This window comes from Salmo salar, chromosome ssa24 (genome assembly GCF_905237065.1).
Source record: "Salmo salar chromosome ssa24, Ssal_v3.1, whole genome shotgun sequence".
NCBI lineage: Eukaryota > Metazoa > Chordata > Actinopteri > Salmoniformes > Salmonidae > Salmo > Salmo salar.
In genome coordinates, this window is record NC_059465.1 from 48,969,160 (window position 1) to 49,041,248 (window position 72,089).

General features: G+C 43.9%; 7 non-coding genes and 4 pseudogenes across 7 annotated transcripts; all 11 read right to left on the reverse strand.

Moving 5' to 3' along the window:
- Positions 1–26,037: 26,037 nt before the first annotated feature.
- On the reverse strand, positions 26,038–26,154 carry LOC123730453 (U5 spliceosomal RNA). The gene has a single exon (XR_006761897.1). It is a non-coding gene; the product is annotated as a U5 spliceosomal RNA (small nuclear RNA).
- Positions 26,155–26,533: 379 nt separating this feature from the next.
- Positions 26,534–26,703, reverse strand: LOC123730444 (uncharacterized; annotated as a pseudogene).
- Positions 26,704–34,843: 8,140 nt separating this feature from the next.
- On the reverse strand, positions 34,844–34,960 carry LOC123730454 (U5 spliceosomal RNA). Its single transcript, XR_006761898.1, has one exon. It is a non-coding gene; the product is annotated as a U5 spliceosomal RNA (small nuclear RNA).
- Positions 34,961–35,351: 391 nt separating this feature from the next.
- On the reverse strand, positions 35,352–35,521 carry LOC123730445 (uncharacterized; annotated as a pseudogene).
- A 6,722-nt stretch (positions 35,522–42,243) lies between these two features.
- On the reverse strand, positions 42,244–42,360 carry LOC123730455 (U5 spliceosomal RNA). The gene has a single exon (XR_006761899.1). It is a non-coding gene; the product is annotated as a U5 spliceosomal RNA (small nuclear RNA).
- A 390-nt stretch (positions 42,361–42,750) lies between these two features.
- LOC123730446 (uncharacterized) lies at positions 42,751–42,920 on the reverse strand (annotated as a pseudogene).
- Positions 42,921–49,648: 6,728 nt separating this feature from the next.
- On the reverse strand, positions 49,649–49,765 carry LOC123730456 (U5 spliceosomal RNA). The gene has a single exon (XR_006761900.1). It is a non-coding gene; the product is annotated as a U5 spliceosomal RNA (small nuclear RNA).
- Positions 49,766–50,171: 406 nt separating this feature from the next.
- Positions 50,172–50,340, reverse strand: LOC123730447 (uncharacterized; annotated as a pseudogene).
- Positions 50,341–61,829: 11,489 nt separating this feature from the next.
- trnav-cac (transfer RNA valine (anticodon CAC)) lies at positions 61,830–61,902 on the reverse strand. Its single transcript has one exon. It is a non-coding gene; the product is annotated as a tRNA-Val (tRNA).
- A 335-nt stretch (positions 61,903–62,237) lies between these two features.
- trnav-cac (transfer RNA valine (anticodon CAC)) lies at positions 62,238–62,310 on the reverse strand. The gene has a single exon. It is a non-coding gene; the product is annotated as a tRNA-Val (tRNA).
- A 4,425-nt stretch (positions 62,311–66,735) lies between these two features.
- On the reverse strand, positions 66,736–66,808 carry trnav-cac (transfer RNA valine (anticodon CAC)). The gene has a single exon. It is a non-coding gene; the product is annotated as a tRNA-Val (tRNA).
- Positions 66,809–72,089: the final 5,281 nt, after the last annotated feature.

Sequence of the window (72,089 nt, forward strand, 5' to 3'; positions counted from 1 at the left end):
CGCCCCACCAGTCTCCCATTGTCACATTGAAAGGTATGCACCAACTTAACTCAAATAAAGACAGACTAAAAAAAGCAATTGCCTCAAGGAGGATAAAGCTGCAGGAGAAGGTGCAAAAGGAAGGAGAGGAACCCTGATGCAGCTCGAAGGAAGGGGAGCCAACCAACAACAGGACTTCCTCTTCCAAATACTCATATAGACTGTCTCACATTTATACAGTTTGGATTTTGTTTGGTGTGGTTTTCTATTTTGGTGTGCTTGTTTAGATTTTAGAAGTGTAACATGTGTGTAATTTAGTCTAACTGTCTGTTCAATTTTCTATTTTGGAGTGCTACTTTATAATGTAAAGGTTTGTTCTGTTTTATTGAATAACTATTTGAATAATTCAGTTAGGCTTTATTGGCATGGGAAACATATGTTAACATTGCCAAAGCAGATAATAGACAAAAGTGAAATAAACAATAAAGACCTGCTGTAGTCTGTATTCCTGCTGTTCTGGAAGCACAATTTGTACTAGAAACTTACACAGACAGGCTGAAATCATCACAGAAAGGGAAACAAATATCATCAATCTAGTCTCTAGGCCGTGTCGAGTTCAACGAGATGCCCCGCTTGACCGTAGCTTGCTCGGTCTGAGCGTAGCGACCATGAAAAAAGTAGGCCTTTAATGAAGCCTGGCCCTAAATTGCAGGTGCTTTTGGGTGACAGCGGCGGAACGGTTAGGGTTAGAAGCACAATTCGACCTCAGGAACGTTCCTGAGGTCCTCCCGATCTGTGCAAGCCTAACCTTGACCGTGTGGCATAAACACCTTCTTTTCACTGTTAAGGGTTAATATCAAAAAGTTTGCAATGACTTCTCTCCCCATAGGAATACATTGCCTATTCCCCTTAATCCTGTCATTGTCCTACCCTTTCTAACTATTTTCTTAAAGTGCCTTGTACACTTCTAATTCCCTTTCCTTACTTCTTAAAATAACACCCTTACTTTTCTGTTATGTTAAAAATGCCATTTCCTTCCTTAATTTCATGGTTAAAATCAAAGACATCAGATGATTAAAAGGTTTTATTAAACTCTCAGCAAAAAACGTAAGCATAATAAAACAAACCATCACCATAATCACAAATACTCAAAATAAATGAAAACCCCAAATTATAACCCAGGGGAGCACCGTCCCTCCCATGGGGCAGAACCTTCCTTAGGCGGCCCACTAGGACACGGGCTACCACCTTGTAGTCTGCGCACAATAGCGTAATGGGCCTGTAGTTCCCCAGGTTATCCCTTTCCCCTTTCTTGAAAAGCAGCGTCAACACCCCCTCCCTCATTGAAGACCCCAGAAGCCCTGAATCATACACTGCTTTAATTACCAAAAGGTAACATAAAACTCCCAAGGATGCCCATCGTAACCTGGCACCTTGTTGGTTGGTAAAACCCACAAAGCAGCCTCAACATCCACAAGCTCAAAAGGGTGGTCAAGATCAGAGGCTGCCTCCGGTGGAACCTTTTCCCTCAAAACCCCCAAGAAGACAGGTTCTTTCGAAACCAGCTACGTCCTTCTCCCTAAAAGATTCTTGGTAGGAGGACGCTGCTTCCACCATCCCCTTTGGGTCAGAAACCATTCCCCCCCATCTGTTTGCAGCTGAGCAATAACTGCGTTGGCACGGTCAGCTTTAACCTGTTTTAAAAAATATGAGCTGCTAGCCACCCCAAACTCGAACTTGTCTCTTTGACACCTAAAGAGAAAGTCCCTGGCCTTCCCCTGAAAATACAGCTCCAACTAACTTTTTAAAACCTCCATCCTCTCCACATCCCTCCCCTCACCCTTGTTCTCAGCTGACACCAAGTCAGTCAGCCCCCCCTGAAGCCGCTGAAAAACCTCCCTATCTGCACGGGCGTTTGCGACAGTGTGAAATGGCAAGGGTGCGCACATTGCGCTTTACGCACTCCCACCATTCGACTAGGGAACCAAAAAAGGGCTTGAGGTCACCCCACATCTCATAATGGGATTTAAAAGCCTCCCTAAAAGAAAGATCCGACAAAATTTTGGAGTTTAATTTCCAAAAACCTCTGCCAAAAATTGACACGTCTACCGAGAACACTACCTGGGCTGGAGAAACAGTGACTCGCGAGACTGACGCATATACAGGTAAAAAAAAAAGAAATCTATACGACTATGGGAACCCCTTGAGTTTGCCCATGTCATACCCTCCCCATTGGGGTCGCTGACTCTGAAAGAGTCCCTAAAATAAAAAAATTGAACCACAGAAACCAAATAGGGTAGGCTAAAGTCCCTAGTGCCTTCGAAGGAGATTTTGAAATCCCCTCCCAAAATCACAGTTCATTTAGTAACGCAAACATCTGGTAGGGACAAAAATATATATATTTTCTACCTCGAGGTTCAGCAGGTGCATAAATGTTAAAACCAAACTTCACCCCCCCTCCAGTCTGCATCAACCACTAAAACACCACACAAAAGTCCCTATCCCTAAACAAAATCCCCACACCAGAGGAGTGCACCCGCCTATCCCCCATCTGGACTCTCTCTTTGCCCACCCCCTTGAAAAAACAGGAACATCCCCCATGTCCCAACCTGTTGGGGATAGGGGGCAGTATTGAGAATTTTGAAAAAAATGTGCACATTTTTAACTGCCTCCCACACCAACTCAGAAGCTAGGATATGCATATTATTAACATATTTGGATAGAAAACACTGAATTTTCTAAAATATTTTAAATGGTGTCTAAGTATAACAGAACTCATATGGCAGTCAAAACCCTGAGACAATTTCTAACAGGAAGTGTGTATCTGATGTGTTGAATTACTTTTAAGCCTATGCCATTGAAACACACAGGGACGTATTAATCATTGAGCACTTCCTACGCCATCCATTAGATGTCACCAGTCTTTACAAAGTGGTTTGAGTCTTCTACTGTGAAAACTGACCGAACAAGAGACTTGGAACGTTGGTCATAAGCGGATGGCCGATACTGCTCTGGCGCGCGAGTGCATGTTTGGGTACTCTCGTTCCAATACGTTTTAAAAGAGAATGCAATCGTCTGCCTTGAATATTATTGAAGTTCTGATTGAAAAAAGCCCTAATGATTTATGCTATACAACATTTGAACGAACGTAAATATATTTTTTTCCCTCTTTGATGAAGACAAGTCCGGCGGGCGTCGTTCATGTTTTTGAGTAGCCTACAGGACGCGCTAACACCACGGAGCTTTTTGGACATAAATTATGAGCTTTTTCGAACAAAACTACATTTGTTATGGACCTGGGATTCCTGGAAGTGCTTTCTGATGAAGATAATCAAAGGTAAGGGATTATTTACATAGTATTTTAGATGACACCAAGATGGCGCCTAGTCTGTATCGCAAAGCCTATTTTTCTGGGCTCAGATTATTGCAGTGCTCAGATTATTGCAAAGTGTGATTTCCCAATCTGGCAATGCGGTTTCGTTCACAAGATGTTAATCTATACTTCTTTGAATGACAATATAATTTTTTACCAATGTTTTCGAATAGTATTATTTAATTTGTTGTGCTGATTGACTGGCGGTATTGGAGGGAAAATATTTCCTCAACATCAACGCCATAGTAAAACGCTGTTTTTGGATATAAATATGAATTTGATAGAACAAAAAATGCATGTATTGTCTAACAATGTCCTAGGATTGTTAAAGACGTTCCGCTAGCGGAACACCTGCTCCAATATCCAATGATGGGCGTGGCGCGAATTACAAATTCCTCAAAAATACAAAAACTTCAATTTTTCAAACATATGACTATTTCACAGCATTTTAAAGATAAAGGAAAGTCTTATCTAACCACACTGTCCGATTTCAAAAAGGCTTTACAGCGAAAGCAAAACATTAGATTATGTCAGCAGAGTACCAAGCCAGAAATAATCAGACACCCATTTTTCAAGCTAGCATATAATGTCACAAAAACCCAGAAGACAGCTAAATGCAGCACTAACCTTTGATGATCTTCATCAGATGACAACCCTAGGACATTATGTTATACAATGCATGCATGTTTTGTTCAATCAAGTTCATATTTATATCAAAAAACAGCTTTTTTACATTAGCATGTGACGTTCAGAACTAGCATACCCCCCCAAACATCCGGTGAATTTACTAAATTACTCACGATAAACGTTCACAAAAAACAACAATTATTTTAAGAATTATAGATACAGAACTCCTCTATGTCCGATTTTAAAATAGCTTTTCGGTGAAAGCACATTTTACAATATTCTGAGTAGATAGCCCGGCCATCACGGCTAGCCATTTAGACACCGACCAAGTTTAGCCCTGACCAAACTCCGATTTACTATTACAAAAGTTTGATTACCTTTGTCTTCGTCAGAATGCACTCCCAGGACTGCTACTTCAATAACAAATGTTGGTTTGGTCCAAAATAATCCACCGTTATATCCAAATAGCGGCGTTTTGTTCGTGCGTTCAAGACACTATCCGAAGTGTAAATCAGGGTCACGAGCATGGCGCAATTCGTGACAAAAGATTTCTAAATATTCCATTACCGTACTTCGAAGCATGTCAACCGCTGTTTAAAATCAATTTTTATGCCATTTTTCTCGTAAAAAGCGATAATATTCCGACCGGGAATCTGCGTTTAGGTAAACAGACGAAAGAAAACATAGCATGGGGTCGAGGCGGGCACGCGCCTGAGTCTCACAGTACTGTAACCAGCCACTACCCAAACGCGCTACTTTTTTTCAACCAGAGCCTGCAAAGCCACGATTCAGCTTTTTGCCGCCTTCTGAGAGCCCATGGGAGCCGTAGGAAGTGTCACGTAACAGCAGAGATCCTCTGTAATGGATAGAGATAATCAAGAAGGTCAAGAAATGGTCAGACAGGGTACTTCCTGTTCAGAATCTTCTCAGGTTTTGGCCTGCCATTTGAGTTCTGTTATACTCACAGACACCATTCAAACAGTTTTAGAAACTTTGGAGTGTTCTATCCAAAGCTACTAATTATATGCATATTCTAGTTTCTGGGCAGGAGTAATAACCAGATTAAATCGGGTACGTTTTTCATCCGGCTGTGAAAATACTGCCCCCTATCCATAACAGGTTAATCCTGTTGTGCAAGCTCAAGAATTGTCCAAACCTTTTAGTACTGATTATTCGCCGTTTGTCACAGAGGGTTATGTTTCACTATTGGGAAGTGATGTGCCAGTAAAGATTCTGTGAGACATTGGTGCCTCTGAATTGTTTGTAGACAGATACAGGAACCAGTGTCCTGATTCAAGCGATAGGTTTGAATACATTGTCTGTACCATTGCACAAATTCAAACTTATATTTGATCTAGTGCAAGGTGAAGTTTCCCTTTCTGCCCATTAATGGTGTTCATGTGATTTTGGTAAAACTTTGCCTGTAGTGATGTACCTCGGGATGGGGTATGAGAAACCACCAATGTAGGGATTATCGATGAAAACGTACAGCGAATCCTGGAGGTATTCTCTACATGCGGTGCTGACACTACGGTCAAAACGGAATTTACACAACACATAACCGAACAGTTAGGCAAAGGTTAATAATTTTATGGACTATCTATGTCCTGTGATCTTGTGATGGAGCAGTCCGCTGATCCTACCTTAAGGTTTATTTGATCAAGTACTTCCGGTTGAGGTAAGGAGTGTTGCTCAGGGTTACAACGTTCAAGATCAGTTGTTGATGAGGAAATGGACGCCTCACAGCAAATGTTGTGGGTGATGCTATAGTTCAGATCGCGGTTCCATCTAAGCTTTGATCTAGTTTTGAAAACATCTCATGACGTTTCTGATCACTTAGGGGTTAGTAAAACCTATGATCGAATTTACGTCATTTTTATTGGCTTCGTTTAAACATGCCATGTTTGTCAGCTGACTGGGAAGCCTAATCAGATGTTAAGGCCCGTCCTGCTACAACCTATTACTGTTACAGGCCAGCCATTTTAGCATTTGCTTATTGATTGTGTTGGACCCTTACTCCGTTCTAAAGCTGGTAGCACCTACATGTTAACTGTGGTGTCATGCAGCCTATCGACTTCACAACATTACCACTAAATCTGTTGTGAAGGCTTTGTCACCGTTCATCTACATTTTTGGAATACCTCAGTTGACTCAGATCCATCAGGGTTCCAACTTCACTTCGCACATATTTTTACAAGTCTTGTGACAATTGTGTTTAAAACATAATCAGGCCAGTGCTTATCTTGTGCAGAGTCAAGGGGCCCTTGAGTGTTTATCAGACTTTGAAGTCACTGTTACGTGTGTACTGCACTGAATTAAAACGTGACTGGGAAGAGGGGTTACGCTGGTTGCTACTCGCTGTTAAAGTATCACGAGAGCACTGGTTCCAGTCCTAATGACCTTGTTTTTGGTCATACTGTGCATGGCCCTCTTGCTGTATTAAAGAAGGATTGGAAGGTGGTTGAGTCTCCCCCAAATTTGTTGTCATATGTTAGTGTTTCTGACACCAGTTGTATGTAGCTTGTGAAATGGCTAAAGAAAAACTAGCTTCCTCTCAGGTGAGGATGAAAAGGTTTTGACCGGCGAGCTGAGCCACGACAATTTAGTCCAGTTAGTCCAGGGGACCAGGTTCTGGCTCTGCTGCACATTGTTGGTTCTCCTTTTCAGGCCAAATTCAGTGGCCCATACACTGTGGTTCGCCAATTGTCCGATCTGATTGCTACCCCTGAGTGCAGAAAGGCGTATCAGCTCTGCTATGTCAATTTGTTGAAGCCCTATAATGCTCATTTGTCTTCTGAATTGACTAAAGCAGAACTATGTGCTAAAACTGACGTGGTTAGTCTTGTTCTTTTGGTGGAATCCGTTGATCTGAGGTCAGCCACTTCACCTTCACATGCAGTGTGATGAACAGGGGGTGCCGGGCCCTGACGGTGGTATTTTGAATTCAGAGTCCCTTGGAGAGTTTGTTAGGTCACCCGTCTGATTGTCAAGCAGAGTTAACTGATTTTCAGTCTTGTTTTGCTGACACATAGAAAATCCAAAGAAAAACCAACCTGAATATTTTTTTTTTGAGAGCCCATGCTCTTACAATGGAAAGCATAGGGGCATATCCAATTCCAGCTCCCGTATGGCTTCCGCTAGGTGTCAACAGTCTTTGTTCAAGGCTTCAGGCTTGTAACTTGAATAACGAGTAATAAATATGAGTTTTAGTACCACTACACTAGTTTGGAAATCCTTGTTTACACATGCTTTGAAGAGCACCCGAACATACTTCTTTCCGTATGAAAAATGATAGTTTAGTTACATTTTATGGTACCTGAGGAATAAATTTATACGTGTTGAACGAGTGGATTAGTCAAATCGATGGCGCCAACTAAATCGACTTTTTGTGATATGAAGAAGGATTTTATCTAACAGAATGACAGTACATGTTATAGCTGGGATCCTTTGGATGTCAAATCAGAGGAAGATTTTCAAAAAGTGAATATTTAAATCGCTATTTGTGATTTTATGAAACATGTTATGGTGGAAAATGTTGTGGGCATTGTCCTCAAACAATCGCATGGCATGCTTTCGCTGTGAAGCCTACTGTAAATCAGACAGTGCAGTTAGATTAACAAGAATTTAAGCTTTCAACCAATATAAGACACTTGTATGTACCTAAATGTTTAATATCCATAATTTAAGATTATTTGAATTGTGAGCCCTTCCGTTTCAGCGGATGTTGTCCCGCTAGCGGGACGCCAAGCTTGAAGTTTTAAGTACATGCTGGTTAATGATATCGGTGTACCATCATTCTCCAGTTGGGCCTCCCCATGTCTCTTGGTGAGCAAGCCAGATGGTTCTCTTAGATTTTGCACTGACTACCGGAAGGTTAGTGTGACACAACCAGACTGTTATCCACTCCCACGGATGGAAGATTGTGTTTACCAGGTTGGCTGCCCGGTTTTTCAGCAAGTTTGATTTGCTGAAGGGTTACTGGCAGGTGCCTTTGTCATCAAGAGCTCGTGAAATATCTGCTTTTAGCTTTTATTATTCCTTCAGGTCTTTTCTCCTATACGGTCAGGAGTGTAGGCCTACGCAACGCTCCTGCGTCTTATGAATAGGGTGATCTCTGGCCTTGAAGGCTGTGCTTTTTATCTTGATGATGTGGTTGTTTTATAGTGACACTTGGGAGCGCGATCTGGTGCAGATACGGACTCTGTTTGAACGTTTGACTGAGGCCTGTCTCACTATGAACTTAGCCAAGTTTGCCCAGGCAACAGTGACCTACCTCGGCAGAGTGGTCGGGTCGTGTTCTCCCAGGTGGGGCTAAAGTGGACACTATCGATCTGTTTCCACCACCCATCACCAAGAAGGAGCTGCAACGCTTCCTAGGTATAGTTGGGTATTATCGGGGGTTTTGCTTCAACTTCTCCTCAGTTGTAGCACCTCTGATTGATCTGTTGAAGAAGAGGGATGATTTAATCTGGTCTTCCTGCTGTCAGAGTGCTTTGAAAATGTGAAATTGCTTCTTAGCTCTGACCCTGTGTTGGCTGCCCCATGATTGGAACTGCCTTCAGCCTATATGTGGATGCCAGTAACTTAGGGGCAGGTGTAGTGTTGCTTCAAGCAGATGGGGGTGTTGAACATCCTGTTAGTTATTTCTCCCGAAAGTTTAACAGCTATCAGTTGAATTATTCAGTGGGGGAGAAGGAGGCCCTTGCTTTCATCTGGGCGTTGCAGCATATGTATGGTCCCTGCTGTGGTTTACACTGACCACAACCCCTTTACTTTCCTGCATACCATGCTGCGCTAGTGTTTGTTCCTGCAGGCGTTCCATTTGGATGTACGACATGTAAAAAGTGTGGATAATGTGGTGGCTGATGCGCTTTCCCGTGCACCGATTTAGTCGCTCTTCGGAAGCCTTCGCTGTTTGTTTTCATCTTTAGTTGGTGGTCTGTACAGGGTTTATTTTGTCCTTCCTGTTGCTCTGGCTTCTGCTCTCCTGTCACTTGGTCTCCATTTCTTTCTCTTAAATTGTTTTAAATTGCTTCCAGGTACCGTGGTTGCTGAGGATGAATGGGGTCAGGTGATTTGGTTGGGTTGGTACCATGGGCATCTGGTGGGCCTCTTACCTTTATGGTTTGTATAGTATTTTTTGTCTGAACCTTTATTAGTTAAGGTTTTTGACCAGTTGTATTGGTGTATGTGTGGTTGTGGGTTTTGTTTTCAGGGCTTTGTTAGTTCCTGATTTTCATAGGATGGGGTTTTACACCCACTCGGTTTCCCTGCCTCCTCTGTGTTTATATTTGCAGATTGGGGACAGGTGGAGCTGATTGGGTCGTTAAGGTGACAAGTTGCACCTGGGTTTGGGATCAACTAGGTGATAAACGGTCCTGATGCCCAGTCCTGCCTCTCTCTCGCTCCACAAGCACCATTTTGTTTTGTGTTCTGGTTGATTGTTTTTGATTAGGTACACCTTTAACACTTACACACATTTTACCTTCATCCATGCATTTCCATTACATCCCTCACATGCCTACATTCACACTTCACAAGTTAGTTTTCTTGTTCAAATCTAGGCCAAGAACTATGCCTCCCTCAACAGTCATATGTCGAACAACATCCCTTATTGTACAAGTAATATCCCTCCCAGAAACACTGTTCATCTGACTCAGATATGATACTCCCCATCGCTTTATTAACACGGTTAGTGAAAACCCTTGCCAAAATCTTATCAGTATTCCGTAAACTTAACCTCTATGGGACCGGCGGGACGAATTCGTCCCACCTACGTAACATCCACTGCCAGCCTGTGGCGCGATTTTCAAAATCTTCAAAATCCTATTACTTCAATTTCTCAAACATATGACTATTTTACAGCCATTTAAAGATAAGACTCTCGTTAATCTAACCACACTGTCCGATTTCAAAAAGGCTTTACAACGAAAGCAAAACATTAGATTATGTCAGCAGAGTACCAAGCCAGAAATAATCAGACACCCATTTTTCAAGCCAGCATATAATGTCACCAAAACCCAGAAGACAGCTAAATGCAGCACTCACCTTTGATGATCTTCATCAGATGACAACCCTAGGACATTATGTTATACAATACATGCATGTTTTGTTCAATCAAGTTCATATTTATATCAAAAACCAGCTTTTTACATTAGCATGTGACGTTCAGAACTAGCATACCCCCGCAAACTTACGGGGAATTCGCTAACATTTTACTAAATTACTCACGATAAACGTTCACAAAAAGCATAACAATTATTTTAAGAATTATAGATACAGACCTCCTCTATGCACTCGATATGTCCGATTTTAAAATAGCTTTTTGGTGAAAGCACATTTTGCAATATTCTAAGTACATAGCCCAGGCATCACGGGCTCGCTATTTAGACACCCGGCAAGTTTAGCACTCACCATAATCATATTTACTATTATAAAAATGTCATTACCTTTTGTTGTCTTCGTCAGAATGCACACCCAGGACGTCTACTTCAATAACAAATGTTGGTTTGGTCCAAAATAATCCATCGTTATATCCGAATAGCGGCGTTTTGTTCGTGCGTTCCAGACACTATCCGAAATAGTAAAGAAGTGTCGCGCGCTTGGCGCAATTCCTGACAATAAAATTCAAAGTATTCCATTGCCGTACGTCGAAGCATGTCAACCGCTGTTTAAAATCAATTTTTACGTCATTTTTCTCGTAGAAAGCGATAAAATTCCGACAGGGAATCTCCTTTTCGGCAAACAGAGGAAAAAATCCCAAAGGCGGGGGCGGTCGGGGTCACGCGCATAAGCTAGTGTCTCTTGATGGGCCACTTGAGAAAGGCGATAATGTGTTTCAGCCTGGGGCTGGAATGACGACATTCTCTTTTTCCCGGGCTATGAGAGCCTATGGACGACGTGGGAAGTGTCACGTTAGAGCAGAGATCCTTAGTAAATGATAGAGATGGCAAAGAAGTTCCAGAAATGGTCAGACAGGCCACTTCCTGTAAAGGAATCTCTCAGGTTTTGACCTGCCATTTGAGTTCTGTTATACTCACAGACACCATTCAAACAGTTTTAGAAAATTTAGGGTGTTTTCTATCCATATGTAATAAGTATATGCATATTCTAGTTACTGAGTAGGAGTGGTAACCAGATTAAATCGGGTATGTTTTTTATCCAGCCGTGTCAATGCTGCCCCCTAGCCCTAACAGGTTAACGGCCTAAAATTTTCCAGCTTCTCCATTTGTTTTATAATATTTAACAATCTTGTGGACAATGATTCTGGAACTACCTGTGCATGTTCCATGTACACATACACGTCCAACAATACAGATGATAAAACTCACTTTTCAGCCCATCTGATCCGACTTTTTTCCCCTATTACTGGCCAAGACAGCCTCCTGTATCTCCTTTACTATTTTCTTTGTCATACATTTTTCGTTCAGCATCAGATAATTTAGCATCAATAAAACCTAAAACCTCCTCACTACAGCCTTGATCGCCACCCCCCCTCCCCCATTGCCCCCATACATGGACTCTTTTCAAAGTTGTGTACAGCAGCCTGAGCTTCCATAAAGCCTGCCACATCATAACCCTCCACCGTATCAACTTTTTCCAGCTCAATGTCAAGTCGTTTATTCAAAGATATCCGCTCCCTCTTTAAAATAAATTCCTCCATCTTGCATAGTCAACACTCAACCCTCTAAACTTCTCTTTTAGACCCTCCCACCACAATCCAATATTAACACATTTAAAATCACTCAACATTTCTCTGTTTAATACAATCGGCAATCATATCAATATATTTTTCTTCTTTTAGTAGCTCAGCATTCAAACACCGTACACCACCCCCTCTAGTAGGCACACTATGACCCAGCAGGAACCCAAGAGAGGCATAATTACATACATTTAAATCATACCTAATCTTGTGAACTTATTGCACCACATTTACAGCTGCTAAACAATAATCAATGCGGCTTTGCCTGAGACCGTTTAAAACAACCTGCCTCCTTGAGAAAGCTCTCTCACCTGGATGCATACCCCGACATGCATCACTCAATGATCCGTCATTACCCCCAGCAAGACTAGCCTAGACAGATCAGAGCACAACAATGTACTCCTTAACATGTCCATTGTAGTCAAACGAACGTTAAAATCCCCCAACCAATATACAGTTACCCACACAATGTTGCTCAAGTGACTGAAAAAACACAGCTCGGTCAATCTCATTGTTAGGTGCATAAACATTCAAAAAATGTAACACTTAAAAGCCTACCCTCACCCGTGTGCACTTCCCTAATATTCTGCACACTATCCCGCTTAATTAAAATATCAACCCGACACATCCTCTCCCTACCATTATTAAAATAAAGCAAATCCATCCACTGCTTTCTTACTCCATCCATCATACTGTCAGTCTAGTGTCTCTTTAAGGCATAAAATAACAGCCTGAAGTAGGCTTACTGTCTGTCTGGTCTAACTTTTCCATATGTCGTAGTTTCATTCACTTTTTAAGGATACCCCCCCTTTCTCTCAATTTCCGCATGAAGACATACCCTAATCTGTCTGTTGCTCAGGCCCAGAAGCAAGGATATGCATTTTCTTGGTATCATTTGAAAGGATACAGTCTGAATGTTGTGGAAATGTGAATTGAATGTAGGAGAATATAACACAATAGATCTGGTAGAAGAAAATACAAGGAAATAAACATACGTTTTCTGTTTTTTATTGTTGTTGCATCATCTTTCAACTGAACAGGAACAGCCAAACATTCAGATAGGATGCTGGGGATAATTTCGATGCAGAACATAAGAGGGCAACAGTATTTGAGAAAAGTTTCAGACACATATCTTCAGGAATGAGCGAGCTACATGACATTGAGCATGAAGTCACCCAGGTGTCCCACACAAATGTACCCAAGTGGCCGAATTGGTACAGTGATACATTTTGATGTAAATAACTATATACAAAATACAAAACATTTATTCTAACACACACATACAATTTTTTATTTATTTTTTAAATAACAAGGGTAACTATTTACACACATTCAATGTATAATGTAAAATATTGTGAAGACCCTCAGTCTGGTGCCATGGCCCATAGCAGTCTCTTTCTGCTGTAAAGCATAGAGTTACTGAGCAGGTGGTACATGTGATGGGGCATTTCCTGTGACAAAGGGCACAACGTCGCCTCCTCACTGTGCCCTTTTTGCCCTGAGGCACATTCATGCCTGCAGAGATGAATTTGGGCAGGTGAACACCACTGGTTGAAGGAGCAGAAGAGACAGAGGTAGAGGGGACAGAAGGTGCTGCAGTGGACTTGCTGTAGCCAGCAAGCTCCTGGATGAGCAGCTCCCTGAAGGCTAGCTGTGAGATGGGGGTCTTTCCACAGCTCTTGGCCATTTCCTTCTGGATGATGAAGGAATTCACCACAGCAATGTCAATGAAATGATGGGAAAAAAGTATTGTGGAGAACATTATAGTAGCCCATCAGCGCATCTGACAGGTCCACACCTCCCATGCTCTTGTTGTAGTCCTTGATAGATGCAGGAATGGGGACATTTTTTGTGGTCCATGCCCCAGTAGCGCCCTTCACACGCCTGACGACGTGATCTCCACTGAAAGACTTGTGGATACTGGAGCACATGACCACCTCTCTGGTATCCATCCACTTCACAAAGAACAGGCCATTTTGGGAAATCCATCTCATGCTACCCCGCTCAGCCCGCTTAGGCATGTCATTCACCTTGGTCTTTGGAAAGCCCACTCTGTTGGTCCGAATGGTGCCACAAGCCCACACATCCAGCCTCCTCAGGTCTGTGAACAGGGTAAGGCTTGTGTAGAAGTTGTCCACAAAAAGTTTGTAGCCCTTCCCCAGCAGTTGAAAATCTAATAATTCCATGACGGAATCATAACTGAGTCCCTTAGCGGTCGCAAAACTGCTCTTCCCCTCATGAACAAAAAAATTGCACGTGTATGCACACGCAGAATCAGCCAAAACAAATAGTTTGTAACGCATGTATTGTTTTAGGCCGATTCTGGCCTTTGAGGCTAGCATCCTCTCATCGATGGAAAGGTTCTGGGCGGGCTGAAAACAGGTCTTGCAGGCCTCAACCACACTGTGGTAGAGGGGTTTTATTTTGCAGATCCTATCATACCTTGCTGTGCCTCGCTTCTTCTCGTTGTCCTCATCAACTTCTGGGTCACTGATATGAAGCGCCCGTGAGATTGTCAGAAACCTTTTGCATGACATGACAGTGGAGTGGAGGGGAAAGGCAGTTGATAGAGGGGAGCAGTTTTCCAGTAGTGTTTCAGGGTTTTCAGCTTCACAAGACCCATGTAAATGACCATTGACAGGTAACAAAAAATATCTGACATGGAAATGGGCTTCCATGCCTCTTTCTTGCCTGCCTGCTTCTTAGCACCATACTTGTTAGTGTTTAAGACAAGGGAATCAATAACTGATGAGGTGAAAAACAGCTGAAAAAGTTGCATGGGGCTGTAGTTGGAGGTCATGTCCAGCTGAGGTCCTGGTGGCCTTTTCGGTCTGAATATTGGAGGTGGTGGGCCCACATCTTCCTCCAGCACAGAGTGCCAACGACCCTCCTCCTCTCTGATTGCAGGTTTATCTTTTCCCCACCTCCGCTTCTTTGTGACAGACTTCACACCTGGCCGGGCGTGGGGTAGGTGTGGAGCCGGAGACAGCAGGGGTCCGGCTAGATGAACCAGCTCCTGTGGGGGATGGGCACCTTGTCAGTGGGGGCTCCCAATCAGAATCGGAGGGACTGTGAAATAAAGATACAGACACAGATTATATATAGAGTAGAGAACCTCAATCACTATGGTGAGGTGCTGTTCCATTCCATGTTTAGATAAAATACCTAATATATACAGACACACTCATAATGTTTAGCCATGTACTTCACACATTTCATTACTGATTATATATATGTCAAATAAAATATATATATTTTTTAATGTATTTTATATCTCCAAAACAACTCAAATTAATAATATTTCATATTATTAATTTCAAACAACGGCATGAGAGGTACTTAACAGTCCAAAATTGCATCCTCTCCATGCAAAAACATTTCTTCAAATTGAGAGTCCAAACTTGTTTCACTATCTGACTCATCTTCAAGTAACTCTGTGTCACTATCTCTATCAATTTCATCAATAATATCGTGTAGATCTGTATACCTGGACTTTGCCTTTTATTTTCCAGATTTACTCGTCATAATTCTATCGATAAAATAGCGGAAAATGATCTCGACTCAATACTGCTACGCGCAAACAATGTGGCTCCTTCAGGTAGAAATTGCAATGGTGAATGGTTGTGTTTAGCTGGTCTTCCCGGATATAACCATTAGATATTGCTGTTTACCTCAGCTCATTGTCTATCTACCAAGCTAGATTTCAAGACGATCAGTGGTCATTGGGCCGAAATACAGTCAATCAACGAAGCACTGGTCATATCATTGGCGCGCAATGAGATCATTGTTTGGTCTGTTAAAATCAGTTATTTTCGGTCAATACGTCCCGCAAAAACAACCAAGTATGGTTGTGTTACTAACAGACAGAGGATTGCAATGAAACCAACCATGACTGGATAAACGTACGTTTAGTGTGAGTAATTACATCGAATGTTTCGTTGAAGGAGATGGAATTGATGACACTAGCCGTTTACAAAATGTTTCATGTTATGCTATAAAAATAGATTTTATTGAACAAAACGACCATTTATTGTGAAGATTGGGCCTTTTGTATTGCCAAAAAAAGATCTTCAAAGGTAATTGAATATTTTATTGCTATTTCTGACTTTAGTGACGCTAATGCTTGTGTGTGCGGGACGCTGTCCTCAGATTATTATAATGTATGCTTTCGCCGTAAAGCCTTTTTGAAATCTCACACAGCGGCTGGATTAACAAGATGTTAAGCTTTTAAATGATGTAAGATACATGTATTTACAAGAATGTTTAATATTACGAATGGTGTATTTAGAATTTTTGCTCTCTGCTATTTCACCGGATATTAGGCAGGTGGGACGCTACGGTCCCACGTAGCCCAGAGAAGTTAATATTGACAGATAACGCTCACCATGAGTTGAAGTATGATGTTTATTGTTTCCATCATCAAGACCCAGTCTTTTTCTTCTTCTTGATCTTGACCAGTGTCCTTTCCTTGGCTTCTTTCCTCACTCTTTGGACTTCATCTGAGGGCACGTCACGCACAGAGTCCTTCCTCTTCGAGGATTCACCCTTCACCTCAATTTTCAGGATTAGTGTCAGATATAAAACCTTCATGATCAGCACACCCTGCAGCTTCAGACGGATCCTTGGCCGACACTCCTCCTCCACCCTCAGGCTCCTTTCCATCTTCGACGACGCCGTCCAACAACTCTCCGTCCATGCTATACCCGATTCCATCTGCCAAAATAGATTCATCTCCTTCACCATCCTGGCCTCCTTTTTCTCCCTCCCATCCTCTCCTCCGTCACACTCTCTTCTACCACCTCCTCCTGTTGTTCCATGTCAACACCGTCTGTTGGCCCAGTACACGTGCAGTGGATGCCGCTCTCACCACAGCCATTGCAAGGTCTTCCCGCTTTCGTGACGCACTCTTGCATAATGCCCTTATATTCTGCATCGCCGGCATAAAAAAATCATGGCAGTTCCGGACTACGTGGCCAGGCTGAATACAAATTCGGCACACTTTAACTTGCCTGTCGTGTATCACACGGAAGTATTCAGGCCCCTCCAACATCTCGAACTTTGCAGAATACGGTAGTGAGCGCATCACGTCTGTGAACCGGACCTTGCAGAATCTTGTGACATCCGCGATCTCTGTTACCAGCCATAATCTCCTCTAAATCAGAAACCGCCGACACACCCCATACTTCTAATTTGGCAACAATAGCATCATCGCTAATATACACGGATAAATTCATGAAGGACGCCACCAGTTCATCCGTGTACGGTACGCCATTACCGTACACGATTTGATTTTCAGTCCATCCATCAGTCACTCCTTCCCATGGACATGCAACATCGTTATCTCGTACTCCTGATCCCCCTTGCATCTGCACCCTGTCACCGCCTCCTTAATCCCTCGCAGCAATTCCATCGTTAGTTTATGATTCCCAGTGATATCCACCGCCACAGTACAAGCCCTATCATAGAACTTTTCCCTCGACGGTGGATTATTCTCTCTGCAGTCTTTCAGTTTCCTCGTTATGGTCGTAGAAGCCATTGTAATTCGTCCGGTTGCACAAAGAGACCTTTCCCCCAACACCATAAGCTGGTGAAACTCAACTAATAATTAACCCCTGTGCGGACGGATCCAGCGAAAAATCCTATCGCCATTAGCATAACATTTAATATATTTTTTTTTTCTATTTTTTTTTTCAAATTATATCGTTTTATAGATACACCTCTCCTGAATCGAACCACGTTGTCCGATTTCAAAAAGGCTTTACAGCAAAAGCAAAACATTAGATTATGTTAGAGGAGTATATCGTAAAAGTAGCCACATAGCCATTTTCCGACCAACCACATGCATCACAAATAACCAAAACACAGCTAAATGCAGCACTAACCTTTGACAATCTTTATCAGATGACACACCTAGGACATCATGTTACACAATACATGCATTCTTTTGTTCGATAAAGTTCATATTTATATATCAAAACAGCATTTTACATCGGTGCGTAACGTTCACTAACTATTTTCCCTCAAATGCATCCGATGAAACAGCGCTACAATTTACTAAATTACTATTCGAAAACATTTTTAAAATGTAATATTGTCATTCTAAGATTTATAGATGAATATCTCTTGAAAGCACCTGTAATGCCAGATTTAAAAATAACTTTACTGGGTAATCACACTTAGCTTGTTGTTGTTAGCGCGTTCTGAAGCCTGCACCAAAAGTTCCGACGTGCGCGGGGCTACTCTTTCAACAAAATGCTTTTTTTTCTTATTTAGGTTCGTTCAAACATGTCAAACGTTGTATAACCTCTCTAGGGTCGGCGGGACGAAATCGTCCCACCTACGTAACAGCCAGTGGAATCCTGTGGCGTGTTATTCAAATACCTTAGAAATGCTATTACTTCAATTTCTCAAACATATGACTATTTTACACCATTTTAAAGACAAGACTCTCGTTAATCTAACGGGGCAGTATTTTCACGACCAGATAAAAAACATACCCAATTTAATCTGGTTACTACTCCTGCCCAGAAATGAGAATATGCATATAATTTGTAGATTTGGATAGAAACCACTCTAAAGTTTCTAAAACTGTTTGAATGGTGTCTGTGAGTATAACAGAACTCATATGGCAGGCCAAAACCTGAGAAGATTCCATACAGGAAGTGCCCTGTCTGACAATTTATTGTCCTTCTGTAGCCTCTCATCGAAAATACAGCATCTGTGCTGTAACGTGACATTTTCTAAGGCTTCCATTGGCTCTCAGAAGGCACCAGAAAGTGGAATGAGAGCTCTGCAGTCTCTGGGCTAAGTACAGCAGCTCTGTTTGTTACTGGCCTGCCTGGGGACACTGGAGATGTGCGTCCACGAGACTACTCCATTTTGTTCTTTCAGTCTTTGAATGAATACAGCATTGTCCGGTTGGAATATTATCGCTATTTTACGAGAAAAATACCATAAAAATTGATTTTAAACAGCGTTTGACATGCTTCTAAGTACGGTAATGGAACATTTTGAATTTTTTTGTCTCGAAATACGCTTGCGCGTTACCCTTTGGATAGTGACCTGAACACACAAACAAAACGGAGGTATTTGCACATAACTATGGATTATTTGGAACAAAAACAACATTTGTTGTGGAAGTAGAAGTCCTGGGAGTGCATTCTGACGAAGAACAGCAATGGTAATCCAATTTTTCTAATAGTAATTCTGAGTTTAGTGAGCGCCAAACTTGGCGGGTGTCAAATTAGCTAGCCGTGATGGCTGAGCTATGTACTCAGAATATTGCAAAATGTGCTTTCGCTGAAAAGCTATTTTAAAATCTGACACAGCGATTGCATAAAGGAGTTCTGTATCTATAATTCTTAAAATAATTATTGATTTTGTCAACGTTTATCATGAGTAATTTAGTTAATTCACTGGAAGTCTTCGGTGGGAATACAATTTCTGAACATCACATGCCAATGTAAAAAGCCGTTTTTTGATATAAATATGAACTTGATTGAACAAAACATGCATGTATTGTATAACAATGTCCTAGGAGTGTCATCTGAAGATCATCAAAGGTTAGTGCTGCATTTAGCTGTGTTTTGGGTTTTTGTGACATATATGCTTGCTTTGAAAATGGCTGTGTGATTATTTTTGGGAGGGTACTCTCCTAACATAATCTAATGTTTTGCTTTCGCTGTAAAGCCTTTTTGAAATCGGACAATGTGGTTAGATTAACGAGTCTTATCTTTCAAATGGTGTAAAATAGTCGTATGTTTGAAATATTGAAATTATAGCATTTTTGAGGTTTTGTATTTCGCGCCACACTCTTCCACTGGCTGTTGAATAGAGTGGGACGCTAACGTCCCACCTAGCCCATAGAAGTTAAAGTACCCCCCATCACCAACTGCCTATTTGTGACACACAGGGGCGTCAGACAGTCCACCATCTCCCTCCTGTCTGCCGCCACCTGTGGTCCGTACACCCAAACTAATCTATACCTACAATCTCTTAACCTCTTAGGGCTAGGGGGCAGTATTTACACGGCCGGATAAAAAACGTACCCGATTTAATCTGGTTACTACTCCTACCCAGTAACTAGAATATGCATATACTTATTAGATATGGATAGAACACACCCTAAAGTTTCTAAAACTGTTTGAATGGTGTCTGTGAGTACAACAGAACTCATATGGCAGGCAAAAACCTGAGATTCCTTTACAGGAAGTGGCCTGTCTGACCATTTATTGGCTTTCTTTGACATCTCTTTCCAAAACAAAGGATCTCTGCGGTAACGTGACACTTCCCACGGCTCCCATAGGCTCTCAGAGCCCGGGAAAAAGCTGAATGTCGTCATTCCAGCCCCAGGCTGAAACACATTATCGCCTTTGTCAAGTGGCCGATCAGGGGACAGTGGGCTTAGGCGCGTGCACTGGTCGCCCCCGTCTTTCTTTTTTTTTCCTCTATTTACCGAAACGCAGATTCCCGGTCTGAATATTATCGCTTTTTTACAAGATAAATTGCATAAAAATTGATTTTAAACAGCGGTTGACATGCTTCGAAGTACGGTAATGGAATATTTCGAATTTTTTTGTCACAATGCGCCATGCTCGTAAGCCTGATTTACCATTTCGGATAGTTTCTTGAACGCACGAACAAAACGCCGCTGTTTGGATATAACGATGGATTATTTGGGACCAAACCAACATTTGTTATTGAAGTAGAAGTCCTGGGAGTGCATTCTGACGAAGAACATCAAACTTTTGTAATAGTAAATCTGATTTTGGTGAAGGCTAAACTTGCTGGGTGTCTAAATAGCTAGCCCGTGATGGCTGGGCTATGTACATATCGAGTGCATAGAGGAGTTCTGTATCTATAATTGTTATGCTTTTTGTGAACGTTTATCGTGAGTAATTTAGTAAATTGTTAGTAAATTCCCCGGAAGTTTGCGGGGGTATGCTAGTTCTGAACGTCACATGCTAATGTAAAAAGCTGGTTTTTGATATAAATATGAACTTGATTGAACAAAACATGCATGTATTGTATAACATAATGTCCTAGGGTTGTCATCTGATGAAGATCATCAAAGGTTAGTGCTACATTTAGCTGTGGTTTGGGTTTATGTGACATTATATGCTAGCTTGAAAAATGGGTGTCTGATGATTTCTGGCTGGGTACTCTGCTGACATAATCTAATGTTTTGCTTTCGTTGTAAAGCCTTTTTGAAATCGGACAGTGTGGTTAGATAAAGGAGAGTCTTGTCTTTAAAATGGTGTAAAATAGTCATATGTTTGAGAAATTGAAGTAATAGCATTTCTAAGGTATTTGAATATCGCGCCACGGGATTAGACTGGCTGTTGCGTAGGTGGGACGATTTGGTGCCACCTACCCTAGAGAGGTTAATGTGACATCCACCCCCAAAACCCTCCCCTGCATAACAACAAAAGTATCCTCAACCTTTACCTCCCTATTCCCAAACAAAATCCCTACCCCCTAAGAGTGGACCCCCTGTCGTGTCTTTGGGTTACCATTAAACTGAAGATATGTTTATCAATTAGCTCCCTGTAATTATTATCACGCGATTAAACTGATTAATCGTTTAATTGTAATTAACTAGGAGATCGGGGCTCCAAGGAGAATATTCAGATTACAAAGCTATAATTTTCCTAATATAACTTTCCTTTACTATAATATTATATTCTATTATAGTATAGGTCGATTATCTTCTAGTTTAAATGGTGTATTTACCTCTAGTCCAGTCTCATTCCAAAACGTCGTAAATTGTTGTATCTGCACGAACCCAGTCTTTACTAAAATCATCCATACATCAATTGTCTTAAAATCATTTATTTACTACACTAAGTAATTAACAGAAAAACATACAAACAGTAATTATCGTCAGAAAGGATTGGTATCGGAATGTGCCCTACTGGCTAAACAGGCAGGTCGGCCTGTTGAACAATGGATCATAAAAGGTCGGCTGAGAAGTTACACAGGGTTCATTAATATTAACAATTGACAATTGAAGGCTCACTCATTCGGGAACAATTGCAATCAATATATATTTACGCTCAGTGTGTCGTTCTGATTCTTGTTGGAGAGTAGTTCTGTTGGGGAGTTTTGTCCGCGTTCTCTCTCTCTCGGTTAGAATGGATCTTTCAGAGCGACATTCATTAATGTCGTCATAGAATGGTTGTTTCGTTGGTCTTCGCGTTCGATGATATAATTTACTTAGCTGCAGACTAATAATTAATATCAAAGACTTGTTCTTATTCTGTCGGTATCAATAGTCTAAAAGTTAACCACGTGGTATGGTTCACTTTCAGTAGAGGAATTAGATGGTAGAACCTATGTGGCCACGGAGTGTAGGCCTGGTCTAAAGAAATGTAAATCCGGGGGTGTTTCATAGTGCCCATAGAACAGCTTGTCAAATGACGCCTGGTCCTGTATGGGTCCCTGGGGGCGTGCCTATGACTGAGTTAGAATTGTATTTCTGTAACCAAATCTATCACATTACATCAGTACATAGCATCTCAATGTCTTACAAAAGCTTTATCCTTATTAATACATTCCATACACCCATATGATGCAAGTCTTAAACTGAGTCTATTATATAAACAGTTTTATGGTACTATGGCTATATTGTCTCTTCTGAGTATCACAAAATGGTACCAAGCGGATCAGTTCGTAGCTGGATTCTTCACCAATCTTCCATACCTTCTCCAGAACACAAAATGTCGCTTGGCTTTCCAATTCTATGAGTTGGAAGAATTTCCTGTGTCTCTCTATGGGCCATGTGGCCAGAGACTCTCCTGGAATTTTAGAGTTTTTACAACCCTTTACACACAGGGTGGATTGTGTGCAAAAGGGAGGGGTCAACTGTCCTCCCTGTACCAAAAGAGGCCAACGTCATGACACCCCCTATACCCCAAACTGATTCCCCCTTATCCCACTCCCTCTTAAACATCACAACATCCCCCCATCCCTTAGGTGAACCTCCTGTAAAAAACAAAAATCAAAACCCACACCCTCTAAATAACTAAAAACCGCCCTTCTTTTTACCCTATCCTTCAACCCCCTTACATTTACACTAACAAAAGTGATTGTATCCATAAGGAACAAATAATATTATTCTACTAACAAAACAGGAGGCTCACCCGATGCTCCCCTGCTCCATCTCCTCCGACAGAGGTGCAAAAATGCTCCCCCCGTCTGACGAATACAGGTCGTCTTCAGGAAAAGCCGCCTGCTCGCCACCCACTAGGCTCTCCATACTTTCCCCTGCCCATGACGCCGGGATTGGGTTGGGGACGCAGTCCTCCGGTTTCCCAGAAAACCCCTGTGACCTCTCTTCCCCCAGGGGCATAGACAGAGTGGAGATCGTACTGTTAATATCCCCTAGTGGCAGAGGGAGAGAAGAGTCGTGCAAGAACAGGGGGGCCACCTCAGCGTCACTTAATTTAACCCCCAACACTCGCTTGCCCGCCCCTTCCCCTAAGCCCCCCACCCCACTCGGCCTCTCACCCTTCCGCTTCACCCTTTTCTTCTTTCCTTCATAGGTGTCTGGCTTCAGCTCTATGATTGTCCCCTTGCCTGATGGCTCCTCCCCATCCTGCCCAGGTGGGAGCAACATAATGGAGGCAGTGGCCTCATCCCTTGCCCTTGATCCCAAGGCCGGCAGATTCTCCATCTCTACTAGGGCCCCGAGCCCTCCACCTCATCCAGTGAAGACCCCAGCTCCTCCGTTCTGCCCTCAAGGTCATCCGGCTTCCGGATAGCGGACTCCTCCCTTCCTTCTTCTGGCGGACCTGGTGCCAACTCCTTCCTGTTCCTGGCACGTGGAGTGGGCGTTGGTGAGGACGGTCTCTCCTGCTCCTTCCTCTCTGAGTCCTTCTCCCTAGACCCAGGGTACATTCGCTCCCGTTGCTCCCCCGCAGATTCTTCTCCTTCCTTCCTCCCCTCTGCATATGACTGCCGACGGGACGGGCAGTCTCGGAACAGGTGCAGCCTACTACCACACCCGTGGCACTCCTTCGGCTCCCTACAGTCCTTTGCCTCATGCTCCCCCGATTTGCAAAAACTGCATTTCCCCGTACTGCAGGCAGCCGTGACGTGTCCATACTCCCTACACTTCTTACAAAAAGGGGGTTGACGTGTGTAGAAAAGCATCCCCCTGTCTGAGCCCAGTGGAAAGACCGCCGGGCTATGGAGGAATCTGTCAACCTCCTTTATCTGGCCTCAGCAGTACCTGGAACTGGCGGCGGCCATTCCAGAATCCCAAGGAGTCCTTCATGTACCTTGCCCCCGACGTTACATCACAATACCGGCCCAGGAACGCTCCTATGGCAATGTCCGCCACGTGAGGATTGTACATGTGTACATTGATCGTCCTAAAGTTAGTCTTTGCCAGGCACATGATCTGCCTTCCGTCTGCACTGGGTCTGAAGTTCAAATGTATGCAGATGATACAGTGATATATGTGCATGCAAAGAGCAAACAACAAGCTGCACAAGAACTCACTACTGTAATGGTCCAGGTTACAAAGTGGCTCAGTGACTCGTGTTTGCATCTCAATGTGAAAAAAACAGTTTGCATGTTCTTCACAAAGAGGGCAACAGATGCTACTGAGCCAGATGTCTATGTGTCAGGGGAGAAGCTCCAGGTGGTATCTGATTTTAAGTACCTTGGAATCATACTTGATTCCAACCTCTTTTAAAAAGCATGTGAAAAAGGTAATTCAAATAACCAAATTCAACCTAGCTAATTTCCGATTTATACGAAATTGTTTGACCACAGAGGTAGCAAAACTGTATTTCAAATCGATGATACTCCCCCACTTAACATACTGCTTGACTAGTTGGACCCAAGCTTGCTATACAACATTAAAACCTATTCAGTCTGTCTACAAACAGGCTCTCAAAGTGCTCGATAGAAAGCCCAATAGCCATCATCACTGTTACATCCTCAGAAAGCATGAGCTCCTGAGTTGGGAAAATCTTGTGCAATACACTGACGCATGTCTTGTATTCAAGATCCTAAATTGCCTGGCTCCCCCTCCACTCAGTATTTTTGTAAAACAGAAAACCCAAACATATGGCAGCAGATCCACAAGGTCTGCCATGAGAGGTGACTGTATAGTTCCCTTAAGGAAAAGCACCTTTAGTAAATCTGCTTTCTCTGTGAGAGCTTCCCATGTCTGGAATACACTGCCATCAGACACACATAACTGCACCACATATCACACTTTCACAAAATACATGAAGACATGGCTAAAGGTCAATCAGACTTGTGAACATAATCCCTAGCTGTGTATTGCCGCTTTCCATGTTGTCTGTTGTCTGTAGCTTGTGAGGTGTGGAAACACTTTGTTGTTTTTATGGATTTTGTCTTGTTGCTTTTTGTTCTATGTTGCTCTGTCTGTATGCTACATCTTGCTTGTCCTATGTTGCTCTGTCTGTATGCTATATGTTACTCTGCGTGTGCTCACTGTTCAATGATTGTCTATATTGTAATTGTTTTTAATAACCTGCCCAGGGACTGCGGTTGAAAATTAGCCGGCTGGCTAAAACCGGCACTTTTACTGAAACGTTGATTAATGTGCACTGTCCCTGTAAAAATAAAATAAACTCAAACTCAAACATTATGTCAAAGAATGACAAAGGCCTCTACCCCACCGCCGCTTTTGCTCTGTCCATCACCACATCACACATACCTTCTGTGTAAAGAGTTATGTCTTATGCCTCCTCCATAGCGTTGCCCCGGAGACACATCACCTCTGGGATTCTCCCAAATGCACGGTTCTCCCAAATGTATCTCTTGGCATTCGTACTTCTTCCTTCTTCCAGGCAAACCGAATAGTGTTCTTCAGTCCAGTCCTAGGGACCGACCCAGCGCTGCTATTAGTGGCCATATCCTCATGGAAAAATGGCCGTAAATCCACGTTCTCACCGCAACAAATAGAACTGGATTCTCTCTTATGCCCTCCGGCCTTCGGCTTTTGACCCAGCGAGCTTGATCTGAGCCAAAGGGACAAGAAGCGATAACCCACAAATTGACCCCTGCACCGCCGGGCCTCGGCAGACCTCAGCGGTTTGGCAAAAGTTGGCTCCTCCCCACCCAACGCTTCCCTGGTGACAGGCGGGTGTTTTTTTTTTAAAGTCGCTAATGCGTCTTTAAGTCACTAGCTCTTTAAGCCTAGTGCGACTATTTGTTCAAAGCCCGGCAAATATGCCAGTCGTCGTCGGGCTTGAACTCAATTGGCCGAGCGACTACTTTGAGTGGAAAAATACGCCGGTCAGCCGGCTTCAAGTCAAACGCCTGAGCAAAAAGTCTGGGTGTCATCTCTGTCAATTTCTCTTGAAACAAGATACCGGGCTCTGCCAGAAGCAAAGCCCTTCCAAAAACACGTTGAACTCATAAGTGTTTCTCTCCACAGAAGTCTTTAGTAAAAGGCGAAAGGCTTGTGCCTAATGAAGAGAAACCAGAGTTGTATGGAAGTCAGAGGTCGGGGCCCGAGACACACACTGTGCACTATAGGCCGGGTTCCCGCTGGTGGTCCCCGAACCTTCCAAGTTTGAGGGCTGTAGGTAAAAAGTCACAGACAGACAGAAAGATACAGACAGACAGACAAACAATCCTGGTGAAGTGATTGTATTTTTTGGGGGGTCAAAAACACAGACACACACAATCCTGGCCAATGTTTTTTTTTTTTTTTTTAAGTAAAATGGAGGGAAAACGGGGGACCCCATGAAGGGCGCTTCGCCCTTCTTTCAGTTTGGATGTTTCTTCTTTTTTCTTTCCTTCTCTTCTCTTCTTCTGCTAGCTGTTTACATACCTTTGTGTATTTTTTTCCCTTGACAATGGGAGAAAAGTGTTGCACCGTTCCCGGAGGTACTGCAATACCGGGTCGATGCGTGGAGCGGACGGAGCAAGCCCCATTTCCAACTCCCTGTTCAAAAAATCCATTTAATATGTAGTCCCCCGATGGGGGACGTATCAGATATTAAACTGATAAGAACAGATGATGATTCAAAGCTTTTATTCTAACTTTTCAAACATTTACACAGTGAACAATTCACGTCTTTTAACCTTTTAGATGCCCATATCCAAACAAAACTTGTAACAAAAAACAACCCATCGATTTTTCAAAAACCCTGAAACCCTTTCTCTCTGGGAAGAGATGGGCAACCAACACCCTCCCCCAATCTTTTCCAGGGGGCTGCAGCAAAAAAATCAAAAAATGTAATTAAAATAAAATATAAACACAAGCCATCAATAAACATAAGCAATCCAAAACCCCAAAAACCTGCCAACCTACATTCTAAACCTTAACTACCTGACCAGCCCCAACCCCCCTTTCCACCGCTCTAAGGCAGCATGGTGACCCCACTTCCTCTCCTCCCCTCAAATCTCCCTCCACTCTCCTCACTATTCCCTCCACCCCCCCAGTCTGCCCCCGACTTAACCAGCCCCTGCCTGGCGTCCCACAGCCCTTTCTTAAAAAGACTGATAAGCAGCCACAACAGAAAACGATCACTACCTACCCCCCTGCTCTCCCTACCCCTCTCTCCACCCTCGCCCTGGCCCACACTACTCCTGCGAAAGCACAGTCCCAGTACATGTGGCGTATTGTCTCCTCCCCACCACAAGTTGGTCTCGGGCACTGGGGCGACCGTGCCAAGCTATGCCGGTACATGATGGATTTTACCGGCAAGCACTTGTGGAGGCTTAAGCAATTTAGATCCTTAAGACGATTGTCTAGGCCCCGCACCTGTATGGGGTACCCACCACAGGGGGTGCACAAACGGTCCGTCTGACCTCCTCGTACAGGCGTCTGTGGTCCAAACCTACTCGGGCAACTTCAACCTCGGGATGCGCACGTAGCCACTTCGCCGCATGGCTGAAGTGCCACGGCAGCTGTTCAGCCCGAGGACCCGTGTTGGACCACACCATTATGCTTCTCGCCTGGTACGAGAAAAACACCCGCAGGAAATAACCGGAGGGATGAATCACTAGATTAGCGAGCTCATTCAACAAAAACAAAACAAAAATCGAGTCCAGCTTGAGTGGGAAGTGTGGAACTCCCCTCCCTCCCTCCCCGATGGTTGAGAGCATGCGAGCCCTGGCGACATACTCATATCTGCCCCGCCACATGAACTGAAACACGAGCCTTACTAGCCCCCTCCTCATGCTCGCTGGCAATGGATAGATGTATGCCAAGTACAGAAGGGAAGGCAGTACATCCACCTTCAGGACCAGGACCTTGCCCAAGAAAGACAAGGATCTGGCCTTCCACATTGCCAGCTTCCTCTGTACCACAGCAACTCTCGTGTTCCAGTTCAGTGTCGCGGAGCCGGAGGTCTCAAAATGGACCCCAGGAATCCTCAGGGCCCCATTACAGAGAGAGAGGTCCCCCGGGCACGTCCGTCCTGCCCCGCCATCTGCCGAAATACTTAACAGACGAGTTGGCGAGGTTAACCTGTTAGGGCTAGGGGGCAGCATTTGCACGTCTGGATAAAAAAAAATGTACCCGATTTAATCTGGTTACTAATCCTACCCAGTAACTAGAATATGCATATACTTATTATATATGGATAGAAAACACTCAGTTTCTAAAACTGTTTGAATGGTGTCTGAGTATAACAGAACTCATTTGGCAGGCAAAACCCTGAGACATTTTCTGACAGGAAGTGGATACCTGATGTGTTGTATTACCTTTAAACCTATCCCATTGAAAAACACAGGGGCTGAGGAATATTTTGGCACTTCCTATTGCTTCCACTAGATGTCACCAGCCTTTACAAAGTGTTTTGAGTCTTCTGGAGGGAGATCTGACCGAACAAGAGCCATGGAACGATGATGTCCCATTAGACACCTGGCGCGCGAGTTCATGTTGGGTACCCTCGTTCCAATACGTTATAAAAGAGTATGCATTCGTCCACCTTGAATATTATTCATGTTCTGGTTAAAAAAGGCCCTAATGATTTATGCTATACAACGTTTGACATGTTTGAACGAACGTAAATATATTTTTTCCCCTCGTTCATGACGAGAAGTCCGGCTGGCTTAGATCATGTGCTAACAAGACGGAGATTTTTGGACATAAATGATGAGCTTTTTTGAACAAAACTACATTCGTTATGGACCTGTGATACCTGGAAGTGACATCTGATGAAGAGAATCAAAGGTAATGGATTATTTACATAGTATTTTCGATTTTAGATCTCCCCAACATGACGTCTAGTCTGTATCGCAACGCGTATTTTTCTGGGCGCAGTGCTCAGATTATTGCAAAGTGTGATTTCCCAGTAAGGTTATTTTTAAATCTGGCAAGTTGATTGCGTTCTATAGTTCTTTAAATGACAATATAATATTTTACCAATGTTTTCTAATTTTAATTATTTAATTTGTGACGCTGACTTGACTGCCGGTTATTGGAGGGAAACGATTTCCTCAACATCAATGCCATAGTAAAACGCTGTTTTTGGATATAAATATGAACTTGATAGAACTAAAAATGCATGCATTGTCTAACATAATGTCCTAGGAGTGTCATCTGATGGAGATTGTAAAAGGTTAGTGCATCATTTTAGCTGGTTTTATGGTTTTGGTGACCCTGTCTTTGAATTGACAAAACATTACACACAACTCTTGTAAATGTACTGTCCTAACATACTCTAAATTTATGCTTTCGCCGTAAAACCTTTTTGAAATCGTAAAACGTGGTTAGATTAAGGAGATGTTTATCTTTCAAAGGGTGTAAAATAGTTGTATGTTTGAAAAATTTGAATTTTGACATTTATTTGGATTCAAATTTGCCGCTCTTGAAATGCACCTGCTGTTGATGGAGTGCACCACGGGTGGCACGCTAGCGTCCCACCTAGCCCATAGAGGTTAAGGACCGCTCCCGACGCGCGGGTAAAGTCTCCATTTATGGCCAGAGACCTTAGCAGGCACGAGTCCTTGCACAAAAGAAAGGTGGTGTCATCGGCGTACTGTGTCACCTTAACACGCAAACCGCCGCTCCCAGGGACCAGCAAGCCCTCCACCCCTGCGTCAGCCCTAATGGCAGCCGCCAGGGGCTCCATACAGAGCATGAAAAGGAGTGCCGAGAGCGGGCATCCTGCCTGACCCCTGAGGAGAGGCCAAACACGTCACCCAGATGGCTGTTTATGCTCACCCGGCACCCCGCTCCCACATACAAAATCTTGATCCACTTTATAAAGCGATCACTAAACTCTAACCTACCTAACACTCTGAAAAGAAAAGCCCTACTGACGCGATCAAAAGCCTTGGCCTGATCAAGCGCCGCTACCATCAGAGGTAGCCTTATATCCTCAAGCCAGGCGATGGAGTCCCTGATCAGCACAGCATGGTCAACGGCCGCCAGTTTCTAAGGTCAGCGGCGTCCCCTTTCTTGTAGAGGAGGGACAGCACGCCTACAGCCATCGACCTGCCCGGGACTCCAGTCTCGAGGACGGCCGTCAGGACTTCGAGGACCACCGGTCCAAGCATACCCCAAAACCGAGGTAAAACTCAGCCGTACATCGGCCATCGGCTTTGAACTCAGCGAGCTTTGAGGCACCGCAGTACCGAGCTTGATCTGAGCCAAAAGGACGAGAAGTGATAACCCACAAATTGACCCCTGCACTCGCCGGGCACCCGGGGGTCTCGGCAGACCTCAGCAGTTTGGCAAAAGTTGGCTCCTCCCCACCCAATGCTTCCCTGGTGACAGGTGGGTGTTTTTTTTTTTAAGTCGCTAATGCGTCTTTAAGTCACTAGCTTTTTAACCTGTTGGGGATAGGGGGCAGTATTTGCACTGCCGGATGAAAAACGTACCCGATTTAATCTGGTTACTACTCCTGCCCAGTAACTAGAATATGCATATAATTGTTTGATTTGGATAGAAAACACCCTAAAGTTTCTAAAACTGTTTGAATGGTGTCTGTGAGTATAACAGAACTCATTTGCAGGCCAAAACCTGAGAAGATTCCAAACAGGAAGCGCTCTCTCTGACCATCTCTAACCAAAACAGGGGATCTCTGGCATAACGTGACATTTTCTAACGCTCCCATAGGCTCTCAGAAGGCGGGAAAAAGCTGAATGGTGGCTTTGCAGCCCCTGGCTGAAAAACATTAGCGCATTTGGAAAGTGGTTGATCAGAGTACAATGAGACTGGAGGCGCGTGCACGAGCCGACACCATGTTTACTGTCTCTCTCTTTGAACGAAAACAACGACTCCCGGTCGGAAAATATTATCGCTTTTTTACGAGAAAAATAAAATAAAAATTGATTTTAAACAGCAGTTGACATGCTTCGAAGTACGGTAATGGAATAGTAGATTAGATTTTTTTTGTCACGAAACGCGTCGGCCGCGTCACCCTTATTTACCCTTCGGATAGTGTCTTGAACGCACGAACAAAACGCCGCTATTTGGATATAACTATGGATTATTTTGAACCAAACCAACATTCTATTGAAGTAGAAGTCCTGGGAGTGCATTCTGACGAAGAACAGCAAAGGTAATCAAACTTTTCTAATAGTAAATCGGAGTTTGGTGAGTACCACACTTGGTGGGTGTCAAAATAGCTAGCCTGTGATGGCCGGGCTATCTACTCAGAATATTGCAAAATGTGCTTTCACCGAAAAGCTATTTTAAAATCGGACATAGCGAGGGCATAAAGGAGTTCTGCATCTATAATTCTTAAAATAATTGTTGTGTTTTTTGTGAACGTTTATCGTTAGTAATTTATTAAATTCACCAGAAGTGTTCGGTGGGAATGCTAGTTCTGAACGTCACATGCTTATGTAAAAAGCTGGTTTTTGATATAAATATGAACTTGATTGAACAAAACATGCATGTATTGTATAACATAATGTCATCTGATGAAGATCATCAAAGGTTAGTGCTGCATTTAGCTGTGGTTTTGTTTTTTGTGGCATTATATGCTAGCTTGAAAAATGGGTGTCTGATTATTTCTGGCTGGGTACTCTGCTGACATAATCTAATGTTTTGCTTTCGCTGTAAAGCCTTTTTGAAATCGGACAGTGTGGTTAGATAAAGGAGAGTCTTGTCTTTAAAATGTTGTAAAATAGTCATATGTTTGAAAAATTGAAGTTTTGGGATTTTTGAGGAATTTGTAATTCGCACCACACCTATCATTGGATATTGGAGCAGGTGTTCCGCTAGCGGAACGTCTAGATGTAAGAGGTTAACGGAAGACTTTGCGTGGTTAAGAACCACTCCCGACGCTCGGGTGAAGTCCCCAATAATTGCAAGGGAGCACAAAGCACACACAAGCTGCATTCAGCAACAATATTCTTATTTGCGAGAAACCATCTCTTGCTATAACATATATAGTCAAAGTGAGTCTGATAAACAGACATTGCATTTTCACCAATTAGATAAGCAGCTTGAACTTTGTAATTTCTTCTACTTTTTCAGTGACACAAACACTGTAGCCATCACTTTTTAGCACAGGTAGTTGGATAAAATACAAACTTTATTTCCTTTCATCATTTGAACAGGGCAAGGGAGCACAAAGCACACACAAGCTGCATTCAGCAACAATATTCTTATTTGTCTTATAAATACAAGGCAGATGCTAATTGACAACACAAGGAACTTTGATCCTATTAAAAGGCAGGAAGCTGCATTTAGTCAATTAATCATTAAATGCTTACTACAAGGCAGTGTTGCTGATGAAATAGTGCAAGAACACACCCTCGTGGACAAAATGCTTACAGCACCTGGTATTCCCAGGCGGTCTCCCATCCAAGTACTAACCAGGCCGGACCCTGCTTAGCTTACGAGATCAGACGAGATCTGGCGTACCTTTTTTATTTTTTTTATTTTTATTCTAAAAATCTTATTTTACAATATTTTCAATTCAATATGCAAAACCTATTCAATCAACACTAGACTAAACATAGGTCGGCATCCAATTTACCCACTATCAAATAAAACCAAACAAAATAAAAATACCAAACCAACTTCATACAAACATTACATACAAGACTAAGATAAAACAAATTCCATGAAATTAGAGAGGTTAAAAGCAACCCCCTATCAAATAAAAACATTCTCAAAAACAATTATTTTAAAATGATAAATGATATCTCTCCAAAACTTTGCACATCAAAACCCATACACCAAACCTCCATCCTCCCCACAGCAATGAATCCACAATCCTTCACAAACACACTTTCAAAATCCTTCTGCCTAGAGCTATGCATCAATCCCACATCCTTCTTGACCATACCTTCAAACACCTTCCACACTGTCACCCTCTTGCCCTCAAACCTTTCCAAGTTCCTCCTCGAATATACAGCATACCTTGCATGTGACAGCATAAAATTCAATATTCACCCCCTTCACATGCTGACACACTCCAAACAATACCAAACACCTCCAATCCACCCCTCTTATTAACTCTACTCCCCAGTACCTTTCTAGCATGTCCCTCAACCTCACATAGAACCCAGCTACCTCGACACACTCAAACATCATGTGCATCAGATTTTCATCCATAACTCTACATACGTCACACACACGAGACCCTGACCTGTCTACCTGATGTAACACCACCTTGGTAAACACCCGATTGTGCCTCAACATAAAATCAAAATGTGTACATTCAAGACTGTTGAGCCTCAATACCATCTTCTCCCACAACCGCTCCACATCCAACCCTGGAAACACTTGCCTCCACACTTTCTCAGATGCAGGCGCCTTGACCTTCCTGGTAAGAAGAGCCCAGTAGAAGGCCCTCACCTTGGTAGAGGATAAGGCTTGCACAGACTCCCCACATTTCACCTGCATCTCAGGCAAAGTCTCTAATACCCCCTTACTCATGTGATTGTCCAGCAGCCTCACCCACTCCCCTGGAAAACACTCCTTTATCCTCTCATACATTCTCAACACCGTCCCTTTCCTGACATCCTCATCTACACTCCAGACAGTATCTAAGATCGCCTGATCAGGCAGGAACCCCGGCACCACCTCATACCTAAAGTCCCTCACTCTTATCATACCCGCCCTCATAAGCACCTTACTCTCCAGCATCTTTCCCTCAGATTTCAGCAATGGGTTCATAAAAACCAGTAGATTCAAAATCACCCCAATAGAGTCACACTCATAGCTAACCTGCGGTAAAAACTCTGCCCAGGCCCTGAACACCTCCTGATAAAACGCAGGCACCTCTGCATACATGCTAGTCTTTAAACACATTAACAAGCCATAATCTCCGCATCCTCCACTCCTATGCAACCAATGCCTGAAAAACTCCTTCCACCCCTGACCCTCCTCCCCATACAAAAACTGTTTCACTCTCTTAACCCGTATGGCTTTTAACTTAACCTCCAGATCTACTAATCTCAACCCACCCCTATCATAATCTGCTATCATCACATCATGAGCAATTTTCACACCCTTCCCACCCCACAGGAACCCAGACACTACATTATTAATTTCCTTCAGAGCCCATACAGGCATGTCCAGACTGTGTAAAGAGTTATGTCGTATGCCTCCTCCACAGCGTTGCCCTGGAGACACATCACCTCTGGGATTCTCCCAAATGCACGGTTCTCCCAAATGTATCTCTTGGCATTCGTACTTCTTCTTCCAGGCAAACCGAATAGTGTTCTTCAGTCCAGTCCTAGGGACCGACACAGCGCTGCTATTAGTGGCCATATCCTCATGGAAAAATGGCCGTAAATCCACGTTCTCACCGCAACAAATAGAACTGGATTCTCTCTTATGCCCTCCGGCCTTCGGCTTTTGACCCAGCGAGCTTTGAGGCACCGCAGTACCGAGCTTGATCTGAGCCAAAGGGACAAGAAGCGATAACCCACAAATTGACCCCTGCACCCGCCGGGCCTCGGCAGACCTCAGCGGTTTGGCAAAAGTTGGCTCCTCCCCACCCAACGCTTCCCTGGTGACAGGCGGGTGTTTTTTTTTAAAAAGTCGCTAATGCGTCTTTAAGTCACTAGCTCTTTAAGCCTAGTGCGACTATTTGTTCAAAGCCCGGCAAATATGCCAGTCGTCGTCGGGCTTGAACTCAATTGGCCGAGCGACTACTTTGAGTGGAAAAATACGCCGGTCAGCCGGCTTCAAGTCAAACGCCTGAGCAAAAAGTCTGGGTGTCATCTCTGTCAATTTCTCTTGAAACAAGATACCGGGCTCTGCCAGAAGCAAAGCCCTTCCAAAAACACGTTGAACTCATAAGTGTTTCTCTCCACAGAAGTATTTAATAAAAGGCGAAAGGCTTGTGCCTAATGAAGAGAAACCAGAGTTGTATGGAAGTCAGAGGTCGGGGCCCGAGACACACACTGTGCACTATAGGCCGGGTTCCCGCTGGTGGTCCCCGAACCTTCCAAGTTTGAGGGCTGTAGGTAAAAAGTCACAGACAGACAAAGATACAGACAGACAGACAAACAATCCTGGTGAAGTGATTGTATTTTTTGGGGGGTCAAAAACACAGACACACACAGAGACACACACACACACAATCCTGGCCAATGTTTTTTTTTTTTTAAGTAAAATGGAGGGAAAACGGGGGACCCCATGAAGGGCACTTCGCCCTTCTTTCAGTTTGGATGTTTCTTCTTTTTTCTTTCCTTCTCTTCTCTTCTTCTGCTAGCTGTTTACATACCTTTGTGTATTTTTTTCCCTTGACAATGGGAGAACAGTGTTGCACCGTTCCCGGAGGTACTGCAATACCGGGTCGATGCGTGGAGCGGACGGAGCAAGCCCCATTTCCAACTCCCTGTTCAAAAAATCCATTTAATATGTAGTCCCCCGATGGGGGACGTATCAGATATTAAACTGATAAGAACAGATGATGATTCAAAGCTTTTATTCTAACTTTTCAAACATTTACACAGTGAACAATTCACGTCTTTTAACCTTTTAGATGCCCATATCCAAACAAAACTTGTAACAAAAAACAACCCATCGATTTTTCAAAAACCCTGAAACCCTTTCTCTCTGGGAAGAGATGGGCAACCAACACCCTCCCCCAATCTTTTCCAGGGGCTGCAGCAAAAAATCAAAAAATGTAATTAAAATAAAATATAAACACAAGCCATCAATAAACATAAGCAATCCAAAACCCCAAAAACCTGCCAACCTACATTCTAAACCTTAACTACCTGACCAGCCCCAACCCCCCTTTCCACCGCTCTAAGGCAGCATGGTGACCCCACTTCCTCTCCTCCCCTCAAATCTCCCTCCACTCTCCTCACTATTCCCTCCACCCCCCAGTCTGCCCCCGACTTAACCAGCCCCTGCCTGGCGTCCCACAGCCCTTTCTTAAAAAGACTGATAAGCAGCCACAACAGAAAACGATCACTACCTACCCCCCTGCTCTCCCTACCCCTCTCTCCACCCTCGCCCTGGCCCACACTACTCCTGCGAAAGCACAGTCCCAGTACATGTGGCGTATTGTCTCCTCCCCACCACAAGTTGGTCTCGGGCACTGGGGCGACCGTGCCAAGCTATGCCGGTACATGATGGATTTTACCGGCAAGCACTTGTGGAGGCTTAACCAATTTAGATCCTTAAGACGATTGTCTAGGCCCCGCGCCTGTATGGGGTACCCACCACAGGGGTGCACAAACGGTCCGTCTGACCTCCTCATACAGGCGTCTGTGGTCCAAACCTACTCGGGCAACTTCAACCTCGGGATGCGCACGTAGCCACTTCGCCGCATGGCTGAAGTGCCACGGCAGCTGTTCAGCCCGAGGACCCGTGTTGGACCACACCATTATGCTTCTCGCCTGGTACGAGAAAAACACCCGCAGGAAATAACCGGAGGGATGAATCACTAGATTAGCGAGCTCATTCAACAAAAACAAAACAAAAATCGAGTCCAGCTTGAGTGGGAAGTGTGGAACTCCCCTCCCTCCCTCCCCGATGGTTGAGAGCATGCGAGCCCTGGCGACATACTCATATCTGCCCCCCCACATGAACTGAAACACGAGCCTTACTAGCCCCCTCCTCATGCTCGCTGGCAATGGATAGATGTATGCCAAGTACAGAAGGGAAGGCAGTACATCCACCTTCAGGACCAGGACCTTGCCCAAGAAAGACAAGGATCTGGCCTTCCACATTGCCAGCTTCCTCTGTACCACAGCAACTCTCGTGTTCCAGTTCAGTGTCGCGGAGCCGGAGGTCTCAAAATGGACCCCAGGAATCCTCAGGGCCCCATTACAGAGAGAGAGTCCCCCGGGCACGTCCGTCCTGCCCCGCCATCTGCCGAAATACTTAACAGACGAGTTGGCGAGGTTAAGGACCGCTCCCGACGCGCGGGTAAAGTCTCCAATTATGGCCAGAGACCTTAGCAGGCACGAGTCCTTGCACAAAAGCAAGGTGGTGTCATCGGCGTACTGTGTCACCTTAACACGCAAACCGCCGCTCCCAGGGACCAGCAAGCCCTCCACCCCTGCGTCAGCCCTAATGGCAGCCGCCAGGGGCTCCATACAGAGCATGAAAAGGAGTGCCGAGAGCGGGCATCCTGCCTGACCCCTGAGGAGAGGCCAAACACGTCACCCAGATGGCTGTTTATGCTCACCCGGCACCCCGCTCCCACATACAAAATCTTGATCCACTTTATAAAGCGATCACTAAACTCTAACCTACCTAACACTCTGAAAAGAAAAGCCCTACTGACGCGATCAAAAGCCTTGGCCTGATCAAGCGCCGCTACCATCAGAGGTAGCCTTATATCCTCAAGCCAGGCGATGGAGTCCCTGATCAGCACAGCATGGTCAACGGCCGCCAGTTTCTAAGGTCAGCGGCGTCCCCTTTCTTGTAGAGGAGGGACAGCACGCCTACAGCCATCGACCTGCCCGGGACTCCAGTCTCGAGGACGGCCGTCAGGACTTCGAGGACCACCGGTCCAAGCATACCCCAAAACCGAGGTAAAACTCAGCCGTACATCGGCCATCGGCTTTGAACTCAGCGAGCTTTGAGGCACCGCAGTACCGAGCTTGATCTGAGCCAAAAGGACGAAGTGATAACCCACAAATTGACCCCTGCACTCGCCGGGCACCCGGGGGTCTCGGCAGACCTCAGCAGTTTGGCAAAAGTTGGCTCCTCCCCACCCAATGCTTCCCTGGTGACAGGTGGGTGTTTTTTTTTTAAGTCGCTAATGCGTCTTTAAGTCACTAGCTTTTTAACCTGTTGGGGATAGGGGGCAGTATTTGCACTGCCGGATAAAAAACGTACCCGATTTAATCTGGTTACTACTCCTGCCCAGTAACTAGAATATGCATATAATTGTTTGATTTGGATAGAAAACACCCTAAAGTTTCTAAAACTGTTTGAATGGTGTCTGTGAGTATAACAGAACTCATTTGCAGGCCAAAACCTGAGAAGATTCCAAACAGGAAGCGCTCTCTCTGACCATCTCTAACCAAAACAGGGGATCTCTGGCATAACGTGACATTTTCTAACGCTCCCATAGGCTCTCAGAAGGCGGGAAAAAGCTGAATGGTGGCTTTGCAGCCCCTGGCTGAAAAACATTAGCGCATTTGGAAAGTGGTTGATCAGAGTACAATGAGACTGGAGGCGCGTGCACGAGCCGACACCATGTTTACTGTCTCTCTCTTTGAACGAAAACAACGACTCCCGGTCGGAAAATATTATCGCTTTTTACGAGAAAAATAAAATAAAAATTGATTTTAAACAGCAGTTGACATGCTTCGAAGTACGGTAATGGAATAGTAGATTAGATTTTTTTGTCACGAAACGCGTCGGCCGCGTCACCCTTATTTACCCTTCGGATAGTGTCTTGAACGCATCGAACAAAACGCCGCTATTTGGATATAACTATGGATTATTTTGAACCAAACCAACATTCTATTGAAGTAGAAGTCCTGGGAGTGCATTCTGACGAAGAACAGCAAAGGTAATCAAACTTTTCTAATAGTAAATCGGAGTTTGGTGAGTACCACACTTGGTGGGTGTCAAAATAGCTAGCCTGTGATGGCCGGGCTATCTACTCAGAATATTGCAAAATGTGCTTTCACCGAAAAGCTATTTTAAAATCGGACATAGCGAGGGCATAAAGGAGTTCTGCATCTATAATTCTTAAAATAATTGTTGTGTTTTTTGTGAACGTTTATCGTTAGTAATTTATTAAATTCACCAGAAGTGTTCGGTGGGAATGCTAGTTCTGAACGTCACATGCTTATGTAAAAAGCTGGTTTTTGATATAAATATGAACTTGATTGAACAAAACATGCATGTATTGTATAACATAATGTCATCTGATGAAGATCATCAAAGGTTAGTGCTGCATTTAGCTGTGGTTTTGTTTTTTGTGGCATTATATGCTAGCTTGAAAAATGGGTGTCTGATTATTTCTGGCTGGGTACTCTGCTGACATAATCTAATGTTTTGCTTTCGCTGTAAAGCCTTTTTGAAATCGGACAGTGTGGTTAGATAAAGGAGAGTCTTGTCTTTAAAATGGTGTAAAATAGTCATATGTTTGAAAAATTGAAGTTTTGGGATTTTTGAGGAATTTGTAATTCGCACCACACCTATCATTGGATATTGGAGCAGGTGTTCCGCTAGCGGAACGTCTAGATGTAAGAGGTTAACGGAAGACTTTGCGTGGTTAAGAACCACTCCCGACGCTCGGGTGAAGTCCCCAATATTTGCAAGGGAGCACAAAGCACACACAAGCTGCATTCAGCAACAATATTCTTATTTGCGAGAAACCATCTCTTGCTATAACATATATAGTCAAAGTGAGTCTGATAAACAGACATTGCATTTTCACCAATTAGATAAGCAGCTTGAACTTTGTAATTTCTTCTACTTTTTCAGTGACACAAACACTGTAGCCATCACTTTTTAGCACAGGTAGTTGGATAAAATACAAACTTTATTTCCTTTCATCATTTGAACAGGGCAAGGGAGCACAAAGCACACACAAGCTGCATTCAGCAACAATATTCTTATTTGTCTTATAAATACAAGGCAGATGCTAATTGACAACACAAGGAACTTTGATCCTATTAAAAAGGCAGGAAGCTGCATTTAGTCAATTAATCATTAAATGCTTACTACAAGGCAGTGTTGCTGATGAAATAGTGCAAGAACACACCCTCGTGGACAAAATGCTTACAGCACCTGGTATTCCCAGGCGGTCTCCCATCCAAGTACTAACCAGGCCGGACCCTGCTTAGCTTACGAGATCAGACGAGATCTGGCGTACCTTTTTTTATTTTTTTTTTATTTTTATTCTAAAAATCTTATTTTACAATATTTTCAATTCAATATGCAAAACCTATTCAATCAACACTAGACTAAACATAGGTCGGCATCCAATTTACCCACTATCAAATAAAACCAAACAAAATAAAAATACCAAACCAACTTCATACAAACATTACATACAAGACTAAGATAAAACAAATTCCATGAAATTAGAGAGGTTAAAAGCAACCCCCTATCAAATAAAAACGAAGAAATTCTCAAAAACAATTATTTTAAAATGATAAATGATATCTCTCTAAAACTTTGCACATCAAAACCCATACACCAAACCTCCATCCTCCCCCACAGCAATGAATCCACAATCCTTCACAAACACACTTTCAAAATCCTTCTGCCTAGAGCTATGCATCAATCCCACATCCTTCTTGACCATACCTTCAAACACCTTCCACACTGTCACCCTCTTGCCCTCAAACCTTTCCAAGTTCCTCCTCGAATATACAGCATACCTTGCATGTGACAGCATAAAATTCAATATTCACCCCCCTTCACATGCTGACACACTCCAAACAATACCAAACACCTCCAATCCACCCCTCTTATTAACTCTACTCCCCAGTACCTTTCTAGCATGTCCCTCAACCTCACATAGAACCCAGCTACCTCGACACACTCAAACATCATGTGCATCAGATTTTCATCCATAACTCTACATACGTCACACACACGAGACCCTGACCTGTCTACCTGATGTAACACCACCTTGGTAAACACCCGATTGTGCCTCAACATAAAATCAAAATGTGTACATTCAAGACTGTTGAGCCTCAATACCATCTTCTCCCACAACCGCTCCACATCCAACCCTGGAAACACTTGCCTCCACACTTTCTCAGATGCAGGCGCCTTGACCTTCCTGGTAAGAAGAGCCCAGTAGAAGGCCCTCACCTTGGTAGAGGATAAGGCTTGCACAGACTCCCCACATTTCACCTGCATCTCAGGCAAAGTCTCTAATACCCCCTTACTCATGTGATTGTCCAGCAGCCTCACCCACTCCCCTGGAAAACACTCCTTTATCCTCTCATACATTCTCAACACCGTCCCTTTCCTGACATCCTCATCTACACTCCAGACAGTATCTAAGATCGCCTGATCAGGCAGGAACCCCGGCACCACCTCATACCTAAAGTCCCTCACTCTTATCATACCCGCCCTCATAAGCACCTTACTCTCCAGCATCTTTCCCTCAGATTTCAGCAATGGGTTCATAAAAACCAGTAGATTCAAAATCACCCCAATAGAGTCACACTCATAGCTAACCTGCGGTAAAAACTCTGCCCAGGCCCTGAACACCTCCTGATAAAACGCAGGCACCTCTGCATACATGCTAGTCTTTAAACACATTAACAAGCCATAATCTCCGCATCCTCCACTCCTATGCAACCAATGCCTGAAAAACTCCTTCCACCCCTGACCCTCCTCCCCATACAAAAACTGTTTCACTCTCTTAACCCGTATGGCTTTTAACTTAACCTCCAGATCTACTAATCTCAACCCACCCCTATCATAATCTGCTATCATCACATCATGAGCAATTTTCACACCCTTCCCACCCCACAGGAACCCAGACACTACATTATTAATTTCCTTCAGAGCCCATACAGGCATGTCCAGACTGTGTAAAGAGTTATGTCGTATGCCTCCTCCACAGCGTTGCCCTGGAGACACATCACCTCTGGGATTCTCCCAAATGCACGGTTCTCCCAAATGTATCTCTTGGCATTCGTACTTCTTCTTCCAGGCAAACCGAATAGTGTTCTTCAGTCCAGTCCTAGGGACCGACACAGCGCTGCTATTAGTGGCCATATCCTCATGGAAAAATGGCCGTAAATCCACGTTCTCACCGCAACAAATAGAACTGGATTCTCTCTTATGCCCTCCGGCCTTCGGCTTTTGACCCAGCGAGCTTTGAGGCACCGCAGTACCGAGCTTGATCTGAGCCAAAGGGACAAGAAGCGATAACCCACAAATTGACCCCTGCACCCGCCGGGCCTCGGCAGACCTCAGCGGTTTGGCAAAAGTTGGCTCCTCCCCACCCAACGCTTCCCTGGTGACAGGCGGGTGTTTTTTTAAAAAAGTCGCTAATGCGTCTTTAAGTCACTAGCTCTTTAAGCCTAGTGCGACTATTTGTTCAAAGCCCGGCAAATATGCCAGTCGTCGTCGGGCTTGAACTCAATTGGCCGAGCGACTACTTTGAGTGGAAAAATACGCCGGTCAGCCGGCTTCAAGTCAAACGCCTGAGCAAAAAGTCTGGGTGTCATCTCTGTCAATTTCTCTTGAAACAAGATACCGGGCTCTGCCAGAAGCAAAGCCCTTCCAAAAACACGTTGAACTCATAAGTGTTTCTCTCCACAGAAGTATTTAATAAAAGGCGAAAGGCTTGTGCCTAATGAAGAGAAACCAGAGTTGTATGGAAGTCAGAGGTCGGGGCCCGAGACACACACTGTGCACTATAGGCCGGGTTCCCGCTGGTGGTCCCCGAACCTTCCAAGTTTGAGGGCTGTAGGTAAAAAGTCACAGACAGACAAAGATACAGACAGACAGACAAACAATCCTGGTGAAGTGATTGTATTTTTTGGGGGGTCAAAAACACAGACACACACAGAGACACACACACACACAATCCTGGCCAATGTTTTTTTTTTTTAAGTAAAATGGAGGGAAAACGGGGGACCCCATGAAGGGCGCTTCGCCCTTCTTTCAGTTTGGATGTTTCTTCTTTTTTCTTTCCTTCTCTTCTCTTCTTCTGCTAGCTGTTTACATACCTTTGTGTATTTTTTTCCCTTGACAATGGGAGAACAGTGTTGCACCGTTCCCGGAGGTACTGCAATACCGGGTCGATGCGTGGAGCGGACGGAGCAAGCCCCATTTCCAACTCCCTGTTCAAAAAATCCATTTAATATGTAGTCCCCCGATGGGGGACGTATCAGATATTAAACTGATAAGAACAGATGATGATTCAAAGCTTTTATTCTAACTTTTCAAACATTTACACAGTGAACAATTCACGTCTTTTAACCTTTTAGATGCCCATATCCAAACAAAACTTGTAACAAAAAACAACCCATCGATTTTTCAAAAACCCTGAAACCCTTTCTCTCTGGGAAGAGATGGGCAACCAACACCCTCCCCCAATCTTTTCCAGGGGGCTGCAGCAAAAAAATCAAAAAATGTAATTAAAATAAAATATAAACACAAGCCATCAATAAACATAAGCAATCCAAAACCCCAAAAACCTGCCAACCTACATTCTAAACCTTAACTACCTGACCAGCCCCAACCCCCCTTTCCACCGCTCTAAGGCAGCATGGTGACCCCACTTCCTCTCCTCCCCTCAAATCTCCCTCCACTCTCCTCACTATTCCCTCCACCCCCCCAGTCTGCCCCCGACTTAACCAGCCCCTGCCTGGCGTCCCACAGCCCTTTCTTAAAAAGACTGATAAGCAGCCACAACAGAAAACGATCACTACCTACCCCCCTGCTCTCCCTACCCCTCTCTCCACCCTCGCCCTGGCCCACACTACTCCTGCGAAAGCACAGTCCCAGTACATGTGGCGTATTGTCTCCTCCCCACCACAAGTTGGTCTCGGGCACTGGGGCGACCGTGCCAAGCTATGCCGGTACATGATGGATTTTACCGGCAAGCACTTGTGGAGGCTTAACCAATTTAGATCCTTAAGACGATTGTCTAGGCCCCGCGCCTGTATGGGGTACCCACCACAGGGGGTGCACAAACGGTCCGTCTGACCTCCTCATACAGGCGTCTGTGGTCCAAACCTACTCGGGCAACTTCAACCTCGGGATGCGCACGTAGCCACTTCGCCGCATGGCTGAAGTGCCACGGCAGCTGTTCAGCCCGAGGACCCGTGTTGGACCACACCATTATGCTTCTCGCCTGGTACGAGAAAAACACCCGCAGGAAATAACCGGAGGGATGAATCACTAGATTAGCGAGCTCATTCAACAAAAACAAAACAAAAATCGAGTCCAGCTTGAGTGGGAAGTGTGGAACTCCCCTCCCTCCCTCCCCGATGGTTGAGAGCATGCGAGCCCTGGCGACATACTCATATCTGCCCCCCCACATGAACTGAAACACGAGCCTTACTAGCCCCCTCCTCATGCTCGCTGGCAATGGATAGATGTATGCCAAGTACAGAAGGGAAGGCAGTACATCCACCTTCAGGACCAGGACCTTGCCCAAGAAAGACAAGGATCTGGCCTTCCACATTGCCAGCTTCCTCTGTACCACAGCAACTCTCGTGTTCCAGTTCAGTGTCGCGGAGCCGGAGGTCTCAAAATGGACCCCAGGAATCCTCAGGGCCCCATTACAGAGAGAGAGTCCCCCGGGCACGTCCGTCCTGCCCCGCCATCTGCCGAAATACTTAACAGACGAGTTGGCGAGGTTAAGGACCGCTCCCGACGCGCGGGTAAAGTCTCCAATTATGGCCAGAGACCTTAGCAGGCACGAGTCCTTGCACAAAAGCAAGGTGGTGTCATCGGCGTACTGTGTTACCTTAACACGCAAACCGCCGCTCCCAGGGACCAGCAAGCCCTCCACCCCTGCGTCAGCCCTAATGGCAGCCGCCAGGGGCTCCATACAGAGCATGAAAAGGAGTGCCGAGAGCGGGCATCCTGCCTGACCCCTGAGGAGAGGCCAAACACGTCACCCAGATGGCTGTTTATGCTCACCCGGCACCCCGCTCCCACATACAAAATCTTGATCCACTTTATAAAGCGATCACTAAACTCTAACCTACCTAACACTCTGAAAAGAAAAGCCCTACTGACGCGATCAAAAGCCTTGGCCTGATCAAGCGCCGCTACCATCAGAGGTAGCCTTATATCCTCAAGCCAGGCGATGGAGTCCCTGATCAGCACAGCATGGTCAACGGCCGCCAGTTTCTAAGGTCAGCGGCGTCCCCTTTCTTGTAGAGGAGGGACAGCACGCCTACAGCCATCGACCTGCCCGGGACTCCAGTCTCGAGGACGGCCGTCAGGACTTCGAGGACCACCGGTCCAAGCATACCCCAAAACCGAGGTAAAACTCAGCCGTACATCGGCCATCGGCTTTGAACTCAGCGAGCTTTGAGGCACCGCAGTACCGAGCTTGATCTGAGCCAAAAGGACGAGAAGTGATAACCCACAAATTGACCCCTGCACTCGCCGGGCACCCGGGGGTCTCGGCAGACCTCAGCAGTTTGGCAAAAGTTGGCTCCTCCCCACCCAATGCTTCCCTGGTGACAGGTGGGTGTTTTTTTTTTTTAAGTCGCTAATGCGTCTTTAAGTCACTAGCTTTTTAACCTGTTGGGGATAGGGGGCAGTATTTGCACTGCCGGATAAAAAACGTACCCGATTTAATCTGGTTACTACTCCTGCCCAGTAACTAGAATATGCATATAATTGTTTGATTTGGATAGAAAACACCCTAAAGTTTCTAAAACTGTTTGAATGGTGTCTGTGAGTATAACAGAACTCATTTGCAGGCCAAAACCTGAGAAGATTCCAAACAGGAAGCGCTCTCTCTGACCATCTCTAACCAAAACAGGGGATCTCTGGCATAACGTGACATTTTCTAACGCTCCCATAGGCTCTCAGAAGGCGGGAAAAAGCTGAATGGTGGCTTTGCAGCCCCTGGCTGAAAAACATTAGCGCATTTGGAAAGTGGTTGATCAGAGTACAATGAGACTGGAGGCGCGTGCACGAGCCGACACCATGTTTACTGTCTCTCTCTTTGAACGAAAACAACGACTCCCGGTCGGAAAATATTATCGCTTTTTTACGAGAAAAATAAAATAAAAATTGATTTTAAACAGCAGTTGACATGCTTCGAAGTACGGTAATGGAATAGTAGATTAGATTTTTTTTGTCACGAAACGCGTCGGCCGCGTCACCCTTATTTACCCTTCGGATAGTGTCTTGAACGCACGAACAAAACGCCGCTATTTGGATATAACTATGGATTATTTTGAACCAAACCAACATTCTATTGAAGTAGAAGTCCTGGGAGTGCATTCTGACGAAGAACAGCAAAGGTAATCAAACTTTTCTAATAGTAAATCGGAGTTTGGTGAGTACCACACTTGGTGGGTGTCAAAATAGCTAGCCTGTGATGGCCGGGCTATCTACTCAGAATATTGCAAAATGTGCTTTCACCGAAAAGCTATTTTAAAATCGGACATAGCGAGGGCATAAAGGAGTTCTGCATCTATAATTCTTAAAATAATTGTTGTGTTTTTTGTGAACGTTTATCGTTAGTAATTTATTAAATTCACCAGAAGTGTTCGGTGGGAATGCTAGTTCTGAACGTCACATGCTTATGTAAAAAGCTGGTTTTTGATATAAATATGAACTTGATTGAACAAAACATGCATGTATTGTATAACATAATGTCATCTGATGAAGATCATCAAAGGTTAGTGCTGCATTTAGCTGTGGTTTTGTTTTTTGTGGCATTATATGCTAGCTTGAAAAATGGGTGTCTGATTATTTCTGGCTGGGTACTCTGCTGACATAATCTAATGTTTTGCTTTCGCTGTAAAGCCTTTTTGAAATCGGACAGTGTGGTTAGATAAAGGAGAGTCTTGTCTTTAAAATGGTGTAAAATAGTCATATGTTTGAAAAATTGAAGTTTAGGGATTTTTGAGGAATTTGTAATTCGCACCACACCTATCATTGGATATTGGAGCAGGTGTTCCGCTAGCGGAACGTCTAGATGTAAGAGGTTAACGGAAGACTTTGCGTGGTTAAGAACCACTCCCGACGCTCGGGTGAAGTCCCCAATATTTGCAAGGGAGCACAAAGCACACACAAGCTGCATTCAGCAACAATATTCTTATTTGCGAGAAACCATCTCTTGCTATAACATATATAGTCAAAGTGAGTCTGATAAACAGACATTGCATTTTCACCAATTAGATAAGCAGCTTGAACTTTGTAATTTCTTCTACTTTTTCAGTGACACAAACACTGTAGCCATCACTTTTTAGCACAGGTAGTTGGATAAAATACAAACTTTATTTCCTTTCATCATTTGAACAGGGCAAGGGAGCACAAAGCACACACAAGCTGCATTCAGCAACAATATTCTTATTTGTCTTATAAATACAAGGCAGATGCTAATTGACAACACAAGGAACTTTGATCCTATTAAAAGGCAGGAAGCTGCATTTAGTCAATTAATCATTAAATGCTTACTACAAGGCAGTGTTGCTGATGAAATAGTGCAAGAACACACCCTCGTGGACAAAATGCTTACAGCACCTGGTATTCCCAGGCGGTCTCCCATCCAAGTACTAACCAGGCCGGACCCTGCTTAGCTTACGAGATCAGACGAGATCTGGCGTACCTTTTTTATTTTTTTTATTTTTATTCTAAAAATCTTATTTTACAATATTTTCAATTCAATATGCAAAACCTATTCAATCAACACTAGACTAAACATAGGTCGGCATCCAATTTACCCACTATCAAATAAAACCAAACAAAATAAAAATACCAAACCAACTTCATACAAACATTACATACAAGACTAAGATAAAACAAATTCCATGAAATTAGAGAGGTTAAAAGCAACCCCCTATCAAATAAAAACGAAGAAATTCTCAAAAACAATTATTTTAAAATGATAAATGATATCTCTCTAAAACTTTGCACATCAAAACCCATACACCAAACCTCCATCCTCCCCCACAGCAATGAATCCACAATCCTTCACAAACACACTTTCAAAATCCTTCTGCCTAGAGCTATGCATCAATCCCACATCCTTCTTGACCATACCTTCAAACACCTTCCACACTGTCACCCTCTTGCCCTCAAACCTTTCCAAGTTCCTCCTCGAATATACAGCATACCTTGCATGTGACAGCATAAAATTCAATATTCACCCCCTTCACATGCTGACACACTCCAAACAATACCAAACACCTCCAATCCACCCCTCTTATTAACTCTACTCCCCAGTACCTTTCTAGCATGTCCCTCAACCTCACATAGAACCCAGCTACCTCGACACACTCAAACATCATGTGCATCAGATTTTCATCCATAACTCTACATACGTCACACACACGAGACCCTGACCTGTCTACCTGATGTAACACCACCTTGGTAAACACCCGATTGTGCCTCAACATAAAATCAAAATGTGTACATTCAAGACTGTTGAGCCTCAATACCATCTTCTCCCACAACCGCTCCACATCCAACCCTGGAAACACTTGCCTCCACACTTTCTCAGATGCAGGCGCCTTGACCTTCCTGGTAAGAAGAGCCCAGTAGAAGGCCCTCACCTTGGTAGAGGATAAGGCTTGCACAGACTCCCCACATTTCACCTGCATCTCAGGCAAAGTCTCTAATACCCCCCTTACTCATGTGATTGTCCAGCAGCCTCACCCACTCCCCTGGAAAACACTCCTTTATCCTCTCATACATTCTCAACACCGTCCCTTTCCTGACATCCTCATCTACACTCCAGACAGTATCTAAGATCGCCTGATCAGGCAGGAACCCCGGCACCACCTCATACCTAAAGTCCCTCACTCTTATCATACCCGCCCTCATAAGCACCTTACTCTCCAGCATCTTTCCCTCAGATTTCAGCAATGGGTTCATAAAAACCGGTAGATTCAAAATCACCCCAATAGAGTCACACTCATAGCTAACCTGCGGTAAAAACTCTGCCCAGGCCCTGAACACCTCCTGATAAAACGCAGGCACCTCTGCATACATGCTAGTCTTTAAACACATTAACAAGCCATAATCTCCGCATCCTCCACTCCTATGCAACCAATGCCTGAAAAACTCCTTCCACCCCTGACCCTCCTCCCCATACAAAAACTGTTTCACTCTCTTAACCCGTATGGCTTTTAACTTAACCTCCAGATCTACTAATCTCAACCCACTCCTATCATAATCTGCTATCATCACATCATGAGCAATTTTCACACCCTTCCCACCCCACAGGAACCCAGACACTACATTATTAATTTCCTTCAGAGCCCATACAGGCATGTCCAGACTGTGTAAAGAGTTATGTCGTATGCCTCCTCCACAGCGTTGCCCTGGAGACACATCACCTCTGGGATTCTCCCAAATGCACGGTTCTCCCAAATGTATCTCTTGGCATTCGTACTTCTTCTTCCAGGCAAACCGAATAGTGTTCTTCAGTCCAGTCCTAGGGACCGACCCAGCGCTGCTATTAGTGGCCATATCCTCATGGAAAAATGGCCGTAAATCCACGTTCTCACCGCAACAAATAGAACTGGATTCTCTCTTATGCCCTCCGGCCTTCGGCTTTTGACCCAGCGAGCTTTGAGGCACCGCAGTACCGAGCTTGATCTGAGCCAAAGGGACAAGAAGCGATAACCCACAAATTGACCCCTGCACCCGCCGGGCCTCGGCAGACCTCAGCGGTTTGGCAAAAGTTGGCTCCTCCCCACCCAACGCTTCCCTGGTGACAGGCGGGTGTTTTTTTTAAAAAAGTCGCTAATGCGTCTTTAAGTCACTAGCTCTTTAAGCCTAGTGCGACTATTTGTTCAAAGCCCGGCAAATATGCCAGTCGTCGTCGGGCTTGAACTCAATTGGCCGAGCGACTACTTTGAGTGGAAAAATACGCCGGTCAGCCGGCTTCAAGTCAAACGCCTGAGCAAAAAGTCTGGGTGTCATCTCTGTCAATTTCTCTTGAAACAAGATACCGGGCTCTGCCAGAAGCAAAGCCCTTCCAAAAACACGTTGAACTCATAAGTGTTTCTCTCCACAGAAGTATTTAATAAAAGGCGAAAGGCTTGTGCCTAATGAAGAGAAACCAGAGTTGTATGGAAGTCAGAGGTCGGGGCCCGAGACACACACTGTGCACTATAGGCCGGGTTCCCGCTGGTGGTCCCCGAACCTTCCAAGTTTGAGGGCTGTAGGTAAAAAGTCACAGACAGACAAAGATACAGACAGACAGACAAACAATCCTGGTGAAGTGATTGTATTTTTTGGGGGGTCAAAAACACAGACACACACAGAGACACACACACACACACACACACACACACACAATCCTGGCCAATGTTTTTTTTTTTTAAGTAAAATGGAGGGAAAACGGGGGACCCCATGAAGGGCGCTTCGCCCTTCTTTCAGTTTGGATGTTTCTTCTTTTTTCTTTCCTTCTCTTCTCTTCTTCTGCTAGCTGTTTACATACCTTTGTGTATTTTTTTCCCTTGACAATGGGAGAACAGTGTTGCACCGTTCCCGGAGGTACTGCAATACCGGGTCGATGCGTGGAGCGGACGGAGCAAGCCCCATTTCCAACTCCCTGTTCAAAAAATCCATTTAATATGTAGTCCCCCGATGGGGACGTATCAGATATTAAACTGATAAGAACAGATGATGATTCAAAGCTTTTATTCTAACTTTTCAAACATTTACACAGTGAACAATTCACGTCTTTTAACCTTTTAGATGCCCATATCCAAACAAAACTTGTAACAAAAAACAACCCATCGATTTTTCAAAAACCCTGAAACCCTTTCTCTCTGGGAAGAGATGGGCAACCAACACCCTCCCCAATCTTTTCCAGGGGGCTGCAGCAAAAAATCAAAAAATGTAATTAAAATAAAATATAAACACAAGCCATCAATAAACATAAGCAATCCAAAACCCCAAAAACCTGCCAACCTACATTCTAAACCTTAACTACCTGACCAGCCCCAACCCCCCTTTCCACCGCTCTAAGGCAGCATGGTGACCCCACTTCCTCTCCTCCCCTCAAATCTCCCTCCACTCTCCTCACTATTCCCTCCACCCCCCAGTCTGCCCCCGACTTAACCAGCCCCTGCCTGGCGTCCCACAGCCCTTTCTTAAAAAGACTGATAAGCAGCCACAACAGAAAACGATCACTACCTACCCCCCTGCTCTCCCTACCCCTCTCTCCACCCTCGCCCTGGCCCACACTACTCCTGCGAAAGCACAGTCCCAGTACATGTGGCGTATTGTCTCCTCCCCACCACAAGTTGGTCTCGGGCACTGGGGCGACCGTGCCAAGCTATGCCGGTACATGATGGATTTTACCGGCAAGCACTTGTGGAGGCTTAACCAATTTAGATCCTTAAGACGATTGTCTAGGCCCCGCGCCTGTATGGGGTACCCACCACAGGGGGTGCACAAACGGTCCGTCTGACCTCCTCATACAGGCGTCTGTGGTCCAAACCTACTCGGGCAACTTCAACCTCGGGATGCGCACGTAGCCACTTCGCCGCATGGCTGAAGTGCCACGGCAGCTGTTCAGCCCGAGGACCCGTGTTGGACCACACCATTATGCTTCTCGCCTGGTACGAGAAAAACACCCGCAGGAAATAACCGGAGGGATGAATCACTAGATTAGCGAGCTCATTCAACAAAAACAAAACAAAAATCGAGTCCAGCTTGAGTGGGAAGTGTGGAACTCCCCTCCCTCCCTCCCCCGATGGTTGAGAGCATGCGAGCCCTGGCGACATACTCATATCTGCCCCCCACATGAACTGAAACACGAGCCTTACTAGCCCCCTCCTCATGCTCGCTGGCAATGGATAGATGTATGCCAAGTACAGAAGGGAAGGCAGTACATCCACCTTCAGGACCAGGACCTTGCCCAAGAAAGACAAGGATCTGGCCTTCCACATTGCCAGCTTCCTCTGTACCACAGCAACTCTCGTGTTCCAGTTCAGTGTCGCGGAGCCGGAGGTCTCAAAATGGACCCCAGGAATCCTCAGGGCCCCATTACAGAGAGAGAGTCCCCCGGGCACGTCCGTCCTGCCCCGCCATCTGCCGAAATACTTAACAGACGAGTTGGCGAGGTTAAGGACCGCTCCCGACGCGCGGGTAAAGTCTCCAATTATGGCCAGAGACCTTAGCAGGCACGAGTCCTTGCACAAAAGCAAGGTGGTGTCATCGGCGTACTGTGTCACCTTAACACGCAAACCGCCGCTCCCAGGGACCAGCAAGCCCTCCACCCCTGCGTCAGCCCTAATGGCAGCCGCCAGGGGCTCCATACAGAGCATGAAAAGGAGTGCCGAGAGCGGGCATCCTGCCTGACCCCTGAGGAGAGGCCAAACACGTCACCCAGATGGCTGTTTATGCTCACCCGGCACCCCGCTCCCACATACAAAATCTTGATCCACTTTATAAAGCGATCACTAAACTCTAACCTACCTAACACTCTGAAAAGAAAAGCCCTACTGACGCGATCAAAAGCCTTGGCCTGATCAAGCGCCGCTACCATCAGAGGTAGCCTTATATCCTCAAGCCAGGCGATGGAGTCCCTGATCAGCACAGCATGGTCAACGGCCGCCAGTTTCTAAGGTCAGCGGCGTCCCCTTTCTTGTAGAGGAGGGACAGCACGCCTACAGCCATCGACCTGCCCGGGACTCCAGTCTCGAGGACGGCCGTCAGGACTTCGAGGACCACCGGTCCAAGCATACCCCAAAACCGAGGTAAAACTCAGCCGTACATCGGCCATCGGCTTTGAACTCAGCGAGCTTTGAGGCACCGCAGTACCGAGCTTGATCTGAGCCAAAAGGACGAGAAGTGATAACCCACAAATTGACCCCTGCACTCGCCGGGCACCCGGGGGTCTCGGCAGACCTCAGCAGGTTGGCAAAAGTTGGCTCCTCCCCACCCAATGCTTCCCTGGTGACAGGTGGGTGTTTTTTTTTTTTAAGTCGCTAATGCGTCTTTAAGTCACTAGCTTTTTAACCTGTTGGGGATAGGGGGCAGTATTTGCACTGCCGGATAAAAAACGTACCCGATTTAATCTGGTTACTACTCCTGCCCAGTAACTAGAATATGCATATAATTGTTTGATTTGGATAGAAAACACCCTAAAGTTTCTAAAACTGTTTGAATGGTGTCTGTGAGTATAACAGAACTCATTTGCAGGCCAAAACCTGAGAAGATTCCAAACAGGAAGCGCTCTCTCTGACCATCTCTAACCAAAACAGGGGATCTCTGGCATAACGTGACATTTTCTAACGCTCCCATAGGCTCTCAGAAGGCGGGAAAAAGCTGAATGGTGGCTTTGCAGCCCCTGGCTGAAAAACATTAGCGCATTTGGAAAGTGGTTGATCAGAGTACAATGAGACTGGAGGCGCGTGCACGAGCCGACACCATGTTTACTGTCTCTCTCTTTGAACGAAAACAACGACTCCCGGTCGGAAAATATTATCGCTTTTTACGAGAAAAATAAAATAAAAATTGATTTTAAACAGCAGTTGACATGCTTCGAAGTACGGTAATGGAATAGTAGATTAGATTTTTTTGTCACGAAACGCGTCGGCCGCGTCACCCTTATTTACCCTTCGGATAGTGTCTTGAACGCATCGAACAAAACGCCGCTATTTGGATATAACTATGGATTATTTTGAACCAAACCAACATTCTATTGAAGTAGAAGTCCTGGGAGTGCATTCTGACGAAGAACAGCAAAGGTAATCAAACTTTTCTAATAGTAAATCGGAGTTTGGTGAGTACCACACTTGGTGGGTGTCAAAATAGCTAGCCTGTGATGGCCGGGCTATCTACTCAGAATATTGCAAAATGTGCTTTCACCGAAAAGCTATTTTAAAATCGGACATAGCGAGGGCATAAAGGAGTTCTGCATCTATAATTCTTAAAATAATTGTTGTGTTTTTTGTGAACGTTTATCGTTAGTAATTTATTAAATTCACCAGAAGTGTTCGGTGGGAATGCTAGTTCTGAACGTCACATGCTTATGTAAAAAGCTGGTTTTTGATATAAATATGAACTTGATTGAACAAAACATGCATGTATTGTATAACATAATGTCATCTGATGAAGATCATCAAAGGTTAGTGCTGCATTTAGCTGTGGTTTTGTTTTTTGTGGCATTATATGCTAGCTTGAAAAATGGGTGTCTGATTATTTCTGGCTGGGTACTCTGCTGACATAATCTAATGTTTTGCTTTCGCTGTAAAGCCTTTTTGAAATCGGACAGTGTGGTTAGATAAAGGAGAGTCTTGTCTTTAAAATGGTGTAAAATAGTCATATGTTTGAAAAATTGAAGTTTTGGGATTTTTGAGGAATTTGTAATTCGCACCACACCTATCATTGGATATTGGAGCAGGTGTTCCGCTAGCGGAACGTCTAGATGTAAGAGGTTATTAACGGAAGACTTTGCGTGGTTAAGAACCACTCCCGACGCTCGGGTGAAGTCCCCAATAATTGCAAGGGAGCACAAAGCACACACAAGCTGCATTCAGCAACAATATTCTTATTTGCGAGAAACCATCTCTTGCTATAACATATATAGTCAAAGTGAGTCTGATAAACAGACATTGCATTTTCACCAATTAGATAAGCAGCTTGAACTTTGTGTCACTGAAAAAGTAGAAGAAATTACAAACACTGTAGCCATCACTTTTTAGCACAGGTAGTTGGATAAAATACAAACAAACCTTGCTTACATTTCAAAGCGAGGCCAAATATTTGAGCCTTGTGGCAAATAAACGGACAAAGGGTTTTAATTCCACCATGGAAAACACACGGCCATCAGACACCAGTCCAGTTCCACTCACCAGCTTTATTTCCTTTCATCATTTGAACAGGGCAAGGGAGCACAAAGCACACACAAGCAGCATTCAGCAACAATATTCTTATTTGTCTTATAAATACTGTACAAGGCAGATGCTAACTGACAACACAAGGAACTTTGATCCTATTAAAAAGGCAGGAAAGACTAGTGTCGTGTCTTTGGGGTACCATTAAACTGAATACATGTTTATCAATTAACTCCCTGTAATTATTATCACGCGATTAAAATGATTAATCGTTTAATTGTAAATACCTAGGAGATCGGGGCACCAAGGAAAATATTCAGATTACAAAGTTATAATTTTCCTAATATAACTTTCCTATATTATAATATTATATTATAGTATAGGCAGATTATCTTCTGGTTTAAATGGTGTATTTTACCTCACGTCCAGTCTCATTCCAAACGTCGTAAATTGTTGTATCTGCACGAACCCAGCCTTTACTAAGAGTCATCCATACATCAATTGTCTTAAAATCATTTATTTACTAAACTAAGTAATTCACAGAAAGCATACAAACAGTAATTATCGTCACAAAGAATTGGTAGAGTAAAGTGCCCTAGTGGGCTAAACAGGCATGGCGGCCTGTTACACAAAGCGTCATAAAAGGTCAGCTGAGGAGGCACACAGGGTTCATTAATATTAACAATTGATATGCTAAGCCTTTGCACATGAACGCTCACTCATTCGGGAACAATTGCAATCAATATATATTTACGCTCAGTGTGTCGTCGGGATCCTTGTTGGAGAGTCGTTTTGTTGGAGAGTTCTCTCTCTCTCTCTCTCTCGGTTAGAATGGATCTTTCAAAGCGACATTCATTAATGTCGTCATAGAATGAATGTTTCGTCGGTCTTCGCGTTCAATGATATAATTTCTAGCTGCAGACTATTAATTAATATCAAAGACTTGTTCTTATTCTGTCGGTATCGATAGTCTAAGTTAACCACGTGGTATACTTCACTTTCAGTAGAGGAATTGGATGGTCAAACCTATTGGCCAACTCGCAATGGAGTGGAGGCCTGGTCTCAAGAAATAACTTCTAGGTGGGGGTTTATATGTGAACGTAGAACAGGCTTGTCACATGACGCCTTGTCCTGTCTGTGTCCCTGGGGGCGTGCCGATGACTGATTTAATCTTTGAACATAAATACATTCTATCACATTAACATCAGTACACAGCATCTCAATGTATCACAAATAGCTTTATCCTTATTAATACATTCTATACAACCATTTGGATGCAAGTCCCATAGCTGAGGCTATTATATAAACAGTTTTATGGTAATATGGCTATATTGTCTCTTCTGAGTATCACAAAATTGTACCAAGCGGACCAGTTCGTAGCTGTATTCTTCACCAATCTTCCATACCTTCTCCAGAACATAAATGTTGTTCGGTTCCCCAATTCTGTGAGTTGGAATAATTTCCTGTGTCTCTCTATGGGCCATGTGGCAAGAGATTCTCCTCTGGAATTTTACCACCCCTTCACACAGGGCCTGGGTGGGGGGAGGTAGGTTGGGGGATGGTGCAAGGGGGAGGGGGTCAACTGTCCTCCCTGTACTCAGAGGCCAACGTCATGACATACCCCCCCTGGTGGTTTGGATCTTGTTTATCCTGCAAGTTACAAATCAACATAAAGTCATGACCACGTGATGTCCCGTTGGTAGATCATCGTTGCAGTCCCCTCTGGTGGTTGAACTTTTATAGGCTCTCTGGAAGCGGAGCAGTCCACCACAAGGAGGGGCAGTTGATGTCCGGTTGGTGATCGCTGTTGCGGTCTCCTCTAGTGGTGTACCTTGGTAGGTTCCCTGGAAGCTGCAAAGTACCCCAGGAAGGGCCAGGGGATGTCCTGGTTGGTGATCGCCGTTGCTGTCCCCCCCTCTGGTGGTTTACCTTGGTAGGCTCTCTGACAGCGGGCATGCCGCCACAAGGTTAGGCCGTGGGTGTCCGGATTTGGGGTCGCCGTTCCGGACCCGTCGTCCAGACTGGAAGATCTGGCAGTAACTTAGGCAGATGTTAACAACGCACACACACTCATGAAATATATATAATTACATTCATTCCCCAATGAGCGGCGTTGTGGCACTAAGTGATGATTGTATGGGGACTTTGTTTATGGCTCTATCACTTCCTAAGTGTCAAAGAAACTGAACCGAAAAGGAATGAAAGCATAAACAAAACAAAAAAAATATACAAAATATAGTTCTCACACAAAAAAATCATCTAATTGGACTGTATTCTATATACGTCCAATGTTCTGGCAAAATGATTATCATGGCATTGTCTCTAATGCCATATCTAGGGTTTTTCCTACTTGGTGTGCTGCTTAGGCGCTATCCTAAGTTGATAACTATATGATAAGTCTACAGCTGTAATGCACTAGTTTTGGGCAGTCTACAGGGATGACCTATGGACTTCTGGGAAGAAAACTGGTGAGTGCTGTAGAGTCAAAGCCCTAGAAGTAAATGTTCAACTTTACTAAGGCTGGTATATTGCTTGGGCCCTTAAGTGGTCCTAGCATAAATCCTAATTGGATGTTCCGTTGTGTATGTGCGTTTATGCTTACACAATCGCATATGTCAAGGGAAGAAAACAACTTGTTCAGAATGAGTCTGACGTAGTCAGCTAATTTTCAGGTCAATGCCTGGAGGTCAGTCAGAATTGGTGTCAAGGGAGTCTGTAGTAGTTTTTCTACAAGTCACTGTGTCTTCCACTACTGTAGTGGCGATAGGTATGAAGTCTATTTCATAGCTATGTTATTCACGGAGGAGCTAACCTCACGACGGAAGTACTCTTTAAGTATTGGACCAGTCATATGTGGTGTGATCATGGTTCATGACTTCTAATAATTTTACTCCTGAATGGAGGGTCCTGTTTATTAGTGACATGTGTGTTAACCATTGGAAGAGTGCACTGGAGATTCCCCTCCACGTGTTGCACTCTGAGTGACTCCTATGTCGCTGTTGTCAATGGTAATTTGATTGGTTAGGTCTCTAACATTCTTACTGATTGTAGCTGGACTGACTGTTGCTAGTATTGGTACGGGTACTCAAGGGGACCAGTTGTCCTACCGATTTATTCTGAAATATTATCTACCGGAACACATGATTGGAGCATTTTACTAGTTGTATTGTAGTTGAACCTACACATGGCAAAGAATGATTATTGATGCCATTTGTTTTGGAGGTGGACAAGTCCACTGGACTTCCTTTACGACCAGTGTGGTACACCTCAGTACTATCTTAGATGTCTTCTAAGATAATCCCCGCCTAGGGGCCTGTCTGCTCCTCACTGTTCTCATAGGGGAGTTTACAACTAGATTTGATTTATGCTCTGGTGGCCTCGTACGGTGTTGTCCGTAGTCTCGACCCCCCCACCGGCCTCAATGAGGCTCATCATCGGTCTGGGCTAATATTCCCCCCCTTTGTGCCTCGGGACCCCCCCACCAGCGGGTGGTGTTAGTGTCCGATGCGCAAACGAGAAGATTGGACCCTACGTACGAGTTTTCAGCGGCCGCTTTTTTATGAGAATGGCTGTAACCTTTCAACCAAATCTCCTGGTGTTTGAGCTTCAAAACGCTCAGTGGCTGTCGAGGCATGTCAGTCACCACCACCTTCGCGTGTGGCAACCTCTTCGTTACCTGCGAACTGAGACGAGGATATCGGTCTGTGATATCGCAAAGTGTTTCACCAGTGGGAGTCATCGGGTCAGTTGCTGGACTGACGCCATTAGTGTCATTGTAAGGGGTGACAGTCCCCAACAAAGCGGCAGGTGTATCATCGGAAACAGAGTATACTCTGCGCATCAATGTTTTTCTTGCTGAGACGGCCGCAGTGCTTGCGGAAGTGTCCAAAGGGCAAGAGAAGTTCATCTCAACTATCGTATTGCACGACTGCAAGGAGGAGGGAAATTGCTTATTCACAGAGACAGCTGGCTCGAAATCATGAAAAGAATGGTCGGCTGATGGAATGTGTCGAGATATCGTACTATCTCCGTGGATCGGATTCTGTACCAAGAGGTTTCTAAACGTCTTTTTCTCAAGGGGTGCTTTCGACAGATACCCCTCGTGAAGGACTGTGTTGCAGCTAGCGTTAGGGGGAGACAGTGTGGTCAGTGGAGAAGGCACTGTGGCCTGTGACCATACCTGGTTGATTTTCCAATCCATCAATGGGAGTAACCGATCCATCAAGTCTGCTCCAAGTAGCAGGGGTACAGTTTCGAGGCTGGTAACATACACAGGGTGAACGAGCGATACGTCCTGGAAGTGTAGTTTCAGCATGACTCTCAATGTGAGGCGAGGTAGTCTGAGTGACCCCTCGATGTTTAGTGTCGCATCGTTCCACTTTTAAGCTGTTAGGGCTAGGGGGCAGTATTTACACCGCCAGATAAAAAACGTACCCGATTTAATCTGGTTACCACTCCTACCCAGTAACTAAAATATGCATATACTTATTACATATGGATAGAAAACACCCTAAAGTTTCTAAAACTGTTTGAATGGTGTCTGTGAGTATAACAGAACTCCTATAGCAGGCAAAAACCTGAGAAGGTTTCATGCAGGAAGTGGCCTGCCTGACAAGGTGTTGTTGTTCTTGCTTCTGTTTATTGAAGAGTCAGGATCTTAGCTGTAACGTGACATTTCCTAGGCTCCAATAGGCTCTCAGAGCCCGGGAAAAACCTGAACGATGACGAGGCAGCCTCAGGCTGAAACACATAATTGCCTTTGCCAAGTGGCCCATCAGAGGACAATGGAATTAGGCGCGTGCCCGATTCGACCCAGTGATATATTTTCCTTCGGCTGTTTATCTAATTGCAGATTCCCGGTCGGAATATTATCGCTTTTTTACGAGAAAAATGGCATAAAAATGGATTTTAAACAGCGGTTGACATGCTTCGAAGTACGGTAATGAAATGCGCCGTGCGCGCGACCGTTATTTACCATTGGGATAGTGTCTAGAACGCACGAACAAAACGTCGCTGTTGGAACATAACTATGGATTATTTTGGACCAAACCTACATTTGTTATTGAAGTAGAAGTCCTGGTAGTGCATTCTGACGAAGAACACCAAAGGTAATAAAAATGTTCTTATAGTAAATCTGACTTTGGTGAGTGCTAAACTTGCTGGGTGTCTAAATAGCTAGCCCTGTGATGCCAGGCTATCTACTGAGAATATTGCAAAATGTGCTTTCACCGAAAAGCTATTTTAAAATCGGACATATCGAGTGCATAGAGGAGTTCTGTATCTATAATTCTTAAAATAATTGTTATGCTTTTTGTGAACGTTTATCGTGAGTAATTTAGTAAATTCACCGGAAGTTTGCGGGGGGTATGCTAGTTCTGAACGTCACATGCTAATGTAAAAAGCTGGTTTTTGATATAAATATGAACTTGATTGAACAAAACATGCATGTATTGTATAACATAATGTCCTAGGTGTGTCATCTGATGAAGATCATCAAAGGTTAGTGCTGCATTTAGCTGTCTTCTGAGTTTTTGTGACATTATATGCTAGCTTGGCAATGGATTATTTACATAGTATTTTCGATTTTAGATCTCTCCAACATGGCCGTTTGTCTGTATAGCAAAGCATATTTTTCTGGGCGCAGTGCTCAGATTATTGCAAAGTGTGATTTCCCAGTAAGGTTATTTTTAAATCTGGCAAGTTGATTGCGTTCAAGAGATGTAAATCTATAATTCTTTAAATGACAATATAATATTTTACCAATGTTTTCTAATTTTAATTATTTAATTTGTGGTGCTGACTTGACTGCCGGTTATTGGAGGGAAACGATTTCCTCAACATCAATGCCATAGTAAAACGCTGTTTTTGGATATAAATATGAACTTGATAGAACTAAAAATGCATGCATTGTCTAACATAATGTCCTAGGAGTGTCATCTGATGGAGATTGTAAAAGGTTAGTGCATCATTTTAGCTGGTTTTATGGTTTTGGTGACCCTGTCTTTGAATTGACAAAACATTACACACAGCTATTGTCAATGTACTCTCCTAACATAATCTAACTTTATGCTTTCGCCGTAAAACCTTTTTGAAATCGGACAACGTGGTTAGATTAAGGAGATGAGTAATTTAGTAAATTCACCGGAGGTTTGCGGGGGGTATGCTAGTTCTGAACGTCACATGCTAATGTAAAAAAGCTGTTTTTTGATATAAATATGAACTTGATTGAACAAAACATGCATGCATTGTATAACATAATGTCCTAGGGTTGTCATCTGATGAAGATCATCAAAGGTTAGTGCTGCATTTAGCTGTGGTTTTGTTTTTTGTGACATTATATGCTAGCTTGAAAAATGGGTAGTCTGAATATTTCTGGCTGGGTACTCTGCTGACATAATCTAATGTTTTGCTTTCGCTGTAAAGCCTTTTTGAAATCGGACAGTGTGGTTAGATTAACGAGAGTCTTGTCTTTAAAATGCTGTAAAATAGTCATATGTTTGAAAAATTGAAGTTTTCGGATTTTAGAGGAATTTGTATTTCGCGCCACGCCCATCATTGGATATTGGAGCAGGTGTTCCGCTAGCGGAACATCTAGATGTAAGAGGTTAAGAATTGCTGCTATCATTTCATTGTAGTGTTCAAATTTCCAAAATTTGGCATTTATGAAAATAACTATTCTCTGTTAAAACTACAGTACCTACTGCACGTGTCAAAGAGCACTGTTTCCGCCTGGATTCAAACCGAGGAACTTTCCTGTGTAATGCGAACGTGATAACCACTACACTACAGAAACTGCTGCTGCAATTATCTGCAAGGAGTAAACCAAATTTTACAGACATTCATGGCACGTATTCTAATTTCCAAAATAATGGATTAATGAAATTCTCTGTTACCACTATAGTACTTCTTGAACGTGTCAATGAGTGTTGTTTCCGCCCGGTTTCAAACCAGGGACCTTTCGCATGTGAAGAAAACGTGATAACCACGTCACCACAGAAACTACTGCTACAATTAGCTGCAAGGAGTAAACCACATTTTAAAGATATTCATGGCACGTATTTGAATTTCCAAAATAAGGCACTAATGAAATTCTCTGTTACCACTACGGTACTTCTTGAATGTGTCAATGAGCATTGTTTCCGCCTGTTTTCGAAAAAGGGACCTTTCGCTTGTGAAGCAAAGGTGATAAACACTACACTACAGAAACTGCTGCTACAATTATCTGCAAGGAGTAAACCGAATTTTACCGATATTCATGGCACGTATTCGAATTTCCAAAATAAAGAATTAATGACATTTTCTGTTACCACTATGGTACTTCTTGAATGTGTCAATGAGCGTTGTTTCCGAGCGGTTTTGAACCAGGGACCTTTCGCGTGTGAAGCGAACGTGATAACCACTACACTACAGAAACTGCTGCAAGGAGTAAACCGAATTTTACTGATATTCATGGCACGTGTTCAAATTTCCAAAATTAGGCATTTATGAAAATAACTATTCTCTGTTAAAAGTACAGTACCTACTGCACGTGTCAAAGAACACTGTTTCCGCCCCGTTTCAAACCGAGGACCTTTCGCGTGTAAAGCAAACGTGATAAACACTACACTACAGAAACTGCTGCTTGATTTTTCTGCAAGGAGTAAACCGAATTTTACAGATATTCATGGCATGTATTCGAATTTACAAAACAAGGCATTAATGAAATTCTCTGTTACCACTATGGTACTTCTTGAATGTGTCAATGAGCATTGTTTCCGCCCGGTTTCAAACCAGGGACCTTTCGCATGTGAAGCGAACGTGAAAACCACTTCACCACAGAAACTACTGCTACAATTAGCTGCAAGGAGTAAACCGAATTTTACTGATATTCATGGCACGTATTGAAATTTCCAAAATTAGGCATTTATGAAAATAACTATTCTCTGTTAAAAGTACAGTACCTACTGCATGTGTCAAAGAGCACTGTTAACGCCCCGTTTCGAACCGAGGACCTTTCGCGTGTGAAGCAAACGTGATAACCACTACACTACAGAAACTGCTGCTAAAATTAGCTGCAAGGAGTAAACTGAATTTTACAGATATTCATGGCACGTATTCGAATTTCCAAAATAAGGCATTAATGAAATTCTCTGTTACCACTATGGTACTTCTTGAATGTGTCAATGAGCGTTGTTTCCGCCCGGTTTCGAAAAGGGGACGTTTCGCGTGTGAAGCAAACGTGATAACCACTACACTGCTGCTACAATTAGCTGCAAGGAATAAGCCGAATTTTACCGATATTCATGGCACGTTTTGGAATTCCCAAAATAACTATTCTTTGTTGAAAGTACAGTACCTACTGCACATGTCAATGAGCACTGTTTCCACCCTGTTTCGAACCGAGGACCTTTCGCGTGTAAAACGAATGTGATAACCTGATGAATTTACTGTGTTAAATGAGGCCTCACCCCCTGGTTACACTAGTGACCATACCCCCCGTGCATCCGGCAAAGGCGGAGGTGTTGCTAACATTTATGATAGCAAATTTCAATTTACAAAAAAAAAACTATGACGTTTTCGTCTTTTGAGCTTCTAGACATGAAATCTATGCAGCCTACTCAATCACTTTTTATAGCTACTGTTTACAGGCCTCCTGGGCCATATGCAGTGTTCTTCACTGAGTTCCCTGAATTCCTATCGGATCTTGTAGTCATAGCAGATAATATTCAAATTTTTGGTGACTTTAACATTCACATGGAAAAGTCCACAGACCCACTCCAAAAGGCTTTCGGAGCCATCATCGACTCAGTGGGTTTTGTCCAACATGTCTCTGGACCTACTCACTGCCACAGTAATACTCTGGACCTAGTTTTGTCCCATGGAATAAATGTTGTGGATCTAAATGTTTTTCCTCATAATCCTGGATTATCGGAGCACCATTTTATTGCGTTTGCAATTGCAACAAATAAGCTGCTCAGACCCCAACCAAGGAGCATTAAAAGTCGTGCTATAAATTCTCAGACATCCCAAAGATTCCTTGGTGCCCTTCCAGATTCCCTCTGCCTACCCAAGGACGTCAGAGGACAAAAATCAGTTAACCACCTAACTGAGGAACTCAATTTAACCTTGCGCAATACCCTAGATGCAGTTGCACCCCTAAAAACTAAAAACATCTGTCATAAGAAACTAGCTCCCTGGTATACAGAAAATACACGAGCTCTGAAGCAAGCTTCCAGAAAATTGGAACGGAAATGGCGCCACACCAAACTGGAAGTCTTCCGACTAGCTTGGAAAGACAGTACCGTGCAGTATCGAAGAGCCCTCACTGCTGCTCGATCATCCTATTTTTCCAACTTAATTGAGGAAAATAAGAACAATGCGAAATTTCTTTTTGATACTGTCGCAAAGCTAACTAAAAAGCAGCATTCGCAAATGGAGGATGGCTTTCACTTCAGCAGTAATACATTTATGAACTTCTTTGAGGAAAAGATCATGATCATTAGAAAGCAAATTACGGACTCCTCTTTAAATCTGCGTATTCCTCCAAAGCTCCATTGTCCTGAGTCTGCACAACTCTGCCAGGACCTAGGATCAAGGGACATACTAAAGTGTTTTAGTACTATATCTCTTGACACAATGATGAAAATAATCATGGCCTCTAAACCCTCAAGCTGCATACTAGACCCTATTCCAACTAAACTACTGAAAGAGCTGCTTCCTGTGCTTGGCCCTCCTATGTTGAACATAATAAACGGCTCTCTATCCACCGGATGTGTACCAAGCTCACTAAAAGTGGCAGTAATAAAGCCTCTCTTGAAAAAGCCGAATCTTGACCCAGAAATTATAAAAAACTATCGGCCTATATCGAATCTTCCATTCCTCTCAAAAAAAATGGAAAAAGCTGTTGCGCAGCAACTCACTGCCTTCCTGAAGACAAACAATGTATACGAAACGCTTCAGTCTGGTTTTAGACCCCATCATAGCACTAAGACTGCACTTGTGAAGGTGGTAAATGACCTTTTAATGACGTCAGACCGAGGCTCTGCATCTGTCCTTGTGCTCCTAGATCTTAGTGCTGCTTTTGATACCATCGATCACCACATTCTTTTGGAGAGATTGGAAACCCAAATTGGTCTACATGGACAAGTTCTGGCCTGGTTTAGATCTTATCTGTCGGAAAGATATCAGTTTGTCTCTGTGAATGGTTTGTCCTCTGACAAATCAATTGTACATTTCGGTGTTCCTCAAGGTTCCGTTTTAGGACCACTATTGTTTTCACTCTATATTTTACCTCTTGGGGATGTCATTCGAAAAAATTATGTTAAATTTCACTGCTATGTGGACGACACACAGCTGTACATTTCAATGAAACATGGTGAAGCCCCAAAATTGCCCTCGCTAGAAGCCTGTGTTTCAGACATAAAGAAGTGGATGGCTGCAAACTTTCTACTTTTAAACTCGGACAAAACAGAGATGCTTGTTCTAGGTCCCAAGAAACAAAGAGATCTTCTGTTGAATCTGACAATTAATCTGGATGGTTGTACAGTTGTCTCAAATAAAACTGTGAAGGACCTCGGCGTTACTCTGGACCCTGATCTCTCTTTTGAAGAACATATCAAGACTGTTTCAAGGACAGCTTTTTTCCATCTACGTAACATTGCAAAAATCAGAAACTTTCTGTCCAAAAATGATGCAGAAAAATTAATCCATGCTTTTGTTACTTCTAGGCTGGACTACTGCAATGCTCTACTTTCCGGCTACCCGGATAAAGCACTAAACAAACTTCAGTTAGTGCTAAATACGGCTGCTAGAATCCTGACTAGAACCAAAAGATTTGATCATATTACTCCAGTGCTAGCCTCCCTTCACTGGCTTCCTGTTAAGGCAAGGGCTGATTTCAAGGTTTTACTGCTAACCTACAAAGCATTACATGGGCTTGCTCCTACCTATCTTTCCGATTTGGTCCTGCCGTACATACCTACACGTACGCTACGGTCACAAGACGCAGGCCTCCTAATTGTCCCTAGAATTTCTAAGCAAACGGCTGGAGGTAGGGCTTTCTCCTATAGAGCTACATTTTTATGGAATGGTCTGCCTACCCATGTGAGAGACGCAGACTCAGTCTCAACCTTTAAGTCTTTACTGAAGACTTATCTCTTCAGTAGGTCCTATGATTAAGTCTAGTCTGGCCTAGGAGTGTGAAGGTGAACGGAAAGGCTGGAGCAACGAACCGCCCTTGCTGTCTCTGCCTTGCCGGTTCCCCCCTCTCCACTGGGATTCTCTGCCTCTAACCCTATTACAGGGGCTGAGTCACTGGTGTTCTTCCATGCCGTCCATGGGAGGGGTGAGTCACTTGAGTGGGTTGAGTCACTGACGTGGTCTTCCTGTCTGGGTTGGCGCCCCCCCCTTGGGTTGTGCCATGGCGGAGATCTTTGTGGGCTATACTCGGCCTTGTCTTAGGACGGTAAGTTGGTGGTTGGAGACATCCCTCTAGTGGTGTGGGGGCTTTGCTTTGGCAAAGTGGGTGGGGTTATATCCTGCCTGTTTGGCCCTGTCCGGGGGTATCATCGGATGGGGCCACAGTGTCTTCTGATCCCTCCTGTCTCAACCTCCAGTATTTATGCTGCAGTAGTTTATGTGTCGGGGGGCTAGGGTCAGTCTGTTACATCTGGAGTATTTCTCTTGTCTTAACCGGTGTCCTGTGTGAATTTAAATATGCTCTCTCTAATTCTCTCTTTCTTTCTTTCTCTCGGAGGACCTGAGCCCTAGGACCATGCCTCAGGATTACCTGGCATGACGACTCCTTGCTGTCCCCAGTCCACCTGGCCGTGCTGCTGCTCCAGTTTCAACTGTTCTGCCTGCGGCTATGGAACCCTGACCTGTTCACCGGACGTGCTTGTTGCACCCTCGACAACTACTATGATTATTATTATTTGACCACGCTGGTCATTTATGAACATTTTAACATCTTGACCATGTTCTGTTATAATATCCACCCGGCACAGCCAGAAGAGGACTGGCCACCCCTCATAGCCTGGTTCCTCTCTAGGTTTCTTCCTAGGTTTTTGGCCTTTCTAGGGAGTTTTTCCTAGCCACCGTGCTTCTTTCACATGCATTGCTTGCTGTTTGGGGGTTTAGGCTGGGTTTCTGTACAGCACTTTGAGATATCAGCTGATGTACGAAGGGCTATATAAATAAATGTATTCGAATTTCCAAAATAAGGCATTAATGAAATTCTCTGGTACTTACTGAATGTGTCAATGAACTCTGTTTCCGCCCAGTGTCGAACCAGGGACCTTTCGCGTGTGAAGCGAATGTGATAACCACTCCACTACAGAAACTGCTGCTTGACTTTTCTGCAAGGAGTAAACTTAATTTTACAGATATTCATTGCAGGTATTTGAATTTCCAAAATAAGGCATTTATGAAAACAACTATTCTCTATATAAATACGGTACTCATTGCATGTGTCAACGAACTCTGTTTCCGCCCGGTTTCACACCGGGGACCTTTCGCGTGCGAAGCGAACGTGATAACCACTACACCACTGTCACGGCCCCTCCTCTGCAGTGCAGGGGCGGTTCCTCCTTTAGGCAGAGGAGGGTCGTTAGTGATTGGAACTGGTGTGATTGGAGCCACCTTGGCTCAGGGTATTTAAACTGCTTCACTAACCACACTCTCTATTTCTCTCTCTCTGCTCCTCCAGGCTATGAGCCGGCCTGTGACAAGTGGGAGCTTGTCTGTAAGTTAAAGTTAATTGTACTTTAGTCTTACTTTAGTACTTTACTTTAACATTTTGTCATAGTTAAGGTTTTGTCTAGATTGTCTTTGCTTTATTATTGATATGTTTGTTTATTTGTAATTTGGCTTATTTGACTATTTTATAGTTAACTTGGGTTAGTTAAGTTTGCAATTTTTTTTTGTTTAAGGGGATGTTTTGGTTGGGCGAATATTGTTGAAGAGAGCGTTGAGAGCCATGTGTTCTTTTGGTTCAGTTAGCTTGGTAGCTAAGTTTGGTTAGCAATTCTTTCTGGGTTTTTCTGGGTTTTTGTTCAAGTGGGAGTCCTCTCCTGTTCAGGCTTATCAGCGAGTGTCAATAGGAGGCTCGTGGTGTTTTTGTTTTAGGTGGCAGTGAACGTGGGTAGAGCTTCCCTTTTCCTTTCCCCTACATCGGCTCGGGAGCACCTCCGTGGTTATGGGGGGGCCGCCAGTTCTGGTTGTCTTTTCCACTCCACTGGTTTTGTGTGCATAAAACCCCAGCACATGTGACTGCACGAAGACCAGGGCCAGTTAGTTATTTTTTGGAGGATAGTGGGGTGTGGCTCCTGTCCTTGAACCCAGACTGACTGCAGGTGAATTGTGTTTTTTTAGAGCATTTGTAATAGTTGTATTTGTTGAGGAAAATGTCTTCCATTCTGAGCAGTTTTGTTCAAGCTCCTTCAGAGGTAGTCTTAGAGTTGTGTACTAAGGAGCAGTTAATTGAAATTGCTGAACATTATCAGATTGAGATTGTTGATAAAAAAAATTACTGTTAAAGTTAAATTAAAGCAGGGTCTTAGGGAAATGGGTGTTTTTCGGGGTCAGTCTACTAGTAGTGAGGGTACAAGTTCAGTCTAGTCCGTCATTAACTTTTGAGCAGCAGAGGTAGCTGTTGCAAATGCAGTTGGAGACAGCGTGATTGAGAAATGCTAATAGACCAGAAGGACTACCACAGTTTGATGTTTCACGGAATCTTCGTTTGTTGCCTAAATGTGATGAGTCAGATCCAGACACATACTTTGTTTTATTTGAGCGTATTGCAGAAGCTAGAGCTTGGTCAGATTTGAACATGACTATGTTGTTGCAATGTCTACTTACAGGTAAAGCACGTGAGGCTTTTGCAGCACTGAGTGTAGCTGACAGTAAAGTGTATGCTAGAGTTAAATCAGCAGTTCTGAAGGTCTACGAGCTTGTGCCAAAGGCATATCATCAACGTTTTCGTTACAGGAAGAAGTTAAATTCACAAACCTATTCTGAGTTTGTTCGTGATTTGACTTCTGCATTTAATCGTTGGGGTACAGCTTCTGAAGTTAGTACTTTTGAGGGTCTGTCTTATTTGATTGTGTTAGAACAGTTAAATTCTGTGACCAGGTTGCGGCATACATGAATGACCGTGAAGTTAAGTCTCCAAGTGATGCAGCAGTCCTTGCAGAGGAGTACAGGTTAACACATAAAAGCCATTTTGAGTCAAACAGTGACATGTACCATAAATACCTTACTTCTAGGAATAGTAGGTCACCTTTTTTTGGAGCTTCTTTCTAAAGGCCTCAGCAGAAGTTTGGGTCTGGAGGACTTAAAGCACCGGTTAATGCTAATACCTGTCGCTACTGTTTAGTTGAAGGACATTGGAAGAAAGATTGTCCTCTACTTAAATCAAAAAAGTCAGGTCAAGTTAAACCTGCTGTGATGGCAGCTCCTGTTACAGCCTCTGACCACCAGGGTGAGCTTTTTCAGCCACTAGTTGAGTTTGATTCTCAGTCTTCCCACAGATTTTTCAGCCTTTATTTCAGATGGTGTAGTGTCCCTGGTAGATGGCAACCAAAATGTTTCAATCAAGATCTTAAGAGACACTTGAGCTTTAGATTATTTTATTCTGGAATCTGTTTTGCCGTTCTCTAAGGAGTCTGATACTGGCAGTTGTGTAATGGTACGTGTTGTGCGTTTAGTTCCATTCTCTTCTCCTTTACATGAAGTTACCCTAAAATGAGGTCTGGTAGAGGGTGATGTAGATATTGTGGATAGATGCCAGTAGAGGGAGTCCACATGATTTTGGGGAATGATTTGGCAGGTAGTAAGGTGTGGGCAGATGGCAAACTAAACATCTTTACGAAGCAACCTTCAGTGTCCCCAGCAAGGGTATCTCCAGATCGCAACTGTGTCTCCTGAGTTATTTCCAGTTCGTGCTGTTAACCGCGCTGCCTCTTGTAATAAGGTTGAGAGTAAGCCAGAAAGTCTTGAGTTGCCAGTCAAACTCCAGACAGAACAGTTGACTAGTTCTAGAGATTCATTGATGGCTGAGCAAAAGGCTGATCTGTTTGATAAAGTTGTTCCTGATTCAGTGGTGAGGAATAGTGCTCAGTGTTATTTTCTTCTTGATGGGCTGTTGGTTAGGAAATGGGTTCCACACTACGATCAGGGTCTAGGATAACCAGTCTTTCAAATAGTTGCACCTACTACTTTGCGAAATAAAGTGTTGCAAACTTCACATGGTGATGTGGCAGGTCATATGGGTGTTCGTGAAACTTATAATCGCATAATCTGTTATTTTGTCTGGCCACGTTTAAAGCGGGATGTAGCTCAGTTTATTAAAACTTGTCATACGTGTCAGCGCACAAGCAAGCCAAACCAGGTTGTAAAGCCAGCATTTTTGTATCCAATACCAGCTGTAGGGCAACCTTTTGAGCATCTTATTATCGATTTGTGTTGGGTCTTTACCACGGTCCAAGTCAGGTCATAGCTACTTATGAACTGTTGTGTCAAGCAACTAGCTTTTTCCTTGCGTTCCATCACTTCAAAATCAGTAGTTAAAGCGTTAACTCAATTTATTTCAACATTTGGGATTCCAAAAATCATCCCGTCAGATCAGGGGTTTAACTTAACCTCCCATTTATTTGTTCAGGTTCTCAAACAGCTTAAAGTTAAACACAATAAGTCTACTGCGTTCCAGAGTCAGGGAGCTTTGGAATGTTTTCAAACTTTAAAATCCTTGCTTCGTGCATACTGTACAGAACTGTCTGCAGATTGGGAGGAGGGGTTACCATGGCTGTTACTAGCTGCTCGTGAAGTAGTGCAGGAAAGCACAGGGTTTAGCCCAAATGACTTAGTGTTTGGTCATAAGGTGCGTGGGCCTTTAGCAGTGCTGCAGGATGGTTGTTTGCCTGAGGAACCATCTCAGAACCTTATTGACTATGTAAATGGTTTTAGGTTGAAGTTGTATAGGACTGGTGAACTGGCATAAGAAACTAAAATGTTCTCAACAGAAAATGAAACTGAAATATAACGGACAGGCTGAGCTGCGTGAGTTTAGTCCCGGTGATCGTGTACTTGCTCTTCTGCCTCTTGTAAGTTCACCTTTTCAGGCAAAATACTGTGGTCCTTTCACTGTGTTGCGCAAAGTGTCAGATTTGAACTATCTTATTGAAACCCCTGGTCATAGGAAGTCCTCTAAATTATGCCATGTGAACCTGTTAAAATGTTATCACTCCTGTGATCTAAGCAAAGTGGAAGGCACTCCAGCGGTGAGGTCAGCGTTGACTGCTGCTCCAGTCACTGCATCTTGTGGCTTTAACTTTGTGGAGGGGGGAGAAGAGGTAGTTAGGGTTTCGGATGAGGTCTTACAAGGTCAGTTAGGCTTTAGGTCTCATTTGGGCATTACAGCACTTCGAAGTCTGTTGGTTCTGGTTTGCCCTCTAACTGTGTTCACTGACCACAACCCCCTTATTTTTCTGAAGTCCCTGCAAAATCCCAACCAGCGCCTGATGCGTAGGGCTTTGTTCTTGAAACCATTCAACCTGGATATTAGACACATTAGGGGTAAGGATAATATCATTGCTGATGCTCTGTCCCGTGCTCCTTTAGCCTAGTTTGTATTTTCTCTCTGCTGACCCCTGTGGGCTGTCTGCGCCTCTTTCCTCTTAAATTGCTCCCCAGGTACCAGGGCTGCTGAGCTTGACAGGGACAGTCAGCTAGGGGACATGGGGCTACTGCTAGGAGCCGGGACTGGTATCTGTTTTTTGGGGGGAATTTTGGGTTATTTTAAATATGTTGGGTCATAATTTGGGTTGAGGGTGGGACCCTCATTTTAAGGAGGGGGGTCTCATGGCCCCTCTACAGTGCAGGGGCAGGTCCTCCTGCAGGCAGAGGAGGGTCGTTAGTGATTGGAGCCACCTGGGCTCAAGGTATTTAAACTGCTTCACTAACCACTCTCTCCCTCTCCCTGCTCCTCCAGGCTATGAGCCGGCCTGTGACACTACAGAAACTGCTGCTTGATTTTTCTGCAAGGAGTAAACTGAGTTTTACAGATTCATGGCACGTATTCAAATTTCCAAAATAAGGCATTTATGAAGACAACTATTCTCTGTATAAATACGGTACTCATTGCATGTGTCAATGAGCTCTGTTTCCGCCCAGTTTCAAACCGGGGACCTTTCGTGTGTGAAGCGAACATGATTTGTTTAATTTTTTATTATCAAAAAAAATTCTTATTTTTACAATGTGTACAGTACAATCTACAGAGAACAATACAGAAGACACTAGACTAACAGACAGGTGAACATTCACCCCTATCAAATCAAAGAACCCAAAGAAAAATACAAAAACGATTATACAAAAACAGACATGATTAAGACATAACAAAAACCACACACAAAATAGGCAAATTAAAAACACCCCCTATCAAATAACAATCAAAGAAAATATCAAAACAGTGCTTTCAAAAATTACAAGTGATACCTCCTCTCGTGAAATTAACCCACTCCCTTCAACAAAAGATTCATCAAAATGTTCCATCCCATAATTAAACAACATATCTATGTGTTTACTGAACAGTGATATAGACCCCACACCTGAACCCTCTTCCTGTCA